General features: G+C 31.8%; 3 protein-coding genes and 1 pseudogene across 5 annotated transcripts in view; 2 read left to right on the plus strand and 2 right to left on the minus strand.

The window, feature by feature from the left end:
* LOC148622884 (zwei Ig domain protein zig-8-like) overlaps positions 1-2,519 on the plus strand; it is a 3,995-nt gene extending 1,476 nt beyond the window's left edge. The window contains exons 3-7 of the mRNA XM_088574147.1: positions 1-18; positions 511-534; positions 867-1,169; positions 1,482-1,511; positions 1,878-2,519. The exon at positions 1-18 is cut by the window's left edge and continues 196 nt beyond it. Coding sequence (XP_088430273.1) covers positions 1-18; positions 511-534; positions 867-1,169; positions 1,482-1,511; positions 1,878-2,008 — 506 coding nt within the window. The 3' untranslated portion in view covers positions 2,009-2,519. The remainder of the gene's footprint in view (positions 19-510; positions 535-866; positions 1,170-1,481; positions 1,512-1,877) is intronic.
* A 6,058-nt stretch (positions 2,520-8,577) lies between these two features.
* Positions 8,578-15,057, minus strand: LOC148622885 (semaphorin-5A-like). Of its 2 annotated transcripts, none has more exons than XM_088573168.1 (6): positions 14,780-15,057; positions 14,312-14,524; positions 13,144-13,317; positions 12,359-12,484; positions 11,641-11,662; positions 8,578-10,732 (listed from the first exon to the last, which is right to left on the minus strand). In XM_088573168.1, the coding sequence occupies exons 1-6, from the start codon at positions 14,976-14,978 to the stop codon at positions 10,420-10,422; spliced, it is 1,047 nt and encodes a 348-aa protein (XP_088429294.1). In that variant the 5' UTR covers positions 14,979-15,057; the 3' UTR covers positions 8,578-10,419. The 2 variants fall into 2 exon arrangements, with proteins under 2 accessions (XP_088429294.1, XP_088429295.1); XM_088573169.1 differs by having other exon boundaries at positions 14,312-14,482; positions 14,780-15,052.
* Positions 15,058-24,086: 9,029 nt separating this feature from the next.
* Positions 24,087-26,355, minus strand: LOC148622886 (uncharacterized; annotated as a pseudogene).
* A 30,352-nt stretch (positions 26,356-56,707) lies between these two features.
* The window catches only part of LOC148622887 (zwei Ig domain protein zig-8-like), a 15,806-nt gene continuing 424 nt past the window's right edge, over positions 56,708-72,089 (plus strand). The window contains exons 1-7 of one of the 2 annotated variants that reach the window (XM_088573171.1): positions 56,708-57,329; positions 67,616-67,731; positions 68,013-68,226; positions 68,442-68,465; positions 68,849-69,139; positions 69,989-70,012; positions 70,323-72,089. The exon at positions 70,323-72,089 is cut by the window's right edge and continues 424 nt beyond it. In XM_088573171.1, coding sequence (XP_088429297.1) covers positions 57,239-57,329; positions 67,616-67,731; positions 68,013-68,226; positions 68,442-68,465; positions 68,849-69,139; positions 69,989-70,012; positions 70,323-70,456 — 894 coding nt within the window. In that variant the 5' untranslated portion in view covers positions 56,708-57,238 and the 3' untranslated portion in view covers positions 70,457-72,089. Of the gene's footprint in view, positions 57,330-64,973; positions 65,097-67,615; positions 67,732-68,012; positions 68,227-68,441; positions 68,466-68,848; positions 69,140-69,988; positions 70,013-70,322 lie in introns of those variants that run through there. The other variant, XM_088573172.1, reaches the window with a different exon arrangement.

The raw sequence follows: 72,089 nt of genomic DNA on the forward strand, positions 1-72,089 counted from the left end.
TTACATTGACTGTTATAGGTAAGAATGCGATCCTTAAGCTTCATTTTGTTAATGATACACATATTTTCGTTTTTCTCTAAAATGCAAGAAATGAAAAAGTAAAAATGAAGTCATAATTAGTGTAAATTTTTTTTCATAGAAAACCACAATAAAAAAAAATGTTTACATCAAGACGATAAAATATCGGAGACTGAAAAAAAAAACGAACTTTACTCAAGCATCTGAAAATGAAGACAATCGAACAGGTTAGTCTGGTATAATACCTACGAAAATGGACCCTTACTGACCGGTCCTTTTCTATATGTACATTTTTCGTATTTATCTGCTTTTATGTCTTGTTTTCACTACAAATATAAGTATAAACTTTTCATATTAAAATGAAATACAAACACAAAACAAAAAACAAAAACAAAAACAAAAAACAAAAACAAAAAACAAAAAACATACAAACACAAACAAGCTGTTCTTGGCCTATTATATGTGAGCTTTTAAATATTGTTTTCATTTTAGATTCAATACTTCACAGAAAAGCAGGTATGTAGTATTTTTTATACATGTAACAGCATGGTGTTTTAATTTGCAACATATGGACGTGTATGTCAAAAGAAATTTCATAATATATGATGTCATGCTAATTCTTTTATAGAATTATTGTATCTATCTATCTTCTGTCTAAAGATTATAAGGTATATAAGTCTTCTTTCTATTGACGTTTTTTATCAATAGATATAACTGTACAAAATGTGCGCAGGGAAAACTACTGTAAACAAAGTTCAAATTATGGATAAAAGTAATAAAACCTACACTATCGATAATTGACGTTGATGAATTCTTCTTAAAATTAAGCAATTCGTTTTTTTTTTCAGCTATAAAGATTACTGGTGATACATTTTTGAATCAAGGAGAAACCTTGTTTTTACTATGCACAGCCAATGGCATTAAATATATTCCTGATGATATACAATGGTTTAGAGAAGGGGAACCTATGGCGACCGATTACACCAGAATAAATATTAAGGAACATGTTGCACACAATGCAGGAATAATAACAAGTTCAATAGAAATACGACATACAAGTTCAGATGATGGTGGAACATATGTTTGTAGGGCATCGAGTCGAACAGAATCATTAAATATTATCGCAAGTGTAAAAGTACATATTCTCTTGGGTAAGTTTTGGTCATCTAAACGAAGATTGCATGCATCCCTGACGATCTTGATTCATACATGTATCAAACCTCTTATATTAATTTCATGGCTTCAAAGTTTTTTTTTTTCATTTGCGACGATTGTGTTTAAAAGATTTTCCTGCAATATAAACTTTTGATTTTACTCGAAATATGCTGAACAAATGCATGAACAACACATGTAATGAAGTACAATTCGTATTATAATTTTTGACTGATACCGCTAAATTTTAGGGATTGTTTACGGTATATCTTTCATACTTTTGATATATTTATTTTAATTTCCAATTTTAGCACAATCAAAACCATTTCCATCTAAACGAGGTATGTATCATAATAACTCTTTGTCGGATATATTATATACAGATAAATAATCAGTGTTTTTCAAGAAAGAATCTGTCTTCATCAAACCTTCCAAGAAAAGCATAAGTATAAATTGTAATGGCAAAACCGTATCAATCATGTCGGGACTTACTGAAGAAAGAAAACCTACACGTTTCAACCATTGTCCTTGATGGAAGAATGATTGTCTGGCTTTTGAATAACACAAAAAACAAAAAAAAAAACTTTTATATCTCATTTCAATACCTAAAATATACCTTCTTAATAAAAACCCTTAAAGATGTATTTATTGTAAGCTAAGAATTTAAGTTCGTCATGTTATATTTGAATGTATATCTTTCGTTTTAGGTACAAACAATGAAGCAGCACATAATTACAATTCTAACCGTGACAGAAACCACGCTTTATCATTCAAAAATATTTATTGTGTTCTTTATGTTACATTGATGACAAATCTGCTGTATTTAGCTCTTATATGAATAGACTCATATCAGTTTGGTATGTATCTACCCCAATCGAATGCGCAAATGTCGTTCAGTGAAGATAATGAGATCAAAGAAAGCAGAGTCTTGCAGAAAAAAAGTATCTCATTGGAGATGCTGATTGAGTTACGAAATATAATAATTCGATAATGTGCACTACACAATTAGCAAGACATAGTATCCACTGACATCATACGAAATGTCATCGTCGACAAGCCAAGGAAAGAACAGTTTGAGTTGGAGGATTAATACAGATGCGTTGATTTATAATTATGCAATTACTGTTATACATAATTAACAAATAATGTATATAAAATCATACATATTAAACAACAGTGTCTATTTTAAGAGTATCACGCAACTAATAATGATTCATGTTTTAATATTTTGTATTCCTGTAATATTTTGATGTTTGCTATGCGATTTTGTATACTGTTTAAAATAGTTATCTAGAACAGATAACGGGACTCTACAATCATTAAGTCATTCATTAATTATATTCATTATATCCCCGATATGTATTGTTAAGCTGTTAATATACTTTGAATGCAAAATTTATATTAATAAATTATATTCTCCTAACACTGAGCATGTATATTATTTATTAAACTATAAGGATCTCTTGTAAATATCAATGACACATATATCTATGACTTTGTATGATGATATCATTGTAAGATTTTTTAGTTTGGTGGCAAACACCTTGCAATCAAATAAAACGTAAGTCACAATGTGTTAAAACATTAGTATGTCATAATGAAAGTAAGCACCTTAGATGGATTGTACTGACTGTCTAGACAATTATCTAAAAAAAACATGGTTCAATCAATCAAGTAATAAAGTCTTATATCGTGAATGTATTTGTTTGGACATTTATCTTAAAACATATACTTGTGTTGGTATAAGTTAAAATTTAAAAATGCTAAACGAAATTAAATATACATCTGTCGATCAAACAGCAATATCAATAACATTCTCAGGTTTGATCAAAGAACCAAGAATCGTTTTACTTTAATAATGTTTTTGTTTTGTTTTGTTTTGTTTTTTTTATTCTTTTAAACTACCACAGTAAATTATCAGAGTTTTTTTTCAAGTTGTATAATATTAATCCCAATTATAAGAATACTATAAAAAGTATTTTAAGAATAAGTTTCCGTAAGCATCAGGCAAAATGGGAAAAATCAAAAACATGCATGTAAACAAATTATCGATCTGACATTATAATTTCACTCGATGGTGCTTTCTCTATTTGAAAAAAAAACATTATTTTATCTCTGCATTACAAGGTTTGCCCAGATATTGTTAAAAACAAGTTTTTAAAATTTGGTTTGTGACAGAGTTAACTGCCATTGAAAAATTAATTTGAATGCATTAAATGAAATTATTACTCAATTTACCAAATTAATATGGAAAATATTGTATCTTTTCCTTGATTTTGATGTTGCATATAGTGAAAATATACTTTAAAAATGTGGTTTTCAGTACCATATTTCACCCACTACCTGATTCTTCCAGGAACTGACACTAACCAAAAGAGTATTCAATAATATCAGAAAAATTTTGAAAAATATCCTCTGTATCATACAGCGTAAGAAAACTAGCAGAAGGACTACAATTGTAATTCCTATCAAATATGCAGTGAAGTAATGCTTAATATTATCAAAATATAATATATATCATGCGCAAAAAAGTAAAACATTATCGTAAATATTAAAGAATATCAAAAGCACGCGACAGAAACAAAAATCGACAAAATTTATCGCCCAAAAAGGCTTCCGATAAACCTAGTTTCTTGCAACCAATCCTCAGTTTACGATCGATAAACTTAGTTTATCACGAAAGACGAATGACAAAAGTTTTCAACTAAAATATTTTCTATTTGTCAACTATCCCATCCTTTGTAGTAATATTCTAGTAACACAGAGTAAAGATTTGTCTTTTACTTAGGCAAAATTATTTCACATGGTTTTCACACGAATTTCACACGATTTCACCTGAATTGTAACAATTACGCTGATATTCAAAATAGAGCTTGCGACAGAGGCAGCAGCTTTTGGGGTTAGGATTTTTTTCCAAAGAGTAAAGTCGTCATTACAAAAATTCTACCGTTGTCATCATGATTGACCAATATTGGGTTTCAGCTGCTCCTTGAATGACCATTCATGATATATTTTACATATTTTAACTAAATTTGAAAAGTAACCCTCGTAACAAAACTTCCTGGTATGGTCTGAATTTGATAATATATTTTTGGTAAATTAAAGATTATAAGTATAAACAGCAATTATGTTATGCCGATTTTCAATATAGAGTTCAAGGATTTACGCAAATACTACTATGACAATGATATGCTGGCCATAGATTAAGGCAGTGATTTATTACAATTTTACTGTCTTCACCATCGACTGATATGTTGTGTCGATTTCCAATATAACCAGCAAGTCCCAAATATCAGGGACTCCTTGACTAAACACGGTAGGTGTCTAGCAAAATGTAGGAAATGTTGCCATTAATACTGAGTTCATTCCTGTTTCTAGTGGGTTTCGTGCTATATGTTTAACTGTATTAAAACGTTTGTTGTTTTGTGCTGTTAAGTTTAATTTTCGTGTGTTGTTCGTTAAATATTCCCGATGTAATATTTAATGTAAACTTGTCCACAATTTATTCCCTTTGGTATTATAACATTTTGTGTGAACTGTAGTTTAAGGGATTACAATCGTATTTACGTGCGGTATTTTGGTAATTGTATTTTGACTTTATTGGTCAATTTATGATATCAGAACCGTTTCCGGGTGTCTGATTGGTTAAGGAGGCATGACACAAAACAAATCAATTTTTAAACGTTTATATTTATAAAAAAAACTATAGTATGTTTGGATACGAGTATAACAAACGTTTTCTCATCAGGTTAGCGCTAAATAAAGTTAGAATGATTTATTTGGGTTATCACGACGATCTAATTAATATGCATAAATGAAAACCGAAAGTAACACCCACTTACCATATATGGAAGTGCTACGTCATTGGTTCTCAATCTTCAATTGGGTGCATTGAAAATGTATACACATGCCCGAAAAAAAAGTATTAAATCTTCAAAAATAGCTTGTATATATAATGTAGAGCGGTCCAATGATCTGTGTATGAGTCCGAAAATCGTGTTTAGAAAGTAAGAATACTAAAGTTCTTCTCGTTTTTTGTCAGCTTTTCATTTTCGTTAGGCATATATCCCCGCGTGCGAAAACACAGCCACTTTGCACACTATTTTTAGGACTTGAACAGTAGGGTGCAAATAAAATAGCTACACTCTGTATATCGTTCTTTCTTTGCCGCTGGGCTATATCAATTAACAGGCCCGGTAGACTTAATTATGGCCAAGAGAAAGCGTGGCGGCTTCTTTTATCTTTACATGGATCGGCGCCTCGTGACAAAGTTGTCGACGCAGGTGTATGACTTCGATATTTATAATATTAGTGCATTTCTTTTGTCTTATGAATTTTGAAATAAAACATTAAACATGGAGAATTTGACACAATACACAATTTGTAATAGACGATCCTAGATGAGTTTAAGGAAACTTTTTTGGTACGATCAATATTTTTCTTTATGGGTCAGTTAAAATATTTAATTTTAGCAAAAAAGATTTAGAACACAAAGAAGCTTTAGCACGAAACCTTTATGGGTTCTCAAATAAAATTATCAAAGACCAATAAAAAATGTTCGTATTATCCTATAGCTGTACTTGCGGGGTACTGGTACATTTGTCAGGAGCAATGTTCCGTAAAAAGGGTTGAAATCGATATTTTCATTGAAGATCAAGATCGGAACAGTTTAAATCTTAGAATGTAAATTCAATTTGCTTTATGTAATAAGTTCAATCGAACATGACAGAACATAATGAAAAATTTCTATGTACTCTTCAAAAAAAAGTGGTGTCGTCTGTCTGTGGATTCCAGTCTACACACATGTAATAGTTAAACATTTCTGTCATTGTTAATCATTTTCTTCTCGTATTCATTTAAATTGATACAACTGTCAGTATATATTCGCTGGCAAACCAAAACTTTCAATATTTTCAATCTCATTTGTAGAAGGAGTAATCATATAAATCATGTAAAAAGTGCAAAAGCCCCACGCATTTCAACCACTCGATCTATGACTACAAGGGACGTTTTAATTATATATATTATGTGTAATTAATCAAATAAACCAAAAATTGAAAAAAATATTTTTTGTGCCATATCTCCTTTAAACGCGAAACTATTGTAAAAAGAATAGACGTTCATAAAATGATTTCAGTAATTTTGTAACTCAAATAACCCCTTTGATTTCATGCTCTATAATTGAATACATTTTAACTATATAATTAAGATAATCAACTATAGTTTTAAGCTAATAAATGTTTTACATAAAACTTCCATTTTTTGTTTGTTTAAGTCATTTCTGCGAGGTTAAATCAATGAAATTTGTTATTTTAAGTTTTTGTTGTATCTAATGTGATTATCATTGTTAGTAGGTCCCAAATTCTTCTTGTCCTAATTACTTCATTAGACATTACATGAAAACATTAATGATAATGTGTGTCCTTGATAGTATAAATGCTCAGCCCTCACATAGGTACTTTTGGTCTTAAATATAGACTTTTGAATGAGTTAACAAATGATAATAGACCAATTCTCTTCTGATTGAAGGATTGATGTCTCAAATTATATACATCATTTAAAAATCATTAATTTACTTCTTGCGTAGTGTTAATACAGGGTTTTGGGCCAACATTTAATATTTGATCGTTTATCATTCAATGATGGATTGTGTCTCTTAGTAGAAAGACCTTGTCATATTCATTAAGCAAAATCAAATTACCACTTTAATGAACTGATAGAAGTCAAAAGTACAAATGCATTACTGCATACTCGTCATAACACTTATATCTCAATACAGTACACATATTTTCCCTTATCACTAGGAACAAAACAGCGACAAAGAGAATTTGAATCCCCAAAAAAGATATTAACTAAATGTGCAGTACAGTAACTGTTTATAATATGTATCAGTCTGTTACCTAAAGACTTGTAATCAGAAGAATATATAATGTCACGAAATTTACACAAAACTTAAAATAAAATATAATATAACCGAAGTATATGCGATTTCAAAATTTGCTTTGGATTCCAAGATTGATATAAAACAACTCAAATATTTCTTTGTAGTGATTTAGATCAATTATTTACGTACTTGATTTCAATGATTTCACATACGCATATACGTTAGAGACTACAAAAACCGGATATTCATCTTAGCATGTGATTAAAATGTAAGAACTCAAACTAAAGTATAAATAAAAAACATATCTTTTATCTTTAGTTTTGTACATGAGTAATGAAAATCAAACAAAACACTGAAATAAACATGAGTAAAAGACATGATTATAAGTCTACGTCAAATAACTTCAAATAACGAAAAAAATATTTATAAATCAATCACTCTAAAGAAGATAAAACAGTTTTTATGTGGTATATTATTATTTATCTGATTTATATTTTTAGAAAGTATTCGAATCGTCCTTAAAGTGTAAATAGCATTATCGTGAGACAAAACATCGTCTAATACATTTCGAAAATTACTGCTATCACGTTAGTAATTAAATTGAGCCGTGTACTCTAGAAGAAGTTAATCATGTATCTGTCTCTGTGATAGATTGCCCTGTGGAAGAAACTGTTAAACATATATTAAAACAACTGGTATTGTTGACTTTGTAAGAAACAATCACCATAAAGCAGATGAGTTAACACTGAATAACAAGTTTACACTCAAGCAAAAGTCATATTAAGTCTCAAATTAGAAACTTAAACTAATTTTTATGATTAATATTGATTCTTCTGCTCAACCTGTGGTAAAGGTGCAAGTATGTAACATTGTTTATCACGTTGTAATTAACCGTACAAATGAAAGTTCGTTAAAAATATACAAATTCTCCAAAAAAAAAAAAAAAAAAAAAAAAAAAATAACGGAGATACCTCTTAGGACAATTATGCTTACTTAGGCACAAAGGCAAGAGATTTTATCAACTTTAAATCTCCAATTACAGTCTCGAAACGATAATGTTTTAAATTACACCAGTTCGACGTTCAAAATCAACACGGCTTAGTGAAATATGATCTGTATCGTTACATGTAGTTTGTCCTTTTGGTGATATTCCACGATTTCGATATTGTTGGTAGTGCACAAGAACTTATCGTTATTTGCTACAATAACACTTTCCGTGTAACTAATTTTAAAAAAAATCTTTTGGCATTTACTCTTTCGTTAGATGTAAATACTAGACATTGATATTAAAAACCTGCATATTTCAATAATTAATTGACCAGTTAGATGTCCAGTGTGTGTAATAGTGGTCAAGGGAATGTTGAAATGTTTTAAAACTACGCCAAATACTATAGTAGTATACTTCTTCGTTACTGACCAATGTGAAATAACTGGCTTATAACGAAATAAAAAAAAACACAAAAAAAAACAAAAAACAAAAACAAAAAACAAAAAAAAAAGAAAAAACAACACGCACATAATTTATTATATTTATTCACCAGCTATTAAAAACAATATCATAAATACATAAGTTGTATTTTTTAAAATAATTTTTACAATATTTATTTTTCATTTATATTCATGGTTAAATCTAGTTCTTCATTTTTCTAATAAAATAGCAATTACGTAATTTAGAATAGAATATGCGTTTCAAACATTTCTGGCAATAATAAGGAACCATATCAGTGAACATATAATTTTAGTATCTTATTTTTAAACTGCAATGTTGGAAATTAAAAGTGGCATATTAGTTGATATACTTCAATTCTTATACGGAAACTTGAAATCTAATCTGTCTTGTGTCTGTGTTATTTAAATATATGAACTACCTAATGAAAGTGACATCCCTACCAATGTATTTAATTTTGGCCATAAACTACCGATCCTTAAGCATATAAGAAATGTAAATGGACTACTTTGAAAATAATGCTTAGGCTGTAATTATGCAATTCAGGGAATTCATATTATAATAATAAACTGAAAAAACAATGTGTGTTATGAAATTTGAAATGGAATATTCTACTATTTTATTTTATTTTTATTTTTATAGAAGACGAAGTCCTCATAATGGTAATCAATACAATTTTAACCTTTAACTCAGACATTCCGACAGGACATTATTTTGTAATACCGTGTGAGTATATTTATTAGTTTCGTATTTTTAACAAAACAAAATGTTAATCTGTTTATAGCCCACATCACAAGTTTTGTGAAATTATAAATATAATCAATTCTCTATTGATGTTTATTTACAAACGGCACAAATATGTTTAAAAACATCATCAATACATTAATTTTTTTTCAAGTCACACCTGCCTCATTGGATATTTACAGATTCAATCATTAATTGAAAAGTATACAATTTCAATATGAATTATCTTTAAAAAGAGCCTAAAGCAAACATTTCACCCGGAAAGTTAGATAAAGAGTTTGGACTGCCCCTCAACAGAAATTTGAATAATTGTATACTTCATCAGTAGTGAAATCATTCAATCAGTATCATGCAATTGTGTTAAGTATACGAACAGAAATATACGGTTTCAGCATTATGACAACCATGTCAATTTTAGTTTAAAAAATATATATCTCACTCTTGATGGTTCGACTTTTCTCTTTAATCATTTCTCGTTGTGATAACCACAATTGACAAACGTCTACTATATACACCAGACTTATAGTGAGAGTTCATTTCCCTATAGTAACATTAAAGTCAGAAATAATGACATACGTACTTTTATCAATAGTAATATGATTTGCAGATTACTTCGAAAAAAGCCGAAGATGCATCGATATGGTCAATAGCATGCATGGTAAATTGTCCATAATTAAAATTATGAATGATTTACTCACTCTGCTAATAAAAGCTTAGGCATGATATTTTGTCGAAACCTATTTTTGGCCTCTGTAAATACCCTGATATTGTTGGATGTAATTAGTCAAAAAATTTGGAAATACTGTTTGAGATTAGTAAAAATAATGGTATATAGCATCTAATACTTTACGTTCTGACTATCAAACAGGTAAAGTTTAAAGCTGGTCTGACTTGTGTAACATAATGCATTTACTTCTTTTACCACTGACGTATGTTGCTAATGATGCTTCATTAACACTCTATTCTTGAATCTTCTTTTTTACAAAATTAATAGAGAAAAGATAAAAAGCTAGCATTTTGTTGATGTTGAATTTTTTAATTATTATTTTTATAGCAGATATTGCATTTAATCTAAATCCGTATATCGTTATCTTTGAAATTATCAATGGTGGCTCGGTTATATCATGTTAACATATAAACTTTGGTCAAAGAGAGATAATTCAATGTTGAACACTCAGATTAACATATTAGAGTATGGGCTAGATGGTTGTGTAGATTGGATTGATTTACCCATCACAACATTGACGTTATCAACTTCAATATTTGGTTCATTTGGTGATCTTTGTCTTTCCATGCCAGCATTTGAACAGGTTTGTAATTTTGTATTCGATTCTGTATTTATCTGTTGAACCTCAGGGAGTTCGTCATACGGATTTGACCGTCTCGATGTTTTCAACTCTTCATATTGTCTGGGTACATCCACATTTTGGTCTTTGGTAATTGATGAGTTTGTTTCTGTCAACTCACTTTCTTTAATTCCGTTTTTTCTAAGTGGACATGACAAAAGTATATGAATTCAAAAACTACTTATTGTGGCTTTGATAAGCTGTTGTAGTTTGGTTTCTTAAAAGTTTAAACCTTATATTTTTGAATGATACGGATCAAGTTATCAGCAGCGTATTATGCTTTCAAATGTGTTCCAATGTCCTACTCGAGATCAATGGATAACTATTGACCATACTATACGACAATCGCAATCACTTTTCGTTCTGTATTGTCAACTTTCCTTTCAAGTGTGACAACAACCCCAACAGTACCTGTATATGCAGTTTTCAAATCACAACATATACAGACTTTTTGTACCGCGATATACTTCTTACAATTAGGCACCTGTAACATGTTTATGTAGCTACAAGATTGAAGTCATTGCTATAGAAGTTTTATGGTCGTCACCGTGAATTCTTTGACCATTACAGTGTATCCACCTGTACCACGAGAACCGACTTGTTTAATGTGTCATAATTTTCCTTTCATCTTTTGTCTACCCTGGACTTGACTTTTTATCAGCAATTCGGCAGGTGTTTCCAGAAAATCAGAGTACTCTTACCCTACCGGTGCTCCTGGTCCATACTCCTAGTTTTAGTGGAGTCCGAGTGGCTCATTTACTTTGGTTTCTTTGTACGTATTATTTCGGTTATTTTATGTTTTTTGGTGTGTATGTGTGTCTGTTTCCATGTCTGGTATTTGTCCCTGGATTACTTTTTTTTTATTTCCGGTAGAATCTTGATAACTCTTCCATTTTATAGATAGAGGGAAAAATTGCAAAATAATCTGGTATACTTCATTACATATTTTTTTTATAGAAATACACTCGTCTTTTGTTGATATGTTGATGTAATGTTGCGAAGTAATGATTGATATATATCTGTACATATTTTTTTATAGACTACTGTACCTTTTGTCTGAATGCTTTCTTTCTAAAAGTTTAAAAAAAATATTACTCATTGTTTTACGATAGATAGAAAAAATAAATTGCAAAATATATAAAAGAAATAACAATCCAAATAGCAAGTTGTTCGTTCCAGAATTGTAGGAAATTTGTTTTCTTAACCATATGAAACATTATTTACTGATTTAAAATAATAGTTATTGTCTTTGACACTACATGTTGAAAATATAACATTTACACAAGTATTGATAGAGTAATCAAAGGAACCAAGGTTATAGCTGTAATCAAAAGAATGCAACACAGGGACAAAGACCAGACATGGAAAACAGACACACACAACAAATAACATAAAGTAACTAAAATCATACATAGAAAGTAACAAAAGCAAATGAGCAACTCGGACTCCACTAAAAACTCGGAGCATGAACCAGGTGCACCGGTAGGGTAATCGGTAGGGTTGATGTCATTTCTTGGCTTGAAATGCAAATTAAAGTAACCATTTAAGCTTCGAAAGGAAAGCTTCGTAATATGTCATAATTCAAAGCGTTAATGTATCTTCGAGAAAAGTTGCTGTTTCTATATTTTTATGTTCTTTCGAACTGTAAATGAGAAGGAAAAATACAAAACTGGTGAAAGTTGAGACATAATACGAACGAAATAACATTTTTGTTTTATTATTTACAACACTTTATGAAATTCAATGTTTAATACAAAATCTACTAACCTGGTAGATGCACCTTCCGTTTGATACAAATCATGATCCCAATAGATACAAAACTTAACACTACCACGGTGGAAATAGTAACAGCAATTATTATAGTTCTAAAGGATGAATCATCCTGAAGTTTCTCTTAAACATAAATAAAATATCAAAATATCATATAAAGTATCACAAAAAGTATCACAAAAAGTAGTTAAAATAATACCAGATTGTAAAAGAGTATAAGAGCTTTCATAAAATAATCTGTATCAACCTTAGAATGTCAAGGTAAACAAGTTATTCGAATGTTTTAATAGGAGATAAATGTATCATAATTAAAGATTGATTTTACTTAAAGTTTTTAGCTTCCAAGTTGCTCAAATTGGCTTTGTTGCTTTTTTTTTGTTATTTTATGCTTTTTTTGTTATGTGTGTCTGTTTCCCCCGTCTGCTCGTTGTCCCTGGATTACATTATTTTGATTACTGCTAGAATCTTGCTTCCTTCAATTACCCTTTAGCAGCTTAGACATATAACACACATAATCATATTTGATATTGAATTATCATTTGATGAAAATAACGATAAACCTTTGTTCAGCTATATGACAATGCGTATATCCATACCTTCAAAGGGTTTAAAAAGGTATTTTTTAAAGTTCATATAAGATAGTAAACACTTAGCCGAAAGTCACATTTGTGACTGGAAAGCCACTCTTTGTAATTTATTACATTAGATTTATCTTGTTATATGGCCTATCTTAAAGTAAATATTTAGATAGGACTAAATGAAAGTGATACAAGGAATTTTACCTGAACACGTCGTATTTGCACTACATTTGATAGTTTCATATGAAGGCGGGGAACAATGTTTACCACCGTAGTAAGGCTTTGGGTCATTACATTCTCTTGTTCTTGTTTTATAACCTTCCCCACAAGAAGCATTACATCTCAACCACTCTGACCATGTTCCCCACTGTCCATCAACTTCAAAGTTTACAATAAAGAAATGTGTTAAAGCATAGCCATGTATACAGTATTTTGACTATTTAGCCTGAAATATTAAATTTGAGCTACTTTGGTTAGAACAGAATACACCCGGAAGTTGATAGTATAGACCAAATGACATGGTGAATGGGTGTATTTCAACCCAATTTTACGTAGGATTCAGAGGAAATGGTTAAATGCTGCACTATCGTCGTTTTTCCCCAAAGGAACCCACAAGACTATTTACAATAAGATTTTTAGAAGAGGGTTAAGTTTCTACAAGATTGAAGTCATCACTACAGGATTTTTATGGTCGTCATCATGAACTCTTGAATCGCTACGATGTATTCATCTGCACCGTGAAAACTTATTTGTTCAACGTGTCAAACGTTTTCGTCCCTCTTTCGTCTACCCTGGACTTTACTTTTTATGAGCAATTCGGTGGGTATTTCTAGAGAAAACAGAGGACGTTTTCCGGTGCTGTGATATTGTATTCAGTGTTACAGAAAAACGAATCTAGAATGTTAAGAATGAGAAAGTGTTATCCATTAACCGACTACAACGTTTGGACCAAGAAAACAGAAACAGTACTATAATTAACACATAACCTGCAGGAGAACACACATAAACTCAGTAACCATGGCCATTAAAAAAACTTAGGGTTTTATCACGTTCATTGGATGAATAAGCGTCCCCTGCTTTTCTTGAAATATAAACTGAATTGTTCTAATGATGCAAAAATCCGGGTTTAAGGGAAAAAGTGAAACATCGAAATTGTGAACCATTCTGTTTTCATGATGGAAACAAGCATCTTATTACAATTATCGGGGTCATGTTGTCTACCGTAAAAGTTTAAAAGTGATGATTGTAGTCATGTTTCTATAGCTAGCTTACATGTATTTAGAAGAATAAGCATTCGAATAACTAAAGCTCTTCTACTTGTTTTAAGTTTCGATCAAAATATAAGTAGCCGTAATGAAAATATCTTACTCACTTGGACATGAATGTGTATTGCAGAATCCGGTTTCGTTAGTTGATCCAGAACAGTAAACTCCACCATAAGAAGGAGGAGGATTACGACAACTTCTAAAACGTACATACTCTCCAATACTACAGCTTCTAGAGCATACACTCCATGGTGACCAGTTAGTCCATTGACCATTTACTGAAATAAGGAATGTTAACCAGTTAGTCCATTGACCATTTACTGAAATAAGGAAGTTGACCTGTTAGTCCATTGACCATTTACTGAAATAAGGAATGTTGACCAGTTATTCCATTGACCATTTACTGAAAATAGGAATAATCAATAACGTTTAAAAGTGAAGAAAGATGCAGATATTACGATATTTTTAAAAACACAAAACACTGTGATTTGTTTAATTATAAAACTATAATTTACTAGAACTATATGAAAAACAAAAATAGAGCGTAAACCAAATATGTATTCAACGTGATATACCTGGGCAGTTTTGTGTATTGCATTTGACTTCTTGGGACGAGGATCCAATACAACTGTTCTGATCGATACAACTTCTCGTCCTTCTTTTTGTACCAGTACCACACGACCTTGTACATGCTTGCCAATCCGACCAACAACCCCATTCACAAGATACAGCTGCAATCAAATGAATAAGAACAAAAATAACTATCGATGACATCTCCGAAATTAAGTTCCGAGGTTAAAACGAAAAAGGAAGTTTTATTTTTTTACACATGCTTATCAAATAGGAAGTGTTGCACATGAATAAACATGATAACTTTATAAATTGGGTCTATAAATAAATTCAAATGTTCAACATTTTAAGTTTTATTAATATTTATCAATTTATTATGGGATTGCTTTAACTGTAAAAAAAAATATCAGTTTTGAATTGCATATACGTTGTGGTTTCTTACAGCTTTTTTTGCTGCGAAATAGAAAGTCAATAATTTTTTTTTTGCTCACTTTTTTAATAAATAAAAGAAAGACAATAATCGGAGCTATGTATAGAACCCCCTGCTAACCCACGTAGTAACAGTCCCGTAATCATATCATCTATACCTGTTTCAATGAATATATATGGATTATTGTATACTTCAGTTGGAAAAGATTTAACGTTTATGAAAAATAGAAATGACTTTTTTTTGACAGTACACATTTTATTCGCCAGTTGTAATACTAAAACCATTACTGTTGATTGTACAATGCAAAGTTGTTCCGGATAATGTCTCGACCACCGGGGATATAGGAGACTTCCTACTATAAAGGCTTTTTTAATTATAGGTGGTTGTCATACATTTTTCTTTGCTCCTCTGTTTTTTAAATAATGATAACAATGAAAGCAAATACGCATGTGTTAAAGAGTCAAACAATACCTCTCGAGTTACGTCATTTCCGACAGGACGTGTTAAGGCCATTCATGTTTTACTCCACTGACCTTTTATCCTTATGATATGTATCGCAATGTATAATTGCAATGCATTTGTTCCTTAAAGTTCGAAGTAAATATCGGGAGAAAACAATTAACGAGCTTTTCAAAGAAGCCTTAGTATATAGTACATTCACGATGGCTTTGTCTTTGCGGTCTCTATTTCAGTATTCTCCATTATAAACAAAAATGAAGCATTTCACTTTTGAACGCGCACCGTGCAGGTCCGGGTGTTAAAAGAATAGGCCTGCAGCAGCGCTAAGCTTATCGTAAAAGGCGACTAAATAGTGCTCAGAACACTACCCGGGGGCTAGGGCGCTCTGCCCACAGAGCAATTGGGATGTGTGCCCCAGGTGATAGAATGGGGTACCTCTGGCGTGTTACATGCTGGGGTTGTCAGGCTATAATACGGAAAACCTGACCCCAAACCATAGTGGTGCACCGCGTTGGGAAAGATGCCACGGTTCTCGCACGTTAAAGAACCCTGCTGGGTATTCTCCCGGAGTAGAAACCATAGGGCTCCGCCACAGGAGGCTAAATTGCCCGACCCTACCTACTACCTACCTCTCCCTATTTCCAGTAGCAATCAAAATTTGTCGACCCCATTGTCCTTGTGTCCAATCCCTTTTTCATTTCATCATCATTTCATGTTCATTTTATCATCAATGTCATGTTCATCGTCTGAATATAGCTGAAGTATTGCTGCTCGGACGTTAAACCCCAACAAACTTTTTAACGCTTAACCTACCATTCTGTCGACTGAAAAACGATACTCACCAACATACCATTAAAGCTGAAATCATGCCTAGCATAGACTACCACAAACAAGACATATTATCTAGAAGTCTATAGAAAAGAAAATCAACGATATCACTTCAGTGATAAATGCTTTATTATTCCATTTATTGTTCTTAGAGAAAGCTATTAATAAATGATCAATTCCTTGTTAACAAAAGATAAAAGTAATGATAACAAAAATTATGATTGTTACATATCAGTCATCGCTTTGATCACTTTCATGATATTTATTTGATTAAAAGAATATTTCAGAGAACAAACGCATAAAGAGAAGATAATAGAACGACCTTTGAAGATATACCATCTCAAAAGCATAGCGTTAAATACGGTTTGAAGATATACCATCTCAAGAGCATAGCGTTAAATAAGGTTTGCTTTATTTTGTCTTACAGTTTTCGGTTTGTGTAACCTTAATGTAAATAATTCATTTAAATGTTTGCTTGTCAATAATATCATCGCAAAACTTCCACAGGAGACGTTAGAAAAGTTACAACAGATGCCTATAAACTAGTGACCTTTCATGACGAATATATAACGACTTAAAAGTAGCGTGTTTCTTGGCAAAGTTTTGATATTTTTAGGCTTTGAGAAAAAAAAATCTTTTTCTAGTTTATAATGAAAATTTTTCTGCTCTTGGAAATGAAAATAATGAGATAATGTTTCCTCCATAAAGCTACTTAATGGGATCAGGTGTTCATATCATATTCTAAATATCTGGTTTGTGATTTCCGTTTTGTTTTTTGTAAAATCTTTAATCATGTATGCTTTACAAAGGTCAATTTATTATTTTTTATAATTTTTTATTAGAAATAAGTAAAAAGTGCAAGATAAACCGTTTTTTTTTTATTTTTGCATGACTGCTGAATTGTTCAATAATGCATTTGAAATTGAAAGCAATATTGTATTTTTACAAATTACCAGTAACAATATACTAAAAAAAGCAGCAATATTTCGGCTATATATAGGCGGTGAATATAAAATAGATTATAAAATGAACATGACAGCCCTAGTATGTAACGCGCCAGGGGGTACCCCATTTCACCACCTGGTGCACACATCCCAGTTGCTTTGTGGGAAGAGCGCCTAGCCCCGGCTAGGTTTCTGAGCACTATCTAGTCGCCTTTTATGACAAGCTTACGCTGCTGCAGGCCTATTCTTTTGACACCCGGACCTGCACGGGGCCTTAACGTTATAGTATACACATCTGTATGTAATGTAATGAAAATAAAGAAACAAACATTATTGTAAGACAGCTGAGCACATAAAAAATGTAAAAAAAACACTTGATTAACAAAGCATCATTTCAATTATCAAAGTATAATAGAATACATATATTTAAGGAAATTTTCACAAAATAGTCTATACTACGTACTTGTTCTATTTTTCGTAATTCATTGTATATCTATGCAATATCTTTAAACTAAATGCTTGTTTCTTTAGTTTATTATGATCATCGAACATTTTACATCATTATATACCTAGGCCTAGAAGTAACGAATACGTATTGTATTAAAGAAACTAAAAAATCTTCTGATATAGCTAATCTCAAATCTGAAACCTGTGTTTTGCGCCTTACAAGTAAAAATATTATGTGTTAGTAGTCATAACTACTGAATATTTACTCAACTGGAGTGTTTATAAAGGCGTTATAATCACGACAAGATTAGTTGTATAATTCAATAAAAGAGTTATCCAAGTTAATTTGCCAGAAAACGATATTGATCAACTGAATCGCGTTTAGATCAGAAGATACTGCAAGAAGATTTGGCATTTACATCAGGCTATTAATCTTCCAATTAGTATTGAAAGAGTACGTAATGATATATCATATACTTAACGAAAATACAAAACTTCTATATCACGAAGTCACTTTTAAACTTAAAATTATGGCACTAAACAAATTGTTCACGCCATCATCGCAGAAACCTCATTATCGTGCATCGACATTTACTTTTGCTACTTTGTATGCAATATGTTGGTTATTTTATGTGCGGTCTTCGTCCCTGGATTATATTCTTTTGATTTCCGGTTGGTTGCATTGAATTACTCTTTCGACGAGGTGACTGTAAATAACACTAAAATGATAAAACAAAAAAGATTCGTATCGAAGGTTATTGACTAAATAAATTATTAATAATTAATGCTTCAAAGACGAACAAAATGATTTCTTGGTGTCATTCAAAATAAGCATGAAATGAAGCATTCTTGCAATTAAACCTTACTTCTCAGTTGCTAGCGGTATAATAAATGAATCGTCTTGACAATGTTTTGGTGTTAAACTTTTACATTGAAATGACTTTCTACGTTGCCTGTAATTTTCCTTTCTTTTGGAACATCAAAATATCTGTAGGAATTGAATTAATATCACAATATATCTTGTTGTGGGAGTATGAACCAATAAGCAATAAGCTTGTATTATAATCAATTATTCAGTTAATGTTTATGCAAAGGTAAAGACAGGAATGTTTTATCTTTGTTGTAACAAAAAAAGCCCAGCATATTGACACAGCCTATGTTTTCGAAGCAGTCTCACTGAATTAAACATGAAAATTGATATACTGTACTACTGTTAATTGTGTAGTTTTAGCTTTTTTTTTAATACTATATACGCTTCGTTTTGTTTGCAGATAGTGTTTTGTTATGACTACTAAATTAAACATACATTTTGTCCTTATTTAATTTATCATCTGTTCGTTTTTATTGGATAAATGGAATATATATAGGTATATATATTTGATGCAGATCAATATTTTGATATTATACAACGGTCGATGTACTCTCAGCAAATTCCGTTGTTATTCTTATATACAATAATTGGAAAATGTTGTGTCTTGTCACTCTTCCCTGATTGACATTAAGTCCATACTGATATTGCAACAGTCCTATCATCATTGAATAATAGAATAAATACTTCTCACAATCTTTTTTCCACTTTTATTCTGTACAAATTATTACATTCAGGATATATATGTAATTAAAACAATTATGCAGAGACCAGATAACATTTTGTAGTCTTTGTTTTAACAGGGTTAACATGGTGCTGAAAGTCTACTTTGTGTTTAAGAAGAAGTTGAAGTTTATCTGTCATACAAATAAATGTTTACCGAACTGATAGGCAAACTTAAGGCGATAGTAAAACGGCATAGTCGAGAGTTAGAACGTCTACTTAACAAATGACAATATTACAGCAAAACACAAAAAGTTTAAAACACTGCAAACAGGCGTTTCACGTGGACATTGTCGGTTAAACCAGGTTAAAAAGCACACTTGACCTCCCGCTTCCATTATAATTTGGGGTTTCTGTTATATTGCCATACAAGCATGCAGCACCGGGCATGTTAATATATATCAAAGAAGTCATTACCTTTCAAATTGGACTGTAAAACAGGCTTAATAAGACATTTTCTAACTGCAGAAATACCTTTATTAAATGCGAAAATAATGAATGCTAAGGTCACAGTAAAAGTGTCCGGTGTCAAAATATATATAGGAAGAACAAAATGAGAGACATAAAAAAATAAATAAAAAAGATAAGAATAAACACAACATCTAGGTTACAGACCACCAATTCAACCAATGAGCATTTGGAACGTACGCAGAAATTACCCCTGTTCCTCATAGTGCTGTGAAAAACGTTCTCATGTTATTTAAAAAATTTAAACAGTTTCTGAAAGGAAAAACATTTCTGTACATTTTGTCGGTGCATTATGCTTCTTGTGATGTGAAGCCTAATCTCCATAATGGTTTCTAAATATACCCCTATCTTGTGAAAACACTGGGATTTCCCATGCTATTTATAGACCCTTCACTTCCGGTGACCAGTACTGCACTGCAAGTCTGCTAACCCCACATGCCATTCTGAGGATTGTGAGCTGACATATGTAGAATCATGCTGATATATAGTCCTCTGCAGGTTAAAGTTAAGGTAAAGTCCAGAGAAGCCATTGAATATTGTCAAATTAGCATAGAAGCCTATGGGAAGTGGAATTAGTGGTTTCTAGCCTCAAATGAGTGACATAACATAGTTATCCATGACTTGAATATAGACAAAAAATTTCACAATGTACACTTGATGAATAGACCTTTCGCAAACTAGATGTTGATTACAAAACGAAGAAATAAAATTATTTCAAGAGAATTAAACCTGTCCATTTAGTAATCAAGGAAACCAAGATTTTATCGTAAATTTAAAGAATGTAATCCAGTTACAAAGACCAGAAATGGAACAGATATCAAGGGAACCAAGTTTCTAGCGGAAATTCCTGTCAAAATTTTTCAGGATCCACTTTGAATTAATATCACTACGGGAATAACAGGTGCTGTGGTAGGACTGGAGACTTTCTTTGACAGTTGTGAGTAGTGAAGTTAAAAGTTTTGAAAGAGGTTTGGTGGTACATTTTGCTGATCCAGCTATGTAGCGTTGTTTGTATGGATTCTTGTGGAGTTTACGAATTCAGTACATAGACAGTAATCACAATCATCATCTTCGATAGGGAGACCAAAACAGGATAGCACTAATTTAATGGTTTTCCACTATCTCTTTTTGAAGAGTTTAGTGACAGTATAGGTCTTATCACTGCTATTATTTTCTACGTCTTCCTCTAAAAATAAACATTGGATGAAATACGTTCTGCAGACAAAAAGACAAAAACAATGTTGTTTTGGGCTTTGTCTGCTGGTACGATAAGATATTTGTCATGTATAGTAAACAATGTTTTTGCTAATTCGGAGTCTTTGAAAACTGATGTAGCATTGACACTCATATGACCTACTTAAAACTTTCATACGTTTCAAAATTAAAGACCGCATGGCCTTAACCCACTCTGACAGAGAATCAATGTTCTTCTTGTTCTCGTTTTATTCATTTTTTGCGTAGTCCTCCACGGCATCCATATGAACTTTACACTATGGAAAACAGACACACACAACATGCACCGGTAGGTGAAGCATCCCCTGCTTTTCTGGACACACTCGCCGAGTTGCTAATAAAAAGTCAAGTCCAGAGCAGACGAGAGAGCAAAGGAAAACTATGACACGTTGAACAAATTCGTAGACAAAGCTTTATTCTATTAGTATTTCTTATACATTTTTTTACTTTAAAAAAATGACAAGTTTTAAGGTATACACTTTACTCCATATATATAATTACTAATTATAAAGTAATAACTAAAATTCATATTAAGTTGCCGATAGCCCGACAAGTCTAGAAGACACCGGATTTATTACTAAATCTATCTAAATCTATAAATATATATATAGTATTACATAATGTGATAACATGAAAAGCAATATGAAAAACAGTATATTGTAAATAAATACTATGTATATTAGGTATTCAATGTTCAAATACATTGTACTTATGATACCTATATTTGCTTCGGAAAAAAAAATTTTATCAATAAAAAATGAATTAAAAGAATAGAAAACAAAAAATAAATGCTCTATCACTGACGATACCGCCGGCCAGGAAAAACCACAACAGTCAAACTTCATCTTTGTGGAGTGAAAAATGCGGAAACCTGTGTCCAAAGCCCAATGCTGGGAAGATCGCCTCAAGAGGTATACTTTGGACAGTATTAAAAAAAAATAATAAAAAAGGTTCTGGAAAGAAAAATTAAATAAATAGATAAATACTAAGTAAAATAAAAAATAACGATTGAAATTACAAATATATGGAAAGCAAACAAAAATCTTTTGAATAATAAGCGGCAAAAAACCGTACAATATATGAAAATATATTGTTGGAAATTTGACTTTACTGAAGATGGCTAGAGAGTGATTTAAATGGGAAAAAATTCCCGCACTATTAAAAACACACGTGACATACAAGCCACACAATATCACGTGACATATGAACCGTTAATACAATAATTTTCCTTTATAATTCGAAACGCGGACAATTATAAGTATACACTTTACTCCATATATATAATTACTAATTATAAAGTAATAACGAAAATTCATATTAAGTTGCCGATAGCTCGACAAGTCTAGAGATCCACAAAGAAAGGGCTGGCTAAGGAAGTAAAAAATAAATTACAATCCTAATTTTTGAGAAACTGACATTCTTTTGTCAAATGAATCTTCTATATAATCATCTTTACTATAATCAGATTTCCAGCGACCATGTCGCTTAATACATCTATCGTTTACATCTGATTTCGCAGCTGCAGATGCTCCAACTGAACGTAGAGAATGTAAGCCTAAATTTAAATCTGGAGCTACTAATTTCAATCTTTTTACAATATTCTCTCTTGTAGCTGTATAACTAAGCTTTTTTATTTTTGTAAATGAGCTTAGCATTACCCTTAGATCTAAAAATAGGTTTAAACAAAAAATGTTCAGAGCTACTGTCCAAGCCGGACAATAATAAATAACGTTTGTACATGTTTACAGGACAGGCGGTACTATTGCCTTTGGAAATCAAAATCTCGTTACCCTGCCTATACTGATCAGTTTTGCTATTAGCAAGAAAAATAGAAATATAATTGTCAAAAAATTTTACATTTTTACAAGTCAAAGAGCTTAATTCGTCAAAACTAAGAAAACCAGCGTAGCCTAAAAGAATCATTGTCAAATCTCTTACTACCAAAAGATCACATGAATTTTCAAACATATTACACAAGTTAAAAAGCATCTCGCTGTCAACTGGGTCTTTCTTAATTATTGGTTTACCGTTAATACGTTTAGAAGATTCTAACAATGACTTAACAAATGTATTGTCTGAAGAATCAACGTAACCGTTTAATTGATGTGCCCACTTAATGGAATAATAAGCTGAATTAACAACGGAAGGCGACGAATGTTTATCAATCAAAAATGTTATATACAAAGCTACATGTATTGGGTCTGCAGGCAACTCTGAAAAACCATGAGCGTTAATGAAACACTTCCAACGATTGAAACCAGCAAAGAACTTCTTCGACGTGTTTTCACTCTTTGAATCAACAATAAAAGTAGTCATCTTACTGGCTAAAGTTTTTAATAAACTGTCTGGTCCTATTCCACTAGACTCCACCCTGCTTTCCACATTTTGAATATGCCGTTTTTCCCGGCACCTTTTACAATTGCCTTATTGCAAGGCAAATAATCAATATCGGTTATAAATTCTTTGAAAATATCTTTGCTCGAACAAATAAGCGGCCAATATGGGGCCGATTTCCATTCTGGTAGTATCGAAGTACCTTGTGCCTTTTCGAAAACCATCTTGTTTACTACTTTAGCAGCCTGCGAAGGTGGAGGCACCAACCAATTTATATCGCTTTGCCATGATTGACCAAAGGCGTCAATGGCTTCTGTCCCCGGACACCATATTTTCGAGTTAAATCGCAAACATTGTGTATTATAATGCGTTGCGAACCTATCAACGTCGTGGGGTCCCAATTTTAATCAAATTTCAAAAATAAATCTTGGCTTATGCCCCAGTCGTCATAATCAGTATATCTACTCAATTTATCAGTCTGTGTATTTTCCAATCTAGTTACCCAATTAGTTTGTATAGTCATGTTTCTTTGTTTGCATTCATTGTGTATATCAATAGCTATATTTTGCAAATTTCTCTTTTTCCTACCTACCTTAAATTTGAACTACATTTTTTTTTACCCGTGTTTACCTTCACGGATTTGTTTACCATGTCGTTATTACATGTATTCAAAACCCTTCTAACGGCCTCAAGTTCTCGCCAAGTTGAACTTTCAAAAGGTTCATTGGCTACCCAGTTTCCAAATAGTTTCTGGCTCTCAAAATGAGCACTAAAATCATTGGACACAAGTCCACCAAAGCCTACATCTGAGGCGTCACAAAATATTTCAATATCAAATATTTCTTTGAAATTAACTGTGTTCATATCAACACCCATATCATTTAAATTTCTACATGAACTTTCCCAAAATTGAAGTTCATCTATTGCCTCTTTGGTAATTTTGACACGAGCATTCCAACTGGCACTGTCCTGTACACAACTGTACAAAAATCTAGTGTATAATCTGACATTATTTCCAAGAACAATTTGCATGGATATCAACTGACCTATAATACTGGCTAAAACTCTTGCCCAAACTAATATTTTTCCTTCGCTGATCTTTTTTAAAAGTTTTACAACGCTGTTTTCAGCTTTATCTACCCTTTCATCACTGACAAATATTTTCCAATGTTAGTGTCCCAAATATATCCTAACCATTTTAACTTTTGGCTAGGTTCCCAACAACACTTTTCATGTGCAATTAAAAACCCAAGTTTCTCTAATTGAGTCTTAACTATGAGGCTACTATTCAAACATGAATCAAAATCAATGCCTCCTCCCAATCCATCATCTAAATACATAATAATTCGTTGGCCATTTGACCTCAAGTGTTTTACTACTTCACGCAAGACTTTTGTAAAGATAAAACCAACTGTGGCTAAACCAAATGGTAAGACATTGAAAACGTAATACTTTTGTACACCACTCAATATCCAACAAAAACCTAAAAATGGTTTGTGTATATCGCATATTTGAATATGATGATATGCCTGTTTAAGATCATAACTATATAAAAAATCATTTTTTATGAAACATCTCACGAGCGACTGTAGTCTCTTCGTACTTAAATCTAAATGTAAACAAGTGTTTATTTATGTGTCTGCAATCTAGAACAAGTCTGGGTTTACTCGACTTGTTAAACGCTACAGTTAATGGATTAATAACATATGGTTTATCTTTAACTTCTCTGAAATGCAACCTTTCGATAATAAATTGTTTATCTCTTTTATAAGAAATCTGAATTGTCTAAAGACGATCTGTTGTTTTTTTTAAAATGTGCCTGTTCTGGATCTGATTTAAAAGATATTTTGTAACCGTTATCTATTATGTCAAGCACGTGAACATTATCGGTAATCAATTTCCAATTATTGAAATTGGCCTTGAGCCTTCCGAATGGAGAAACAGGTGTTATGTCAGGTAAAAATTGCTCATGTGAAACGTTTGTAGAAGTTTCAATACACATTTCTGTGTTTGTTTTGTTGACTAATAAATTTTGTTCAGAAATCGAAGCAGACATTACTTTATTATTGTCAATTATATCATTAGGCAAATTAAATAAAAATGAACAAATACTCATCTTAGATTTCTTCTCCGGACAAGTGTCCGCCCAGTGACCCTTCTTTCCACACTGGAAACACCTTCCAGGCTTAGCAGCTGGTTCCTCCCTTTCTGATGTGTTCCTTGAGTAAGGCGTGCCTCTGCCTTTGCCTTTAATTTTCAATTTTTCGGCCTTGTTTTTGCGTTTCGCTCTCGATTGAGCCCTCAACATTTTCTTTTCATCTTCTGAATCGTCGGCAGTTGGGTTAGCGACGTACTCAGTAACAACTTTCCAACCCAACTGGGAGGAATCTGCGAGTTTAATTAACTTCTGTCTCTCGCGCACTATGTCAATACCTTCGGCGATTTTTGTCTTCGCGCTCTGCACAGCATCGTAACTAAGATCTGGAACTTCCAAACACGATTTAGCTTCCTTTAGTTTGGATAACACTTTAACTTCGTGACGATATTGGTTCTCGTTTTCCTTTCTTTGAAATGTGTAACTGTCAGTCATTGTTTCCTCAATTTTTGTCATTTGCGTTTGCGAAATTTCCTGTTGTGTTTGTTGTATGTTCGTCTGGAACAAAGCGAGTCTAGTGTCCATAAGTGTAGTAATGCTACTTAATAACTCCTGTGGTGAAGAAGAAACAGCGGTTTTCACTTCGCGAGAAATGGCCGCCCTAACCGGGCTTCCTAAATCGGTGTCCATGTTGACTGAAGATGGCTAGAGAGTGATTTAAATGGAAAAAATTTCCCGCACTACTAAAAACACACGTGATATACAAGCCACATAATATCACGTGACATATGAACCGTTAATACAATAATTTTCCTCTATACTTCGAAACGCGGACAATTATAATTACCTAAGACACTAGAGAAATAAAGAAATGCAATAGTAAAGGTATCTATGTATCTAAAACAATCGCTTTCGGACAATTCGTTTAGTTTTGTAAATCGTTTGTTGTTATGTTATCGATTATTCAGTCTTGTAAAATGTTTTAATAGACCTAAAGATTTTTGAAAATACGTTCAAAATATCTATGAATAGTATATTTCGTTATCATTTACTTAATTTAAATAAGTTTAAACACTAAATTAGCTGATGGCAAAGACTTGTATAAGACGTTATTTAGAATAGTCGATCGCGTTTACTACTAAATCGTAGTGCGGGGTTTTTTTTGTATTGAATTATATTTAGTAATTTTGTAACGATTTCTTTTACATGATCTCAACGCACATTGACCTCGTAATATCTCATTGACGAACATTATCTGGATATTCTACTACTAAATCAGATTAATACCATATCAGCAAAACATCACATGAGTACATATATTCCCATAAGTAAAAAAATATTTTGTCAAAAATAGGACACTATAATCAAATAATGGTAATCTTGTAAAAACCCGGATTTAATCATTGTAGTTCTAATACTCTCTGGTAACATAAAGTGACTCATCCGGGTGTACAAATGTCATTATATATAAGATATCGATAAAACCATATCAATATTGATAGTAAATGTCGCTGTATATGTTCATAAGAACAAACTTGTCCTTGATATTTTCGTTAGGAAATGTGAATGTATGGGGCACAAATGAAATTTGTTTTCAAATCCTATAAACATGAAGTCACCTTGACTTCAGATGACCTAGTGTCTCAGGTTAAAGTTGAACACATCATTAAAGTATATATACAATAACATGAAAAGCGGCAATTATATTTAGAAATAACACAACACCTTTTTAAAATAGAAATAGTAATTGCCATGATTTTATTTTATTAAATGACAAAACATAACTTTTATATGCAAAGTCAGCAATTTCAAGCGATGCATATTTGTCAAATTTTGCAATATGCAACCCCAAATAGACAGAGATCAAAATCTAAAATATAAGGTGCAGGAGGAGTAAGGATAAGAAGAAATGCCCTCCACCCTTGTCACTATATTCTCTCATTTTGCAAATTGGTGGTATACTAAATAGATAATCGGAAGCATCGATTTTTAGGTTACAGACTACCAATTCAACCAATGAGCATTTGGAACGTACGCAAAAATAGTACTACGCAGAAATTACCCCTGTTCCTCATAGTGCTGTGAAAAAAGTTCTCATCTTATTTAAAAAATTTAAACAGTTTCTGACAGGAAAAACATTTCTGTACATTTTATAGGTGCATTTTGCTTCTTGTGATGTGAAGCCTAATCTCCACAATGATTTTTAAATATACCCCTATCTTGTGAAAACACTGGGATTTCCCATGCTATTTATAGACCCTTCACTTCCGGTGACCAGTACTTCACTGCAAGTCTGCTAACCCCACATGCCATTCTGAGGATTGTGAGCTGACATATGTAGAATCATGCTGATATATAGTCCTCTGCAGGTTAAAGTTAAGGTAAAGTCCAGAGAAGCCATTGAATATTGTGAAATTAGCATAGAAGCCTATGGGAAGTGGAATTAGTGGTTTTTAGCCTTAAGCTGAAGCCATGGCAAAATGAAAAGTTTCTTGAAATAGCTTTAAACTACTTGAAGATCTTGTTAACTTTGCCATGAGAGGAATACACTACAAAAATCCTTCAAAATATGCATTTTTTTAAGTTATAGGTCCAAATTATGGAAAATTGGTCTTTTTGCCTGATTTTTATGTCCTATCTTGTAAAAAGTGTAGAAAATTTAGTAAAAATATCAAATATTAAACTTTGAGGGCTATATTTACCTAAATATGGTGGTAATAAGCACTTGAAATCAAGTTTTGTGTAGATTTGAGCAAAAATTAGGTTAGAAATGAGGAAAAACTCACTTTCATTACTGCGGTTAAGGCCATATAAGCATTCCCCTATGGCAACATGGAAAATCCATTATTGAGCACTTTTTTTGCTTTAGGTGCCCTTTACTGGTCATGTTGTAATGTAAAAACTCTGTATTTACAAATTTAAAGCCAAATATATCACTTTTTGTGAAAATTTAAAGATTTATGATTTTTGACATGTGATCAAGAAAAAGGGGGAGGCATGTCAGAAATAAATTTTTAAAAATAGACCAATTTCTCAGAAAATGATTACTGTTAAAACTATTTCTTCATTAATATTGTTAAAAAACAAGTTGTGATTGATATTTTTTATTTGAAAAGTCAGAAAAAGTTCTTTGCAAATATTTAATGCATTTAAGTATGGTAAAATATTGTCACTTTTTTGCTCGCACAAGTTGGTTACCCTATATTTAAAAATCAAATATTTAAAAAAGTGCTTGTCACATTTCACTGAAACTTTGCAAATGCATTCAGTATGTGTGTAGAAAGATACCTGTATAGTGATTTATTTTTTCTAAGACAAAAAGTGACTCTTTAGGTTACAGACTACCAATTCAACCAATGAGCATTTGGAACGTACGCAAAAATAGTCCTACGCAGAAATTACCCCTGTTCCTCATAGTGCTGTGAAAAAAGTTCTCATCTTATTTAAAAAATTTAAACAGTTTCTGACAGGAAAAACATTTCTGTACATTTTATAGGTGCATTTTGCTTCTTGTGATGTGAAGCCTAATCTCCACAATGATTTTTAAATATACCCCTATCTTGTGAAAACACTGGGATTTCCCATGCTATTTATAGACCCTTCACTTCCGGTGACCAGTACTTCACTGCAAGTCTGCTAACCCCACATGCCATTCTGAGGATTGTGAGCTGACATATGTAGAATCATGCTGATATATAGTCCTCTGCAGGTTAAAGTTAAGGTAAAGTCCAGAGAAGCCATTGAATATTGTGAAATTAGCATAGAAGCCTATGGGAAGTGGAATTAGTGGTTTTTAGCCTTAAACTGAAGCCATGGCAAAATGAAAAGTTTCTTGAAATAGCTTTAAACTACTTGAAGATCTTGTTAACTTTGCCATGAGAGGAATACACTACAAAAATCCTTCAAAATATGCATTTTTTTAAGTTATAGGTCCAAATTATGGAAAATTGGTCTTTTTGCCTGATTTTTATGTCCTATCTTGTAAAAAGTGTAGAAAATTTAGTAAAAATATCAAATATTAAACTTTGAGGGCTATATTTACCTAAATATGGTGGTAATAAGCACTTGAAATCAAGTTTTGTGTAGATTTGAGCAAAAATTAGGTTAGAAATGAGGAAAAACTCACTTTCATTACTGCGGTTAAGGCCATATAAGCATTCCCCTATGGCAACATGGAAAATCCATTATTGAGCACTTTTTTTGCTTTAGGTGCCCTTTACTGGTCATGTTGTAATGTAAAAACACTGTATTTACAAATTTAAAGCCAAATATATCACCTTTTGTGAAAATTTAAAGATTTAGGATTTTTGACATGTGATCAAGAAAAAGGGGGAGGCATGTCAGAAATAAATTTTTAAAAATAGACCAATTTCTCAGAAAATGATTACTGTTAAAACTATTTCTTCATTAATATTGTTAAAAAACAAGTTGTGATTGATATTTTTTATTTGAAAAGTCAGAAAAAGTTCTTTGCAAATATTTAATGCATTTAAGTATGGTAAAATATTGTCACTTTTTTGCTCGCACAAGTTGGTTACCCTATATTTAAAAATCAAATATTTAAAAAAGTGCTTGTCACATTTCACTGAAACTTTGCAAATGCATTCAGTATGTGTGTAGAAAGATACCTGTATAGTGATTTATTTTTTCTAAGACAAAAAGTGACTCTTTAGGTTACAGACTACCAATTCAACCAATGAGCATTTGGAACGTACGCAAAAATAGTCCTACGCAGAAATTACCCCTGTTCCTCATAGTGCTGTGAAAAAAGTTCTCATCTTATTTAAAAAATTTAAACAGTTTCTGACAGGAAAAACATTTCTGTACATTTTATAGGTGCATTTTGCTTCTTGTGATGTGAAGCCTAATCTCCACAATGATTTTTAAATATACCCCTATCTTGTGAAAACACTGGGATTTCCCATGCTATTTATAGACCCTTCACTTCCGGTGACCAGTACTTCACTGCAAGTCTGCTAACCCCACATGCCATTCTGAGGATTGTGAGCTGACATATGTAGAATCATGCTGATATATAGTCCTCTGCAGGTTAAAGTTAAGGTAAAGTCCAGAGAAGCCATTGAATATTGTGAAATTAGCATAGAAGCCTATGGGAAGTGGAATTAGTGGTTTTTAGCCTAAAGCGTAGATTTGTCAATTTTTGAATTTAGTAACTTCTTCTTTTATTTAATTATATTACTTCAAATACACTGTCCCGTCTGCACATTTGTAATAAATTAAACTAAATGATGACAATAATCACTGCACATGTGGTCTCTATAGTCATGTTTTACACACATTCCAAACAACTACTGAAATGTACAGTTTACACATTATTTTCATCATTCATCTTTACACAAATGCATGTTAAACTCTCAAAGCAGAAGTCTTTTAAAATAGTGTAAAATCACCCCAAACTCCTTTATCTATAACATTGCAAGTACTATTATCTATTCATTTTGAGAAAACATTCACAAAAAAAAAATATTTACCCAAAGAGGCCATTACAAAAGCGTCCCTGTGAGTGTTATTACTTTAAATCACACATATTGGTATTTTTGTATTTAAAACGTCTGCTGAAAATAAAATGTTCGCTTCTTTTCTAAATCCTGTAAATTTTATGATACTTTTATGCACTGGTCCTTAATGTCTTTTCAAGAAATAGTCAGCCATCTGAGAGGAAGTCGGACTGTAACACGTGTTTATTATCGGTTATGCAGACTATCCTGTCTATAAAACTCTCAATTTATATCAAATTATACACCATAGATTTATAGTCACTGTTTTAATACAGCCTTGAGCACAATTAAATGTGACCTATCGTCCATGTAGCATTATGCCTTCTAGTGTCGATACGATATCAAACATGTGAATGACTGTTTAATAGGGGTCAATATTGTGCAGGACTGAAATGATATTAAGATTCACATTCACTTATAAGTAATAGATAGTGCATGCAAATAAAATAACGACAAACATATCAACAATAAAAAATAACAGAAAAAAAATCAAATCAAATGTCTGTTTGACAAATGATAGACAAAACCATGTATATTTGTATTGAAAATGTGAGCACTCTCACCATATGTGCATATCCAAATGCAAATTATTTCGGCTACTTATCAATTGAAATAATGACAAAATGTCATTTAAATACTAATGATTTTTACAAACCAGAGGTGTGAAATTATCAATGTATATATTCAATCGTATGCAAAGCTCGTTTCTGTAACGCTGAAGTAAGAGAAAGGGTTAAGATGGTGAAGTCATCAATTAATATAGTGTAATTATGCATGTACTAGGTAAAGTATTATTTATTAAAGTCATACTTGAAAATGCTGCTACTTTCTTTTACATACTTAGGGAAAAAACCACACTCTGCTTCAAGAGTATCCTCATATGGCTGCATAAACAATCGTATGTCAGTTATCATTGTTGTCGTTACTACGGATAATACATATAACATATGATAGAGGATATTTTTTGGTATATAAAACTTCATGAATACATCGATACAATGCATATTGTATCAGAGAGACAATAGCAAATACATTAATCTGTGTTATCAGTTGAAATTGTCAAAACAAATTAATTCAAAGTTAATTTAGAGCTGCCAAAATTTGCTAATCTATTTTATCACCAACATTTGATTGCTTTGCCAGAACATGAAGGAAAATAATTTCGTTATATTCCCTTGGTCGATATTTACCTTTCGTATCTTTAACTACTAGTAATTAATGTTAAAGTTTGGAGTAGGCATTGCCTATAAGTGAGCACACCGTTCCTGTTTGACAAATTTGCGATTAATTCTTTGTATATTATTGAAAATAAGTCACTAAGTTACTGCATTGGTAAAGATAAATATATATTTACTGCGTCAATGGTACCTCATTTTATGATATGAGAAGTAAAAGCATGAACAATATTTTATTCTTCAGTCATTAGAATGTGTAGCGTGTTTCTTCTGACTGATCACTGATACATAAAACCATCTAATAATATTAAAACCTAATTCGGAAGACTAAAAGGGTGATAAGTTTGACAGTTTGATTCGGGTTTATTTAAAACAGTTTTGGACAAAGGTCAATATGGATTTATTTATAGGTCATTGGCAACGCAGCTCAAACCTTTGATATATTTTTTTTCTATTATTATTCATATATCTTCAATGCAGATTATCGAAAAAAAAGATCAAACTCCTACTACTAACTGGTGGAATTGGAAAAAAAAGAATTGATGACAATGACCAATTATACCTGTTGCATCTATTAACCACAGTTCACAGAGAGGTAACAATGTACATGTCATGATATAATGCTTCCTTTTAAACGATAGAAGTTGGTTATGAACGATCGAAGGTTAATAACTTATATCTACTCATGTCGAAAAAACCTTAGTGAATCCGCAAACTGTTCGCTATAACCTATAAAACATTTGCATCTTTTGACTTTTAATACATTTAGAATTAGGCTGAATACCTGTAACTTTTTTTATCAATTTTGTGAGATATGCCAAATATTTGTAAATATTTCCGCGACTTACTTAATATAGTTTTGTAGCAACTTACGTTTCTTTGTACTGTCAAGATTTACTTAATTTATTTTTCAGCTAATCGGAAAATCACCATGATTATTATTATTTACATGAAAGAGGAACGGAAGTGGGATTTTTTTAGGTGAAATGGTTATCTAACATCTGTACATGAAGTAATTATTCATAGGTAAAACACAGGTACTGAACATTCAAGAAACATTTGTTATTGTACTTCCACTTACTATTTTTTTTTTACAATTTTGGAATGTGTCTAGTAACATTAGAATTGATCATCTATTCTTTAATTAACTCGTAATTGATTTCATAGTTTTTTTTCAAATATCACAGCGTTTTAGCCATTACTACAAAGGAAACAAACATGCATGATCGTAATTGTATTGTTTTGTTTTAAATCAAATGTGTAGATAAAAATTTGACATGTAGGAATTCCAACGATAACATGTATATTTAGATTGAATAGATATTTAGTTTTAATAAACTTTTCCAGGTTTTCACTGATTTATCAATTTGACATGTTGCCTGGATATATTGTACTACTGTATGGTAGTAATTTTAAGTGAAAAGAAAATACATTTTATTAAGGTACACGTATTGATCTAGAATATAGTAAAATTGACAACCTTTAATAAATCTGCAAAACTTCAACATTACGTAAACTCAGACGGGAAAGATTGAGGAAGTGGGTGATATTAAATTCGGCTTTGCATAATTGCCATTACGAAATCTGTTATTTGATTCACTAAGAGAATCATTAAAGTTAATTTCACGGGAAACGATGCTGATGAATGATGCCGCTTTTAACAATCATTTTCATAGTATCTGTACTGACAAACATTAATCGTTAACCATGTACTAAAATGGTAAAATAATCATAAGCCAATTACTGGAACTTTTATTCATAGCAAGTTTTTAAACAAAGACACTCGAAATATATTAATATTTGTTATGTATCTATTGAATCAGAATCTTCCTCTGGAATTAACTTAAACAATCACGATCAGGAGATGGCGCTAATAAGTCAATTATCTAATTACTCCAGCACCACTTGTGTTTATGTTTACTGGGTTTTTTCCTCATACATCGACAAGAAACTGGTGCTAAATGTTGTTTTCAAGACGAAAGTTATGAAAGATAATTGTCTGGTAAGTCATAGTTCGGTTCAAAGCAAGAGTAAATATTAAAGATGACAATTAAACTAAAAATATAATACCAAACGAGTATCAACAATCACTATAAACTTGAATAAAACTCACAGACAGGCATACTGTAAATGAGTAGTGTACACAGAATCGGTAACTTAAAAGACAAGGACATTTACTTGTGATTTGATCCTGTTTTAAAAGCTTATAATCTGATTAAACTTAGAACAAAACAAATCGAAAAGCAAATGAAACCTGCTCCATTGCTATACAACTGTTGTAAACGTCGTTTAAAGTAAGGTTATTCTCTTACGTCTATTTTAATGTCATGTATTATATTTTAACCAAACTACACTCACTTTTGTTTGACTCCGATGACCGGAATGGCACATCGAGCCTTTGCATTCTAATATTAATATTTGTTGACAGTAATAAGGTCATTTATCATTCCTGACAATTACCTATCAGCCTACCAGACAAAGCCTAAAACATTATACAATTATATACCAACTTTGGCAGAGCAAAAATAAAAAAAGGCGCAAAAATGGACAATATCTCATAATATTATGTAACTTTGTCCCTTATGTTGTAAATCTAGCAGATCGATCTAAAAACAATAAACCTCCATCTCTAGTCATAGATTGGACTGATCTACAAAATTATGCAAAAATAATGTAAATTTACATAGTTGCGGTAATTGAATAAACAAATATATTGTATTACCATAGCAGTGTTTTATTTCATACTTACCTTACAGAAAGAATATCCTTCACATGTTTATCCGTTCGTCCGTTCGTCCATGAACTATGCATGATATGGTCAGTAATTCTTGTTTATACATGTATGTTTGTAAGCTTGTTCACATGTATTTATAGTCAAATGTGTGCAATTAAGATATATCTCGTGATAATATACTGTAAGTAAACTGATTTTATAAAAGAGGTGTTCTGTGAGATTTATCAATGAATCGTTTATGTTCAAAACCTTCGCTAACAAACGACCAATGAACAAATATGTTTGTTTTCCTTAAGAATAAAAAGACATGATATTCAGCACGAATCATGTTCAAAATTTTCGACAGATGAAAGCATGTGTATATTTATCAATATAAGCATATGATGATATAAACAATTGCCTTTGAAGAATGTTCAATACTCTTTATATAACAGGAAAGATAGAGTGCATCCGTTGCTTTTTATTTTCTTTCAGACAATAAAATAACAATTTGTTTTGTTATGTTTTTTTTCAGAAGACGGGTAAAAAGTTCAAGCAATAATAAAAATTTCTAATTTACTACTTAAAAAAATTTCAAAAGAAGAAAAAAATAGGGTATGAAATCAATACCAATACAAGACCAGGAATGATAATGGTATGTATGACAGTTTTACCAAATTATCATATTAAACAGTTGGTATGAGCATTTGTTGTTTTTTTTTAATTCGAACTCCCCTGAATGATAAATGTATATAATGTTTTATTCTGAATGATTTCATAACAATTCTTTAAGATTTAAATATGTTACCTAAGGCATGTTTGTTGAAATAAAAATTGCGATAAAATAAGTAAAATAGTTTCATTAGTTAACATGGTAACTCTTGCTGTTCTTCAATTATTCTAGTTTGTCGCTTATCTGTAGAATGGCAGCCTCCGTAGGACATCATGTTACATTAAAATAAATATTGCGAAATTGTGTGCACAATCTGGTTGAGAGAGAACCGAAAATTAACGACACAAAACGAGAAACTCTTTGTCTTTGTCATAGAAATGCATAAGTACATGAATTACACATTCTTAAACCTGCTGAAAACCGAGCATTTTTGAAATAGTTTTATCTTTTTACAAGTACAAAATGTATAAATTTAATAAATATTAATAATTCTTTTCTTAAAATCATTATAAATTATCTAGATATAAATACAATTTTACACATTTAAAATTCTGATCTAATACAATATTGATCAGTAGACCCAACTTAATATTGTTGTAAAGATAATTTCTTATTATTAACTGTTTCGTGGAATAAGACTGGGATGCTTTGCAACTCAACTCGCTATTTCATTAAAACTTTGGGTATTCTGATAGTTTTATTGTCAAGTGTATATCTAGCGTTTGTCATGCAATGTCCATTCTTACCCAAAATGATTGAATGTTCCAGACATTGGTACTTAAAATGCCGTTTTTTGTTAGATTTGGTATGATATAAAATTGCTGAGAGCTTTTGACACAAATTTCTTGTAATGCAATACATCATGAAACTTGTTTGAGATAAATTTACTCTTGGTTTTATTTATTCGAACTGAATTTGTCTTTAATGTGTTAACGTTTTGCCAGTAATCTTATTGCTTAATTTCTCCTTTTTATGTAGACTTGACATACCTTTACGAATAGATGATAACCGAACAATCATAATATTGACATCAATTCAAGACTTACATAAAAAAGACATTTGATGTTAACAATTAGACAAATGCCATTACAACAACAAGGCACGCATTATTGTTCTATTACCTTGTTTATTATACACGATAAATACTTTGTTTTATCGAAAACAAACGTTTTTAAACAATGTATGTAATCATTACAATCCTTTATCAATTGATAATGCTGTAGTTTTTTCTGATGCAATTAGATCATTCTCCTTAACATTAGATATGTATTAGACCCTATGCATATTAGATACATAACACAAAGCTGTTACACGGGAACGTTTACGTAAAAGCACCAAAGAACTGCTTTTTGTAGTTTAAAGATTATTAACCAGCTCCATATTACACATGTAACACATGCACTTTCATGGAGGCTGTCATGAACATGCGTTCCTTAAGATAACTACTGAAACGCTGTTAACATTCATAGTTTTAGATATCTAGACTTAGTTGAGAGTTGTAACATTTATTCTGAATATAACAATTACTAAAGAAATTAGAAAGAAAGACGGTCAAAATCTACTATGCAATTCAAAAGTATTTCTAGAAAAAAGGGGAAAATAAAACACAAGACCATTCTCGATATACTTATATTATATCTATATTAAACAAGATACTGATACATATTTATTATGAGTAAGAACATATATAGCAATGACTGGAAACTTTTCATTTGTATAAATAGTCGTTTTATAGAATATGATATATAAAATATTCAACCTGACTTTATTAAAAATGCTTGATTTGTAGTTGGAAATCATTGAAAAGTTTTAATTACTTACATTTATATATCCATCGTCTTATGGCTATAAATATTTACGAAGCGAAGCCATAGTATTTCTAACATAACAGCGTTTATAATATGATTTATTCATACTCAAATCAAAACGACACAAATCTGAATCATTTGTTAAATAAACCCTCTGTATGTGTATCCATAATATGTATATTACAAAGACCAAAACAATACTTACTGCCCTTGACAATAACTCGCATATTTTCCTCTTTCGTTAACACCGGTGGTTTTATTGTATTAGCAACTCGGTGTGTGTTCTAGAAGAGCAGAGGATACTTACCCTACAGGTGCATCTAGGCAATTCTCCCATTTAATTGAACTCTTGGTTTCTTATGTATTTTTGTTTCTATTTGCATGTTAATTTTTGTTATTTAATGTTCTTTGTTGTATGTTTCTATCTTCTTTGTCTTGTCATAATCCCTGGAATATATTCCTTATCATTGATATTCGAATCTTGGTTTCCTTGATTTTCTGAACAAAAGAATTCATCATGCCATGTTCTATGGTTCTATGTCGTGTGAATTACAAATTAAATCTGTGGTATTATATTTAATTGGATATTGAAAGAAAACATTGTTACGGTTTTAATAACTTTAAGAATGTCATTACAAAAAACAGAGTTAAATTTAGCCATGAAATTGCAAGATTTTCTTGTGTGTTAAACAAGCGTTGTAGTAAGAATTTAGTTTGATGTGCTATATAAATGATGGTGGACTTCTTGAAACTAACATCTTTCTTAAACAGGGAAATGTAGTTATATACAATCATGTGTGTTTACTGGTATTGTGGATCAATTTGACAAACTGATATTAAGGTTCTTGTCAATATCAGAATTATATTTACTTTTTTTGGTTAAATTACGTATGATAAAAGCCAGGGAACATTGTAGGGAGTATCGTACAACATCTTACTTTGTCCTTGCAGAGCACTGAGAAGCTTTATTCTATAAAAAAAAAACATACTAATTTAGAATATAAAATTTTTCAATTTATTTTTTTGAAAAAAAACTAGTTTTCAAAGGACCGATCTATGAAGCTACCACATTTCATCTGCAGGGAAGAAAATATTTTTTTCTATAATTTGGCTGAGTCACAAAAAATAAATGGGATTTATGTTTCAGTTATTTAATTTTAGTAAAAATATGGTTCCATTGTCCTTAAATTGTCGTAGATAACATAAATTAAGAAAACAATTTTAAGTATCAATAAATTTTGCGAAAAAGAGAATTTGCGTTTGATTTAAACCGAAGTTGTCACCTTCATATTTTCGAATAGCGCAGACAAAGTAATGATACATTTTGCGCATTTTTAACGGAGGAAATGCATGTTTGTCTATTGTTATAAGGTTGTGACACATTAAAAAATATATCGAATCGTTTATAAGCACCTACTATTATGGTTTCTATTACAGATAAAGTGTTTTGAAAAGCTGTTGTTTTATCTTAGTCTTGGGTACCATTAGGAATTACCATATGTATCACATAATTTTAGAGTTACCACCCACCTGACGACTTCACTTTTGTAGGGTCTTTTGCAATGTTTGTCTTATATGATTTAAAAACTATTTAAAATGATTACATATTCAGTGTAGATAAAACATAATGTACAGTTCATTAAAAGTATGAAGTTATTCAAAAGTAAAATACGCGAATAAATATCGTAAACACTTCATACGGAAAGATTTACTGAACTATCCGACAAAGGTATTTTAGTTGATCACTGGGTTGTCAGATTTTATCATTCTTTTGATGCATGCTAGTTTAAATGAGTAAGTCGTTTTCTATCATATTGACTTAATATTTTTTTTCTTGCAAGTAACTATGGATATTTTTGAAAATTTGTGTAGTTTTTAACTTTTCTAATTCTATAAGATATTAATTGTTGAAATATCAGCAAACCAACCCACGGAGGACAGTAACCAAAGAGAAGAAAACAGTTTCGATCATAAGTTTGACAAGGTCTTATGAACAAGATAAGGTAATTTATTATCTACTGACAAAATAATTTTCTGTAAGTGATGGAGCATGTAATGCCTGCAGGGATACGTCCAATTAAGAGGAATTCTTATATTGCGCACTAAGAGACACAGATGTCACTTGAATGTGCTTGAGAGCTTGTTTGCTTGTAATTTACTTCAAAAAGAAGTAAAGAAACTGAAGAGTAATACAGCTGATTAACACAGCATCATCCAAGGTCATCAATTTGTGGTCATACATATATATATAAGGGTCTGAAAAATTCCCAACGATGTTAGAACCGTCAAATTTGCGATGCAAATTTTGGTCGTTCCCTCTTCGGGACTCGAACTCGTACCGCTGTGACATCGATGGCAACACCGCCTGCACTAAATCCAGCGCCCTAGACCACTCGGCCAGCTAGGCTATATAAAAATATAGCTTTCGCTGGCCGGGTCATTCCTCCTCGTAGGATTAATCTAGGGCTGTAATATATATATATATATATATATATATATATATATATATATATATATTAAATGCAGACCAGACTTTGTTAATTATCATTATTATAATATTGACAAAAAGAAAAGTTGGACCATGGCATAAGAACTCCGTTTCCACATTATAAGGATCTATAGTTATTGTCATGTATATACTAGTCGTCCGAGCACACTTATAATGTGGTTTTGACAATTTGTTAAAAGAATTAGTTAATGTTGAAAATATTCTGTATATAACTGAAACGAATTACATCGCCCCACTTACACAAACGCCAAAAAGATAGATGAAGAATGTACAATTCTAAATCTGATGGAAAATCACAAGTTTAGTTTTGAACATTTTGAAGTTAAACTGCATACATGGCCTCATAATTTCTTTTGATACGACTCAGCAACATTTCTCTGTATCAACAGAGTCATGAGTCGTGGATAAAAAAAAAACATTTTGTTGTGAATTATTATGACTTAAAAGGGGGCAATTGAAATGATATATGAACGAATTGTTTACGTTCTACACATAGAATATCAATATTGTAAAATGTTTTTCTTCATATATCGAAAGTAGTTATTGATTGTTTTTTTTATGCAACATAGCTTCTTTACTGTTCAATCAAATTAGTGATATTTTTAAATATTGTTAAAACAATTCACGTAAAAAACTCGAATATGTACAATCCTCAAAAATCACCATCACATTTTATTTCAGTCACTAATAATTAGTCGAGCCTGTATCTTCCGAAGATTGATTGTATTATCTTCATCGCTTTTATGATTATTGGCATTTCCGAAGATAATATAGTGTTTCATTTTAATGAAAATTGCTGCATGATATCATACTTTTAACATCTGTCAGATAATTCTAATGCCGGTACACTAATTCGAAATGATATGCATTGTTCAACCTTTATCAATTTGCAGTGGTATTCTGACAGTTGAGTTGCTAAAATATGGTATGTCAGACAAAAACTATCGATGGATTATTCCACTTCCATGATGAGTATAAAAACCTTCCTGGAACCTTTAGACATTATTTATTTTCTGTTTACATTTATATGCCAAGAATGAAACTCTTAAAAATTTTGAAAAATGTAAAATCTTTTTAACTTTGTCAAATCTGCAGTAAGAAAAACGTAGGAAACCATTTACAAAAAACGTATCTTTATCTAAAATAAAAGTATGAGCAAACATACTTGTATATGTAGTAGTAAGTCTGGTTTAATTCATCCTTATCGTACACAGTCACACTATTGGTATCTTGCTGAAGCTATGGCTAATATTTCATATTAACCAATAGCAATATAAGCAGTTTACGTTAACAGTCCTAATTGAGTTCAAAACATTAAAAATATGGGATAATTGTTTTCCAACATGATATGTTTCTCTTAAACTATTCATTCGGTTAAAGTAGTGAAGTACGATAATCCTAATTATACTGTGATTATATATTTATCAATTCTCTTTTCAACTTCACTGAAGTGCTTTAAAATGTTAACGGTTGGTGGTTATGCGTAACTTTTAATATGATGAAACATTTCTTTTTAACAACATAGGTTATAAGCTGTTGTTTTCGGACAGTAATGTCGTGCTATTAATGTTTTATGCTACTTCATTTGCAAATCTATGTTTGTCACATGGTTATGGATTGTTTTGTTTTATAATCATATTTTGTAAGTTTATTTACAAAATGTTAGTCATAAAAATCATTTAAGGCCGTTCTATGATAAAGAAGTAGCACAATATTTACAATTTAAGTCAGTACTTAAAATGGTACACGGTTGCAAGCATTAAAATGCAGTATTTGGTTTTCATTATTAACGACTTCTTAATTGAAATTGGTTTTCCTCTCATTTCATTGTTTAAACTGCCTAATGTAATCTTTTTTTTTCTTTTTTTTTTTGGAGTGGGGGGTTGTTTATTGTTTTTCATTTTAATTAGATATCTTTACATTACACTTTTAAACAGGGAATTATCTGGATATCGAATTATCTTGTCTATGTTGCCAGAAAGTGTTTCATTGGATTCTATTCATTTGCCTATTAAGGATTTTGATTAAAACATACGCATGCGCTAAGCATGAGTTTAATTTCATTTTCCCTTAATTTTGATTTTGTAAAAATAACGTTACTCAAGTTTGTTGGCAAAGACAATGTTTTTTTTTCTCTGATAAGAGCCTACCGTCTGAGTGGTCTTGTCAGACGGAAATATATGTTTTCAACCTTGAAGACTAACGTATTATCAAATCATCCCATTCATACCATCGTATTAAGCAGAGGTCACAGTGAGGTAGCCATGATTACGTTGTGTCTTAACACAAATATCTTACATATCAACCAGCAAACAATGACTGTAAGTAGTCAGTATTCTGTTTTTAACAATCCAAAGGAAATAACCATCAAAATGGCACATAAAAATCTACTAAATACCTGGAGTAAATTCAAACGACCTTTATTTTAACGTACATATTTGCATACCTGGCAGCAAACAACAAAATTGAAAAGTCATTGTAGTTAGAGAACACCTTCCCTACTGAAGGTGTAATAAATCATTACAGTTAAAGAACACGTTCCCTACTAAAGTTGTAGTAAAAGTGTTTACTACATACACATTCAGAATATAAGTTATTGATCAATAACGGGTATATCACGTGATTGTGTTTCTTCATATTTTAAAATTGAACTGGTCAAACAAGGACGTGCTATACTACATATCGGTTCTGTAGCCAAACTACTCTACATTCTACAAAGTTCGTTCATTTCATTTAAAAAATGACTGGTATTTCATTTCATGTAAGTCTAGATAGACTTTGACGTGTTTTAATAGCTCTCTAGATAGATTTAAATTTTCTTTCGTATTTATCAATGTTTCCTTGTTTAAACTCACTGAGTATTTTTGTGATCTGTTAGACTTAAGTTTAAAAGTCTGTCAATTCTGATGATTTTAGGACATTTTAACTACTGACAAATGTGTTTCGATGACTTACTTGAAGTGACCTCTTTTAATAAATATGAAAGATTCATAATATTGCCATTCTTTTCATGATATCTATATTCATGTAACATAAAAATAAGAATGAAAGCCTCAACATTTCTGTGATTATTTCTCAAAGTCACATTAGGGGGATTTTTGTCATAGGTATTATTTCTAAGGAAAATTTACACTTGTAGTGTTCCTCAGCCCTAAATTGTTTTAAAATTTGTAGTTTTTGCTTTTCATATATGTTTTTTTATAAACTGAATCCACCACTTCAGCTTGTAAAATGTCACAACGAACTTCCGTGGATTTCAGTTGCTTATCTTCACTGTCATTTGTGTATCCAATATTTAAAACATTGTATTGTTGGCAATGGAAAACGCTGCTTCTCCTTCAGGCTGTGACGAAATGTTAAGATAAGATTTTCATTCCTATGGTTTCAGTGTTTTCATGAAATAGTCAGAAAACAATGACTTCTCATTCTGTACTGTCAACTTTCCTTTCACCTGTAACAACATCACACCTGCACCGGCATATTCATTTTTCATAAATACACGTTTTGTGTATGCCAGAGATTGCCCTTACTACGCGGACTTGTGAAACAATTAGTTCACTGTGTCACAGTTCGTCTACCCCGGACTTTTTATGAGCAACTCGGCGGATGTTTCAAATCTTGCTTCCCTTGAATACTCTTTGGTTATATTTATAGTGAAACTGAATTCAGTATATACCATGATTGACAAAATTAAAGGTTTCAATGGTAATGTAAACTATTGACAAAACCATTTTACAAAAATGAAAATAGAAAAAAATCCTGAAATTTGATCAAACAAAATTATAACTGAATTTAATAACTTGTTTTTCATGGGACACACCTTTTCTTAATGAAAGATTAATCTTTTTTTTTTCGTTTTATTCATTTAATGATTTGTGTGTCCTAATTTTCTTAAATTATATATTTTTTTGTCATTTGTGTAACTTTACCATAGTTTACTCGTAAAATGTGACCTACCCTGTTAACTTACATGTTTCACGCAATTATAATAAAACATAATTCCCTAAACAAATAACAAAATAGCAGTTGTATTATGGTATTTACTAAAATGTGTCGACTTATACACTAAAATGAATATTTTCAAGCTAAACCAACTATATGCATATTGTGCCCTTGAGAATTCTGTACAAAATTAAGCATATACACGAAGTATCTCTAACCAAAATATCGAAAATGAAATCACATCCAGCACCGACAAATAGTATTTAAGTGGTTTCGAATTTTGTGCTACTGAACCTTCGGGTAAACAAAATATGATCATTAGAAAGGGTCGTTCAAATATGAGCACTGGGCTTGGCTTGTGAATACAAAAATGACTTATCTGTCGCGAAATAAACGAAATTAAATCAACTGCGAAAATAAGTTGGAATGAGCATAAAGTTCTGTCATCTTGCGAGATCATGCAGAAGTATGTGTTTTCAATGAGCATATTTAAAAAAAGATATCATTGTTTTATTTGATAAAGGCTTTCTTTGACATTAAACCATCTATGGTCAAATTGCAACCAATGACTTTTAAATGTGCCTGCATATAGGCTCAATTATCTCGAAATCAAGTGCGAAGACCAATCCGTTTAATGTAAGGGTAACCAAGGGAACCAAGATTATAGCGGTAATCAAAAGAATGTAATCCAGGAACAAAGACATGAAAAACAGACATACACAACAAAGAACATTGAGTAACTAAAATCATACAAAGTAAAAAAAGCAAATGAGCAACTCGGACTCCACTTATAACTGTAAGGTTGGACTAGGTGTAACCGGTAGCGTAAGCGTCTTCTGCTTTTCTAGACACACCCGCCGAGTTAGTTATAAAAAAGTAAAGTCTGGGGTAGACGAAAGAGCAAAGGAAAACCATGACACGTTCAACAAATCAGTTGTCATGGCGTAGATGGATACGTCGTAAAGAAATGTATGGTATTTAATGTCATCTGTAAGAAAAATAAGAAAATGTATATACAAAAAATATTAGGAATGATCTACCTTAAATAATTAACTAAATGATCACAGTTTCTTGGTAAAAAAAAACAAATATAAAACTATATATAATTCATCTGATTTTGTGTTATGCACTAATGATATGGATTATTTTATTGATAAAATTTGTTTATAAATCCATTAAAACAATTCATTTAAAACATTTTTTTATGTATCTGTTCGCATTATTTAATTTTAAACTGATCTTGTAGTATCTAGATTGAATAACTATTAATAAAGAACTAATTGTTAATCTTCCATCTCCAGAGCGCCTTTGCATAGACGCACAGAAGATCGAACTTTACATTTGATTTATTTCCCAGTTGTATTCAAACTAAACGGACGGCATGAATATCCATTACTCATAATAACCAACATAAAGACATTAAAACATCGTTAGTATTTGGCGAAGAGGGAAATCGTGTCGGTCTCAATGAAATAAGCTGTGGAATAAGGTAATTTTACCAAACTTTTTTTTATAAAACCCATAATCCAAGTTGCTGATTAACTGTCTTGCTCTGTATCAGATTTATATCGTCATTGTTTCCTGGAGTTAAAAAACTTTTGAGCTATAGATTGGGTGTTTTAAAGAAAAGCAAAGGATGATAGACAATGATATATACTTCGTCAATGCTTACATATAAGTACAACTAAACAACTAAAAATATAGTATATGAAATAAAGGAACAACATATACAAGACGGCTGTTTATTTCGCTTCATGGGAATTATTTTCATTAAAACAAAAGCAGTATTACCTATTTATTCACAAGGAAAATGTCATTACATTGCATGGTGAAAGCCCTCACCACACTTACAATTATTCAGTTATTGTCAGGCGAATATGTATTATACTTGAACAGAACAATCTTTATTTTTATTGTGCTATAATCAGTTAACAACGTAAAAAGCAATGAATTATCTGACGTGGGCACAATTTGAAAGTTTCTGTAACTTTTATCATCTTATGAAACCGCAAATTAATTGTACACTTGAGTATGACCAAATAACAAAAACAACATGTTATTGTAGAGCACACAATCCCTAGATCAAGGTTTTGTATTCTACAAAGAGAAATCAAGGGAACCAAGATTATAGCGGTAATCAAAAGAATGTAATCCAGGGACAAAGACTAGACATGGAAAACAGACATACACAACAAAGAACATAAAGTAACTAAAATCATACATACAAAGTAACAAAAGTAAATGAGCAACTCGGACTCCGCTAAAAACTTGGAGAATGGACCAGGTGCATCGGTAGGGTAAGCGTCCTCTGATTTTCTACCACCGAGTTCCTCATAGAAAGTCGTCCGGAGTAGACAAACGAGGAAGGGAAAACTATGACCCGTTGAATAAATCAGTTTTCATGGTGCTGATGGATGCACCATAACGATCCACGAGTTCATGATGACGACCATAAAACTTCTGTAGTGATGACTTCAATCTTGTAGCAACATAACCCTGTTCCAGAAGCCTATTTGTTAGAGTTCTAACGCGATACAAAAGTCCGCGTAGTTACAGCAAGCTCTGGCATAACGTATGAGTTGTGATATGAACACTCCATACACAGGTGCTGAAGGGATGTTGAAAAACACGTCCACCACACTGGACAAATATGTTGTCGATTAAAAATTTTGTAAACATCTTCTTCTGTATATTTGGAAGACGATTTGGAATTATTTCTTACAAAGTATGAGGAATCTCTACCAAGAACTATATATTTGTATCTAGGTGTACATTTTTTTTTGGAAAAACAACGATGTATAAGGTTTTGAAGTCGGACGGAATTTTAATTTAGTATGGGAATAGAAGTATACACTGTTGACTGTTGAAAAATCATAGGTTTTAATGCTATTATATTCAGATAATAGTCTTGAACTGATTGCACTATGGAATTAACACTCCTTATTTTAAGTAAATTTATCACACAACTAAAGAATTAACAATCCTTAGCTGCAGTTATTTAATACACATCTATTGTAAAACTCAATGTGTGACATATGTGACAGGGTCAAGTAGCAAGTCGAAACAATATAATCTGAATACATATCATACATACATAGTAAATCATGATAGTATAACTAATAGTTAAAAGCCCTAATATTATTTTAGTAATAGGCATTTCAGGACAAGACGTTGTGAAGACTATAACGTCCTACTCAATTTTCGAATACCACACATATCCTTAGTTCTCAATTTATTCTATAGTCATCAGTTAAATAATTGTTCGTTTCAATTTGATTAATATTGTTGCTGTTAAGGCAATTCATCTTCGTCAGACAATTCACTTTCTGCAGTTCATCCACGAAGTTATATAATTACAGAATGTATTTAAATCATTTGGTAATGAAAAAGCCTATTGATGATCAGTAAATAGTGTGATTATCTAAATTGCTTTGATGTTTGTATTTCTCTTATATAATGATTCCTGCATAAGAGTTAGAATGTATTTTCCACATTCTCTGCAAATCTCAATGAACAAGCTACACCCATTGTAGTAATATGAGCGAAACTATGCTTAAACAACCGCCATTCAAATTTGCTAGTGTTCATAGAATTGTGCAAATTTTTAACCAATTTGCTGCATCTCGTGCTAATGTTCAAATTCTAATGAACGAATTTTATTGAACGAGCTCACATTTCCCACGCACCCACAAAGTGGCCACAGATCTTGTGTATAACAGGTCTGAATTGCTCATCTTGGAAATCGGAAACTGCCCCTTCTTACTTTTTTTTTGGGGGGGGGGGCATGATATAATTTCCATGCAAAGATTCATGGACTACCTATGCCAGTTCATTTACACTTGATTTTTTTTAAATCAATACATTTTATAAAGCTTGTTTGTACTACTTTGATTTATCTTTTTTTTTTAAATTTCTTTGTATTGGAAATTAGAACTACATTTGAAGCACTTTGTTTCATGTACCTTTTCTATCGGTGGAAGGGGAATACACATGAGTAAACTTTACGACATTCTCGTTTCGTATCATAATATTTTCTTTGGAAACTCCACTTCAGCACTCATACGTTCTGTCTGAACTTGGCGAAACTACGCGGACTTTTTCTACCATGCTAGGCTGCTACGGTGATGTAATATCTATTTTGTCATATAAATTTTGAACTTGACTTGAATATGTATCGTATTAATGTTCGGTAATTTTGTTGTTATCCTTATTAGTGCTTCTCTCTTAGCTGATTTGTGTTTATATTCATACGTGAATCTCATAAAGAATAAAAATATAAAAGATGCGAACTAATTTAACTTTAGTTACAGATATATTGATGATGTATTTTCATTCAACAAGCCCTCTTTTAGTAAATGGTAACCTTCAATATATCCACCAGAGCTCGAGATAAAGGAGACTACAGAAACAGCTCGTTCTGCATCTGCTTTGGCTACATTTCGATTTGACAACAGTGGTTATCTCAGCACAAAGATTTTTGATAAAAGAGACACTTTAATTTTAGTATCCTAAATTTTCCTTACTTGTGCAGTAATGTACCTTAATCTCCTGCATATGGTGTTTATATATCACAATTGATTCGCTACGCTAGAGCAAGGTCTACTTACTATGATTTCCTTGAATGTCATAAATACATGCGCAACAGACTCCTGAATCAGAGGTATGATGTGATGCGTCTTCAAAGGTCTCTTACCAAATTGTGTTTTTTTGTTTTTTTGTTTTTTTTTTTTTTTATAGATTTCAGTCCTTGGTTGAAAAATACTCAGTAAAATCAGTTTAAATAGTGAGTAACGGTTGTTTTTTGTAAATTGTTCTTTGTGTTGATGTGACTGCTGATTTACCGATTATGATTCAGTAGCATGCAAATGCTTTTTAATCATCACTGTAATATTCATGCCGAATGGAGGGAGGTTTAGCGCGCTGTAAAATTTAGAATTAACCCACCATTTTGTTTGAATGTACCAAGTCAGGGCCATTGCGGAACCAGCTGCTCAGGTTGTGTAAAGACTATTTTGCCAGATTTATTTTGGACTTTACTTGAATATGGATCTGATTAGTGTTTATTTTGTTATTTTGTTGTTACCATTATTTTCAGTTTGTTTTTGTTTGTTTGTTGGGGTTTAACGTCCGAGCAGCAATATTTCAGCTATATTCAGACGATGAACATGAAATTGATGATAAAATGAACATGAAATGATAATGAAATGAAAAAGGGATGGGACACAAGGACAATAGGGTCGACAAATGTTGATTGCCACTGGAAATAGGGAGAATTGGGTAGGGTCGGGCAATTTAGGCTCCTGTGGCGGAGCGCTATGGTTCCTACTCCGCGAGAATACCACAGTAGGGTTCTTCAACGTGCGAGGAACGTGGCATTTTTCGGTGCACCACTATGGTTTGCGGTCAGGTTTTCCGTATTATAGCCTGACAACCCCAGCATGTAACACGCCAGGGGTACCCCATTCTACCTCCTGGGGCACACATCCCAGTTGCTCTGTGGGCAGAGCGCCCTAGCCCCCGGCTAGTGTTCTGAGCACTATTTAGTCGCCTTTTACGACAAGCTTAGCGCGGCTGCAGGCCTATTCTTTTAACACCCGGACCTGCATGGGGCCCATTATTTTCAGATTGTTTTGTTTGTTTGTTTTGTTGGGGTTTAACGTCCGAGCAGCAATATTTCAGCTATATTCAGACAATGAACATGAAATGGATGATAAAATGAATATGAAATGAGTCACAAGGATAATAGGGTCGAAAAATTCTGATTGCCACTGGAAAAAGGGAGGATGGGTAAGGTCGGGCAATTTAGCCTCCTGTGGCGGAGCGCAAAGGTTCCTACTCCTATCGAATACCACAGCAGGGTTCTTTAACGTGCAAGGAACGTGGCATCTTTCCCAACACGGTGCACCACTATGGTTTGTGGTCAGGTTTTCCGTATTATAGCCTGACAACCCCAGCATGTAACACGCCAGGGATACCCCATTCCACCACCTGGGGCACACATCCCAGTTGCTCTGTGGGCAGAGCGCCTAGCCCCCGGCTAGGTTTCTGAGCACTATTTAGTCGCCTTATACGACAAGCTTAGCGCTGCTGCAGGCCTATTCTTTTAACACCCGGGCCTGCACAGGGCATGTTTTTTCCAGAAAAATAGCTATTGTACTACAAGAAAGGTCCTTATCAAGAACTCGTGGATGGTATATCCATTGGCACCATGAGAACCGATTTGTTCACCATGTCATAGTTTGTCTCCTTCGTGGACCCCGTATGTGACAATTTATGAGCAACTCTGCGGTTTTTTTTCCCTAGAAAACCAGAGGACACTTACAACACCGGTGCACCTGGTTGCCCATCTTGGTTCCATGGAAGTCTTTTTTTTTTCATAATATTATTATCTTTTTACACAACGTTTTGTAAATACTCATACTTTAATGTTTGCATCTTAAGTAAAATAAAATGTCAATTTAGCAATAGTTGAATAATTTCACGTTTACATATTTAACACAGAAGATGAAATGCAAAGGAAATAATACCAATTAAAGTTCAGCTTGTTAAATTACAAATGTAGTTACAATACTCTTACTTGGAGTTATTGTCCTAAGAAAGTATTTGTTAAACATAGATAATTAAATTATCACTGAAATATTCGATTACTTAGAATATATCATTGGCCATGGTTCTCTATATATTCTATTTATATTCGAGCGAGTTGCAAATCTGTTGCGACATTTTTAGTATTTAGTATAACTGTGAGTTGGCTAGACACGACAAAAAAATTAGTTTCCTATCATTTATAAATAAATTGAATGATCTATACACACGCAGTCTTTTTCAGGGATCAAAATACTAAAACTATTACATTATTCTACCTGACTTTAATCTAGAATCCTTCGTATGTGCATGTATGTATGAATAAACGTAAAGAATTGGAAATGTGTTAAATAGAACTTTCGGTTATTATTTTTTTGTAGATACCATTATTACTGTAATCGACCAAAGCTGTAGTTAATTAAATATGCTATGACAAAGAAACTAACAAACCAATACCGACCATTCCCGTCAATGTTATTATTCTGCAAATTAGTAAAAAATAAACAATGTGAAGCACGTAATTACTAATAATAGTACGTATAAAACATTACGAAATAAAAGGTTTAATTTAGAACGTATACAAACAAGACAAATAACGTGTCTGAGTGTTGGATTTGTGTGATAATATCAAAATACACTGTTCGGTCCCCTAAATTGTCTGTCCCAATACATATTACACGGTCAAGTGAATACCATTTTTTTTTTTTTTTACATTTTTTCCAGCGTGCTATCACTGTTTCAGTTTATGACACCTCCCGTGCAGGTCCGGGTGTTAAAAGAATAGGCCTGCAGCAGCGCTAAGCTTGTCGTATAAGGCGACTAAATAGTGCTCAGAACCCTAGCCGGGGGCTAGGCGCTCTGCCCACAGAGCAACTGGGATGTGTGCCCCAGGTGGTGGAATGGGGTACCCCTGGCGTGTTACATGCTGGGGTTGTCAGGCTAAAATACGGAAAACCTGACCGCAAACCATAGTGGTGCAGCGTGTTGGGAAAGATGCCACGTTCCTCGCACGTTAAAGAACCCTGCTGTGGTATTCGATAGGAGTAGGAACCTTTGCGCTCCGCCACAGGAGGCTAAATTGCCCGACCTTACCCATCCCTCCCTTTTGCTAGTGGCAATCAAAATTTGTCGACCCTACTGTCCTTGTGTCCCATCCCGTTTTTCATTTCATTTTATCATCCGTTTCATGTTCATTTTATCATCCGTTTCATGTTCATTGTCTGAATATAGCTGAAATATTGCTGCTCGGACGTTAAACCCCAACAATCAATCAATCAATCCAGTATTTTATTAAATGAATAATTTTTTTTTCAGATGATTAACCAAAAGCAACGTCGGACACCTTTGAGTTTTTTATCACTACAGAAGTTTTATTGTCGTCATCGCGAAAAGACTTTGCTTGTGTAGAATCACACACCGAGTCGCTCATTAAATGTCAAGTTCGAGGTAGACGAAGGAGGAAAGGAAAACTATGACACGGTGAAGAAATCGGTTCTCATGGTGCAGATGGATACACCGTATCGATCAACGATGTTTATCGTGTACGATATAGGCAATTCAGAAATGAGGTAAATTAGCAATCCTTTGCTGAATCGGCACGGGTATAAGTTATTGATTGTTCAATTAGAATCCGGCTATAATCGCGGTAACATCACCGAAAGTTAATTAGCCCTTTTTAACTCTTGATATGGTCGATACGCAGTGTGTGTACTAAAGTTAAGCGTTCATATTTCTTTCAATGAGTGTAGATATAGTTTAAGCGTTAATGTGATGAATTGAGTAATTGAGAAAAAAAACTATTTTTTACCCCAAGTCTTCATATTTCTCAAAACTATTTTAAATTTACGAAGCAGTTAAAGCAGTAATGAATATCAAAATGGAGGGCACTGAATGCCTATTCATAGCCAAATGACTCCTGTGATTTACTTTCACAATGTGTTGTGTGTATTTGAGAAGGTTACTGTTTTGTTAGCTAAAAGTCTTCTCTGGTTAACTATTTTAAAGTCTTCTCTGGTTAACTACTGTCATCATTTTGTTTTTTTTTAAATAATACAAGTCTATTTCGCCGAAATACAATAACTTTTTATGAGTTAAATTTCCTTGGCGGTAACTTGTAATATTTTTATATGCTACGATGTCGTAAATATCTTTTAATAGTAAATCATACCCAAAAGACTGTGTAGTGTACGACGTTTTGATATGGTAAAAATCAGGGCAAGTTCCCACTTTCGGGTAGTTGATTTCCGTACTCCATTATTCAAGAAAGTCTCGAACGAATACATATTGTATTATTAAAACATTTCACAGTTTAAAATACAAATTGAAATTTGAACCTTCTATCATGGGGAAAATTAAAGATTTTTAAAACAGAAGTTTTAAGCATGTTGAAATTAGCAATACGACTTTGAAGATATGTACCGCTTATCCAGGACAAATTGATACGATGATTTATTAAGTTCCCGAGAGTATTCAGCAGTCCAGTTGGCAGACTTTGATGATCGGAATTATATCATAGATTATTTACCGAAATTTGAGGTACAAACAAATTCAAAATTTATAAGCACTGAGGCTTCATTTCTTGTATTGCACAATGTAAAACTTCTCAGTGTTGGTTTGACTTCCCTTTTCAATTACTGTGGTAATGAATTCTTCTATCTATACAATTATTTTTTTAAAGATCTTTATATGTATTTGGTTCTTATTCCACTGGAAATACTCGAAACACGTGTAGAGCATACTGGAACATGTAATATTATTATAATTGATATTTTGTATCATGTACCAGTGTATGCAATCATAAGTACATACTCCTCCTTATTGAAAATCCAAACTAGATTTTTACTAATTTCTTAATATTTATACGTATGTTGACGATGTTCTTGTGCTGAAAAAAATTGAGAAGATTTGTACAATTTCTGTAAAATTCTTCTATTGTTGTTATTTCGTCGCGTGAAATGTAAAGCTTTCTCTTCACATTTTACTTTCTGTCTACAAAAGAAATCAAACAATAAAAATAATCTTGAAATATACTCAAATTAAAAACCATTAAAATGATTTCAAATATTTTTTAAATCAAATTCAATCTTATTTTTCTTTCTTTCTTAGAAATTCACCAAAAGTTTTTTTTTTTTTTTTTTATCTCGTTTTGCTGATTTTATATTTGGAATCTGGGAATTATAAAAAAAAACCCTTTCAATCTATGCAAGAAAAATTATTCTGTAACACATAATGATGGTAATGACAAAAAGTAAATATTCCTTTGACATGGCATATGAGAAGAATGTTATAATCACAGAGGGAATAAAAAATAAAGGGCTAATTGCAATTCTTAAGACATAAGATCGCATTCGGAAAATAATATGGAAGATTAGTATGAAAGAAAAGAGGGTAATGCACATTGAGGTGTGAAGAATTGATGAGGTTGGATAAACGGGTTGACAAGTTCTCCTCAGCAAAAAAGCAAAAAATTACAATTTATCATATAACCTGACAAAATAATTTCTTGTTACAGATGAAACACGTACTTCCTGTGGTGTTACTTTCGATAAGTGAACTATTTTGGTTTCTAAGACCAGAACCAAATTGCTTACTTCCACATCTTTATAAACAAGAATAAATCGCCCTTCCTTTCGTTTTGGTACAACAGGATTGAACCAAGACCTTAAACATTCACTGTTAATTTACGGGATTACATGAAGCTCGCAGTAAACAAAATTTATTAAATATGTTTTTTTTTCCCTTTTTTTTTCAAAGAGTAATTAAGGGAACCAAGGTTATAGCGGTAATCAAAAGAATGTAATCCAGGGACAAAGACCAGACATGAAAAATAGACATACACAAAAAAGAACATAAAGTAACTTAAATCATACATACAAAGTATCAAACGCAAATGAGCAACTCGGACTCCACTAAAAACTGGGAGCATGGACCAGGTGCACCGGTAAGAGTATAATTACAATTTGATTTTGTATTTTTATTATTATTAAAGAAAAGATACGACGTTGAATGAAGGGATATGTCATAGTTTTAAGCATGACTCATATGATTCTCAACTAGTGTACATAAGATAATTAAAATTTTTAACTTTAAAGTTCTTATGGATGCCGTCGAGGACTATGCAAGAAAATGGATAAAACGAGAACAAGAAGACATTGATTCTCTGTCAGAGGTCTTTAATTCTGAAACGAATTGAAGTTTTAAGTAAGTCAATGAGTGCCAAGGCTACATCAGTTTTCAAAGACCCCGATGTAGCAAAAACATTGTCTACTATACATGACAAATATGTGGTCATACCAGCAGAAAAAAGCCCAAAACAACAGTGTTTTTTGTCTGCAAAACGTTTTACATCCCATGTTTATTATCAGAGGTAGACGTAGAAAATAATAGCAGTGATAAGACCTATACTGCTACCACACTCTCGAAAGAAGAGATTGTGGAAAACCATAAAGCTATCCTCTTTTGGTCTCTGTACCACGAACAATGATTGTGATTTACCGTCTATGTACTGGATTCCTAAACTCCACAAGAATCCAAACAAAAAACGTTTCATAGTTGATCTGCAAAATGTACCACCAAACCTCTTTCAAAACTTTTAACTTCTATACTCACAACTGTCAAAGAGGGTCTGCAGTCCTCCCACAACACTTGTTACTCTTGTAGTGGTATTAATTATACATCGTTGCTTTTCAAACAAAGATGGTACACCTAGATACAAATATATAGTTCTTGGTAGAGATTCCTCATTCTTTGTAAGAAATAATCCCAAATCATCTTCCAAATATACAGAAGATGTTTACAAAATGCTGGAACTTTTAATCGACATATTTGTCCAGTGTGGTGGACGTGTTTTTCAACAAAAGGTCGGCATTCCAATGGGAACCAATTGTGCTCCTTTACTTGCTGACCTATTCCTTCACTCTTTTGAGGCTGACTTTATAGCTGATCTGATCAGAAAGAAAGAATATCGTTTGGTTAGATCCTTCAATCTCAGTTTTCGCTATATAGATGACGTATTATCTTTAAGCAATTCTAATTTCGGGGATTTGATACATTGCATCTACCCAAAAGAACTTGAGATAAAGATACTACAGACACTGTGAAGTCAGCCTCATATCTTGACCTACACTTAGAAATCGATGGTAAAGGAAAACTATTGACCAAACTTTACGACAAACGTGATGACTTTTTATTCAGAATTGTCAACTTTCCTTACATCTGTGGCAACATCCCTTCAGCACCTGTGTATAGAGTGTTCACATCACAACTCATACGTTATGCCAGAGCTTGCTATAACTACGCAGACTTTTTGTATCGCGCTAGAACTCTAACAAATAGACTTCTGGAACAGGCTTATGTTGCTACAAGATTGATGTCATCACTACAGAAGTTTTATGGTCGTCATCATGAACTCGTGGATCGTTATGGTGTATCCATCAGCCCCATGAAAACTGATTTATTCAACGTATCATGGTTTTCTTTTCCTCGTTTGTCTTCCCCGGACTTTACTTTTTATGAGCAACTCGGTGGGTGTTTCTAGAAAATCAAAGGACGCTTACCCTACCGGTGCACCTGGTTCATGCTCCCAGTCTTTAGTGGAGTCCGAGTTGCTCATTTGCTTTTGTTACTTTGTATGTATGATTTTAGTTACTTTATGTTTTTTGTTGTGTATGTCTGTTTTCCATGTCTGGTCTTTGTCCCTGGATTACATTCTTTTGATTACCGCTGTAACCTTGGTTCCCTTGATTACTCTTTGATACTCTGTTTTACAATTTTACAATAAATTGATTACATAGCATTGAAAACTTTCTACTTAGAAATAGTTTTCACATAAAAAGATGGAGACTAAAACAGTGGAGAACCGTTATCATTTTAAACATTGATTCGAAGTAGTGGCATCGCATATAGTCTACAGCAACCAATTACTCTCTATACAACAACTAAGTTATCTAGGCGATGCACTTTCTTAAATGAAATTTTTTTCATATTTCTTGATATTCAGTGTAATGTATAAAAGTGAAATCAACAGAACTTTAACACGCTCGAGGCGCGACATCACAAAAGTTTTACTAAAACAAAGGCACTAATACGTTTGTACTAATGCATAGATATATTACCTCAATGTGTTATTAGCCGATGACGTTGTCATAAACAATATAAATAAATTCAGCAGCTTGTTAATTTGCCTGTCTACCTCGCTATCTGAATAAATGGAATATCGACATGCACAGTCGCAACATTCTGCTGTTTCTCAAGAAGAGTCTGATATTTATCCATAGCATATGATTAGAGATTGTCTACTCTAACTTTTTCAAGTACAGAAATATTAAAGTTAATCAATTGGATACAGTGGAGTTGTGAATAAATTAGGAGATAGTCATTTTATACAAATAATACGGCTTTATTTTTAATAGTTCGTTTCAAATATTCACAATTATTTTGTTCCTGCTCAGTTATATGCTTGAAAAGGAAGAATTCGTATTGGATTTATCAATTTATATGTCATTATCCTGACTACGGATTGATCAAATATTCATTATTTTGTTCTTGCAGCCTATGAACTTCAGTGAAAAGTTTTTAAATTTAACGGTTGGTCGTGGTGGTTGTGCTATAATGTGAAATTGTTAACAATTCACTGAACACGCTGGGTCGTACGTATTCTTCATCGTCAATATTAATTCACTGATGATGACTTGATAATAACGTATTGACACAATGGTGTTTCTTCCGCAATTCATATTATTGTGTGATATGCACATAAAAGTATTTCTATGGATAACTCTTGCTTGCCTATTAGAAGTATCAGGTAGGAATGTATTAGGGATTCAACTGTTAAATGAAGAGAAAGGGTTATTCATTGAATACTGGGTAAAATCATCACGAGTATAATTCCATATTGCACGAGTTTTCGGGTGCAATATACATTCTACGAGGGACAACATTCCCCAGTATTCATGCAATAACTCTCTGATTGTATGGCAATATAATTTAGTTTTGTTTAAAATGAATTTTTGTCACGTATAGCTAAAAAAAATAAATGTATTTGCTCTGATGCAATATGGAAATTTATTACACGCAGACGTTGCATTGCTTTCTATGGGGAAATTATACTGCTATACAATAAATGAAAATATATTTATATAATCTATTTTACTTTTGCATCAATGTATCTTTTCTTGTTAAATCTAATACATTGTAAATCTTATTATTAGGACGGTTTCTAAGTTATGGCATGCCTATTATATGTTATGTTCGATTTCCATTTGATTTTGAAATTTTAACAAGAATTCGTTGATAATCTTCAGCATTTTTTCTTGTTCTTTGTCTTGATGCAAACCTATACGGCGGTAAGCCTGAAGATTCAGACTTCCATCAAACATTAACTACTTTCCATGCACACTGTGCAAACCGAATGTTAGGTAATAGTCTCTTTAGAGATTTTCCTCTTTCAGGTTGTGAGATATGTTAGTCATTTTGTTTTGTCCTTTCCCCTTAAACAGAGGGTCTGGTACAGAGTATCAATTTTAGAAACATCGGGAAAAATTAACCAGTATGCTATTACCAATTCTTTAAAACCTTCCAAATTTATATCTAAAAGTATTCTTACAAATAAAATACTTATATTCCTTCTACTTTGTTCAATAAGAATTATTCTAAAAATCATGCGAACTGATAGAACGTACCACTTTTCAATGATTGTATACACATATTAACATACCCATTTATTATTGAAATTTAACAAACTTTAAATATTCATGTCAGTGATGATAACTTAAAAATGTATCGCTTGTTTTTAATTTCATATAATTTTTCTTTATCTGCTATATAGAACACATAAAATACCAAATACGTCTCATAATTCGCCGGATATCGCAAAAATTCCAATACAAAATTAGCATATCAAATTCTTCAAAGTATCAAAACAAAGTTAATAATTCATTCCTCTTCCCTTCATTTTCCCCATGTAAATCTACTTCATTTTACATTTCATAATTTATCAAATAATCTTAGTAACAATTTTTTTTAATTTTTGGTTTAGTGACGTTTATATTGGAAAAACATTCAATAGTTGTAAATTAATTAAATTAATCTAAAATTAATAAGTTTTCAATATTCTGTATAAGCAGCAATATGTCACATTACCATTATAAAATTAAATATTTTACTATTTTTTTTAGTGAAAATATTTGTATTTAATATTATAAGACAAAATAGTTTGAAAGACTTCATTGAAGCAACTACTAGTAAAATGATAACTTTGTACGAAGGTAAACACACTGTAAATATGAATTAAAACAACTATTATATTTGACATTTAACTGTTGGTGAAAGTTGCTCAATGAACACGTTATTTCAGGTCAACAGTTGTAAAAGTAACTGGGGTGTTCCTAATTAGGTGCACCGCATGATAAACAAACATCCAAAACCTTTTTGACATCAGATGTTGGCACTAAGTATCAATAACATGTCTCTCTACATCAATCAAATTTTTAGTTACTTGTCAGATATATAATAGGTCCAATGTGCTTTCCATTATTTAGTTTACTTGCTTTTGAACTTAGTCATCTGAACTACTATAAATATCTCACTTGCATAACTTGCAATCCGAAACAATGCTGTGCAGGTCATCGTCATTTATTCTGAAATTCTGAATATTACATGTAGCCATAACGCTGATGTGTAAAACAAGATAGGCTAAATCTGTCAATTGGTTGAGTTGATTGTATAACACAGTAATCATAATTTAATTTGGGTTTCAACATTATTTGGTTATAAACGTCTCTCATTGATCTATTTGCTGGTTTATGAAGTTTAGTTTAAATGAGACTGTTTGTACTATCTAATTATAGTGCAATGTTATCTATCATACCAATATATTATCAACAGTTCATAGAAAGGTAACTATGCATATTCCATCCCTTTATGACTTCTATAAACATTCATAATTAAATGATAATGGTAGATGATGGAGGTCTATTGGTCAATAACCAAAATCAAAACCATTTCACATACAACGTCATTGACAGTCTATACTCAAGTAGTGTGTAAGTCAGGGATATAGGACGTATGAGGAAACATTATATGGTCGTTGTTGTTACTGTTACATATCTATTTACAAGTATATGTACTACATTTGTTAATATGACCTCTCCCTTTTAAATGGCCATGCATCTCTAGTGCTTACATGAAGATGCGTAATTTCAGTGGACTTAGTCTTGAATTTACTGAACAATTACTAAAAGATTCATTCGGAATTATTATTAACTGGATGGTTTATCCTAATATGAACAAGATGGTTTTCCATAACTTACTACTATGAAGATCATTCAAAATAACATTCATGCTTTCGACACAATAGATCTGGTATTTCTTTTTCCCCCAATGAATATCTCGTGCTTGTAGCAGTAGATGCTAACTAAGGATATTAAATCTTGACCCGTGTTTCAAAGCTTATTGAAGCTAATTAGCGATGTGTAACATCTGTTGTGTAGACATCAATTAGCTTTCCTAGATGGTCTAGCTGATTGGTTTTTATACTTCCTTGTAAACAACTTTTCAGTCAGGATTTTGTTGGATGAGTGCATTTGTTGTTGCTTTGTTTTTTCGTTTATTTACCATGTCGCACATACAAAGTATTTCCTTGAATTTTCTGTAGTTTTTTTTTTTAATTTTAAATGTAGAACCCGCGCCTTAAAATAACAATTATAATTTGCGCAAGGGCTTGTTAAATATATATTTTATCGTACTATTTGTTCAATGCAATTGTGTAAAGAAAAATCAATGTTTCTATAAGATTTAAGGAGAGAAGGTGACATTTTTTGTGAATATTGAATGAAGCTATTCGCTAATGCGCTATAAACTCTTGATGATTACGACAGTGTTAGTGATATAATCTAATAAAGGAGTCATTCAAGTTAATTTTACGGAAACTATGTTGATTAATGGCCTCACTTAAAATCGTTTACTTTTGCACTTGATTCTTGGTTTGAGATTAATTGAATAGCTCACGGTTTGACAGAAATGTAAGAACTTTATTCAACTTCAAACTACACAAACATTTTTGAAGAACTTAATTTGAACAACAGCGACACTTTGTTATACTGACAGATATTCACTGGTATAAAAGTTATATAGTTAACAGTTTTTATAAGTGTTTCAGTTTCCATTAACATGAAAATTCAAAACACAATAAATACATAAAAAAAAACCACTTTTTTATGTCTTGGATGTTGACACAATTTTTGACTACAACAGAGGGGGAAATTCATTCATTTTCTTTGAAATTATTAACAAAAGTATATTTGTAACATTTATTTTAATTTAAAAAGGATGTTAAAGTTAAGACCAATATTGATGACTTTCTCATCTGATTTCTTTACAAAGAATGTAAAGTCTAAGATAGGTTACAATATATTGTGTGAAATGTTTAAGCTATTCGTGATTAATGCTTAATCTAATTTGATCAGCAGTTAACATAAAAAAAACTAATGTTCAATTTTTTCTGTTAAACTTAAAAGAGTAATCAAGGGAATCAAGTTCATAGCGATAATCAAAAAGAATGTAATCCAGGGACAAAGACCAGACATGGAAAACAGACATACATAACAAAGAACATAAAGTAACTAAAAGCACACATACAAAGTAACAAAAGCAAATGAGCAACTCGTACTCCACTAAAAACTGGGAGCACGGACCAGGTGAACCGGTAAGGTAAGCTTCCTCTGCTTTTCTAGAAACACCCGCCAAGTCGCTCATAAAAAGTCAAGTCCGTGGTAGACGAAAGAGGAAAGAAATACTATGACACGTTGAAAAAATCAGTTTTCATGGCGTAGATGTATACACCGTAACGATCCACGAGTTCATGATAACGACCATAAAACTTCTGTAGTGATGACTTCAATCTTGTAGCAACATAACCCTGTTCTAAATGCATAATTTTAATTCTAGCACGATACAAAAAAGTCTGCGTAGTTACAGCAAGCTCTGGCATAAAGTATGAGTTGTGATATGAAAACTCCATACGCATATCAATTTGATCCGCTGGAGAAGTGTAGCGAATAGAGTCGTCACATTCTGAGACGTTATATAATATTCATTTGTTGTGACATGCATCATTAATTTGATCCTCTATCCTACAAAATAACACCTAGATGAACTGTCCCGTACTACCATACAGTGTGTACTAAGTTAGAGCCCTAGATTAATCCTACGAGGAGGAATGACCCGGCCAGCGAAAGCTATATTTTTATATAGCCTAGCTGGTCGAGTGGTCTAGGGCGCTGGACTTAGTGCAGGCGGTGTTGCCATAGATCTCACAACGGTACGAGTTCGAGTCCCGCAGAGGGAACGACCAAAAATTTGCATCGCAAATTTGACAGTTCTAACATCGTTGGGAATTTTTCAGACCCTTCTATAAGTTTACGTTATCTTCCCTGCATCAATTTGATCCGATGGAGCAGTGTAGCGAATATATATACATAGATCAATAGTTTCTTTTGACAGTTCCTTTAAAAAAAAAAAACTAAAAACTTGTGAACAATTATAATGTAAGGCCTGGAGATGAATTGCTTTTTCCCACAAATCTTGTGAAACACTGAGGGCATTTTACCGCGTGATTTTAGTGTTTCTAGAAACGCACAGGACGCTTACCCTACCGGTGCACCTGGTCCATGCTGGTCTTTGTCCCTGGGTTACATTCATTTGATTTCCGCTAGAATCATGGTTTTCATAATTACTTTTTAAATCATGTTAAAATTTGCAGTCATAATGAAGGTTGTAACCTAAATTGCAAATTCCCCTTACAATGACAAGTGGTCCTACAGTACAATTTACTGGTGTCCCCAGAGTTTTTGATTTTTTAATGAGAAATTCAAACTGAAAGTCATATTATACATATCAGTACAAATTTCTTTGTAGATAATGGTAATTGTTTGATCTTTTATGCTCCACTTCATGGTAAATACAAAGTTGGTTCAAATCGTTAGTTTTGTTATTTTACCCTATCATGAAGTTCGTTATTTCAGTCAATTAGCAAGCACTTGATTGGAGTAAATTTGCCTGGATAATGGGATCAATGAGCACATTATACTAACATGATACAGATTTGAAGAGATAAACGTATACCCAAACTACCTTATGTTCGCATGGACGACGTAATAAAGATATTACCACTGATAGTCATACTGGTAATAATTTTTTTAAACGATTCCGGAGCACCTGATGTCACTCCCGGTTTTTTGTGGTGGTTCTTACTGTCAGTGTTTTTGTATCAGTGTGACATCTTGTTTTAGTTATCTTCAGTTTTTATGTGCAATCTTTTATTTAGTTCGCCATATTGTGTATGTAGATCGTCTCTGTTTCATGTATTTGTGTTTAGGTTATGCTTATGGATTTTGAAGTATTTGAATCATCCAACAGCTGACGCTTCGGTATTTTTTGTCGATATTTACAATAACATAATTTAATTCGATTGTTTAATTTTCATCTGGAAAAGATGGGTAATTTTCCACATACTAACTTGGTACTTTGATGTTATTAACGTGGATCGTTCCTTAGTCGACATTTCAAATAATTTCAAGCTGCTTTGATGAAGGGCCTAATCTTAATTTTTATTTTAATTGATCAGAAATTTAATTATATGGATTTTTTTTATTATTTTTGATAAAGTTATCCTCGAATAGCCAATTTTTAATCAGCTTACGCTTGTCCATAAATCGTTTTGTGGTTCATCAAGTGTAAACTGCTGGAAAGTTGGTTATTTCGCATATTCTGGTAAAAAAAAGTAAATAAAACAATACTTAAGTAACTTCGAATTCAACAAAATCAAACTTTTTATTTTCATCTTATAAATTCATGCTTTAAGTTTACTAAATCATTCCTTGTGAATGAACGTGAAAACGTTTGTAGATTTTTGGTTTGATATAATGTTAGTAAAGTATAAGCAGAGTAGAAATGCCAAAGATACAAACGCGAGGAAATCCGTGGTCACAACAAGCCGGGAATACAAAATGAAAACCAAAGCAATAGCAAAATACCAAAGGACATACAGAAAAAGGAAACAAACAGCACGAACCCTACTAAAGTCTGAGGTGAATTCATGAAAGATTCATTAAAACAAGTCATATTTTGTTAAAACTACCCGCCATTCATATACGAATGCTCTGTTTATGTCTGGGTAATTGAAAAACTTATATTATTCTTGTTTAAGCTACATATCATCCACAGACAAATGTTACTGTCTGGATTCTACAAAGTAGACTCTGGACTAATATAACTGCCAAAATCATTTTGAATCATTTCATAAAAGCACCAATAGATGATCATTAGAAAGTTTAATCATACTTATTGTAGTGATGTAATCATTCCATTTTTCCAACGACTCTTGCAGACTTCCCAAATGTATTTTCCATGTTTCACCTGTTTTATCTACTGCTACACGATATTTTCTTATTTTTTCTACAGTCTTTTAGATAGTATTTTAATTTCCGATAGATCCTGGTCAATATATATACAGACTTATATAAGGAGAATATGGATTTTATTACAGAGTTTACAGAGTTAGTATAGACTCGATATGTAGAATATGTCGATCGATTGGACTTAGTTTCAAAGTCTTCATTTTATTCATATGAGCAAAAGTACTGACCCGATCATGTTAAATGATGTAGATAAAAGTAACTTAGATATATGTGCTGAATTATTATCTTTGTTTCGGAGTACTTCAAATTTGATTTGCTTTGTTTGGATGACAATAAATTTCAATGTTACAAATAGTTTAAAAGACATTACAAGCTAAAAGAATATGATACGACGTTAATTATATTTCTCATAAAATAGACAAAATACATCAGGCTTTATTTCATTAAACAATCATGTTCAACAATTTTAAGTGTTCAATTAGCTTTTACATTGTTTGATTTGTTAATGATATGTCCCTTGTGATGTTCATGTAGTTCAAATTTTGCGATTGAAATCAATTTTAAAAAAACTCCCAAAAATTTACTCTATTACTATCAACCACAAGGAAAAATTGTGCTTTCGATGCTTTTTCCCGAAAAAGACACAAAAAAAGCAAACCAACTAAGATGAAATATATACTACAAATAGGCCATCGAATTGATAAATGAAACGTTGTCGGCTGAATATTTAATTATTCATAGGTTGTTTATTACATGTAAGTCTTAAAAGACGGTAAAAACCTTCATTGCAGAACAAATACTTATTTAAACAATAACTAACTTGTTATCGTCTACAGCATAGACTATTGGATAAATAAATGATCCGCAATAGTCTTAATTATCGAGTTATCAAATATTCATTATTTTTACCCAAATAGGCTCTGTACGAGTGGCTCAGGCAAAGCTCCAACAGTTAATGTAATGATGACTTTGCTTTTATATGAAAGTTAATGAAGCAAATGCACTTATTTTAGTAAAGACAAAACCTTAAGACCTTCTATTCTAATCAACCAAAAAGGAGAACTTTATACTACTGTAACAGTTAATGTCATGATGTGATATGGAGTATAAAATTCTACTATGGATAATTTCTCCTTTCTTTATCTCAGTAACATGTAAGTAAATATTTGTTTTTTTAATTTTGATATTTTGAATGTAGTAAAAATTTGAATAGTCTCTACGAAGTTGAATTAATTATTTAGTTATTGACGTGTACCCGTTATTTGATCAAATTATGCATCTACTAAAATTCTTACCCATTACTAAGCAAAGATAATTGGCATGAAATATATTATTAAATTTGATTGACCATTTTTTTTCAAATTCCACTTCGTGATATAGGGATAGTGTTCGTTTGCCTTTCTATACCTCATTTTACTTTAATTTATCATCATGTATATATAACTTATGGAACTGGTATGATGCATCTTTATTTTATCAAGGGAATTAATAGAAATGCTGCTTTGTTCTTCTTTAATCGGTGTTTGAAATTGGATTCTAGGTATTGTATAATTCTTGGTTGATATTCTAATTTTGTGTTCATTATAGTAATGAATAAAATATTGAGGAAGTAAGATATACAAGTAATTTGTATGGATTTATACTTTGTTAATAACCACACGGATCAACATATCGTAAATTATTTAACTAAATAAAAAAGGGTTTCTGTTTTTAACTTACTAATCTGCTTCGAAGAGTTCGTTGATTTAACTAAAAAAAAGTTTAAAAAAAATAATTTACCTTTAAGAAAAATGAAAAAAAAAACATCAACGTTTTCATATGATACCTTTAAAAACCGCTATATTGTTTATTTAAAATAGCTGCTATTCAATTAGATTTTTCTGTGTTTGGATGATTATATTTATATCAGTTGACTACAACATGAGAAATTGACAGTAAACATAAATTCTAGCCATGAATGATTAATCAATAGAATGACTAAGTTGGCAAAGATATCAGTGGGTAATAGGGTTTTCATTTTCTTTTTAATTAACTGTATCATGTTTATTTCATGGCACAAATCGGTCAGGTCATTATAGTTTATAAGTTAGTAATCTTAATTAAGATGCCATTACTGAAATAAACAAAATTTAGAAAGGGAGATACAATGTTGATTTTATATTAAAAAAAAGAAACACATAGTAATACTGTTCAGTATTTAGCGGCCTTGGATTTAACCTGAATTAATATCCATAGAAAAGAAATGGTGAGGTCGATTGCATGCAATTCAGAAGAATTTAAGCTTATTTGAAAGAAGTGTTACTTGTCACTGATCTTCGATTTATACTTATCAGTCTTGGAATGTAGGATATCGGTTTGGTGAAGTGATCTGTGCTGGAATGTTAATCATCTTATCATAACAAACGCATGCAATTTCTTCTCATCATATAAACTCTTATATTCAAACAATCTCGGTATACCTTTAGTTTTTCTTGTGGTGACCATAATATATCAAAAAGAAACTTATTACCAAAAATGAAAGTCAGTTTTTGTCCGTATCTCATCGGCTTTCAATTGTCAGGTGTTATCATTTTGATCAACTTGGAAGAATAAACACTTGGTGTTAACTGTAACTAAAACATGACAGGAGTAATTAATGGAAGAAAATATGTTCAATTTGATTGAACACGGAGAGCACCTTGGGTATTTTAGTATCAAAACTATTATAGATTACGAAAGAAATAGGCATAAATATTCCATATATTTGTGAAATGGCATTCAAACATCCTGAAGCAGCAGTTAGAAGATTATTTTTAACCTTATTTATATAAATATGATAACTTATGACCTTTAAAGTTTAAGTGATATTGTCTCTGATAGTGCACATAAGTCAACTAATGTAAAAACACCGCCAAATTCTTTGAGTGCCATAAAACAAGCTATATGTAAAAAAAAGGTTTGTATGTTTCTGACAGATTATGACAGACCTGCCTTAGAATGGTCATTATCTTATCATCATATACTTAGGTTTATTACATACCTACCATTGCTATTACTTGTTAGTATGTGTCGTGGTCAAGGTAACACTACATTATCCATGTTCCCCGCATAAATAAACAGTAGTCATGATTATTAAGGTCATCTGGAAACTCTACTGACTATTCAAGACAGGATAAATAAACATTAGTCATAACGTAAATAATAAAGTAAAGTTTAGGCAAAAATGTAAGATAAAATCTTTAGAACATGGAAGTCGACGGATAAACCTGTCAAGAACAAGAAACACAATACCAAAACTGCAAAGAAAAACACAAAGAAAGGACGTAAAAAGAAAAACAACTTGCATGTGGTTCACAAAACAGATTCACCGACATGTAAACGTCCTCATCGTCTTTCGACATATCTGAAAAAATATGTTCGAAGAACTTTTAGCTATATATTTAGGAATGCACTTATGTTACCAGATAAAAACGTTTGACTGTGACTGGTGATGGAATATTTTGCCTTTCTGTACATGCTCCTTTGTTTCAGAGCGACTGCAATAGACATTGCATTTCCAAAAGACTCAGTGCATATGTACATGATTTTCATTTATTTCCACTCGGAAGGAAATCACTAAATATATTTTTTTTCTAAAATATCTATTCGCAATTGTATGTGTAATAACCTACAGTATAAACACATTTTCTTTCAGGCTTAAAAGGTCCACAACTTCAACCTAAATTCCTTCCAGTTCCTTCAAGGTATACTTTCCATAAAGGTGATACTGCTATTTTACTGTGTTCAGTGGAAAATTTAGGTACAAAGAAAGTAAGTACGTTTTGAATGTAGGTTTCACTGTATAGTCTTCATTCACTAATTCATACACATTTGCACAATACATGAGTATACTTTCTATGATATCGTAAAACATATTTAGCACTTTGTAAACATTTTTATGCTAAGTACTTAGAAATACACTTTCAAAAATAAAAATAAGTTATTATTGGTTTTATTTTTACCCGGACGTACATATATTTTTGAAAAATCTTGCATATGATTCAGGACTTACAAACATAAACATGATTTGTTTTAATTTATATTTTTAAAAGGTTTCATGGCGAAAAGTTCCGTTCATTACACCTATAACTATAGGACAACAACTTTTAACTACAGCAGACCCTCGGTTTCAGTCTAAACACGTGTCATGGAAAAACCAGTGGAATCTTGGAATAAAAAACGTTCAGCTTCACGACTCAGGAGTGTATGAATGTCAGGTTTCTACAAGAAACAATATGAGAAGACATGTTACATTGGTTGTGATTGGTAGGTATCTTCATGGGGCCAAAGGTAGAATTAATTTTCTTTTTTTTAAACCTGAGTACAAATGTAAAATGAAAATACATTAAAAGAAGGCTTTTTACATAAATTACTGGAATCTAAATAACATATTGAATAACATAGGGTATTTTGTATTTAATCAGCTTTTATGGAAGAGAACTTACATTTTCTATTCGATAATATACTCTTTGATTTTACAGATGCTGTTAAACCGGTTTCACCTGGTAAGATTACTTAAGCATGTTTTATACTAATATATATGTATATTTGTGCCCTTTTGAAATTAAATGATACTAGATAACGGGGTTATATCTGTTCAAGTAATTTTAGTGTAGAGCCCCTTTAATTACTTTATTTGATAAAGTGTTCATAACGAGAATAGGTGTAGTGTATATGTCAAAGAGACAACAACCCCATCGGGATGCAAATGTCAGCCTAAGGCGACCCATTGATAAAGTAACAAGACGTAACGAACAACGTCTAAGACACAGCATCTATAAATGTTGTAAATATACGTTACAGCATTAACAATTTAATTCGGGTTTATAGCAAAAATGAGATTGAAATTAACTGGATAGTTACTAATGGTTACTATATTTTACAACAGAAATTAAAATAACAGGAACAGAGTTTCCTGACAAAGGTGGGACAATAACACTTGTGTGTAATGCTACAGGCCCACCAGATAGTATACAATGGTACCGAAATGGCGATAAACTTTATGCAGATCCTTATAAAAAGATATTCATTAGAGAACAAGTAGCTCACAATGCCAGAGTATTGACAAGTACATTGATGATTCGAACAGCTAAAACAGAGGACAATGGAACGTATATCTGTAGAGCATCAAGCTCAATAGGAGAAATCATAACAAGTATTAAGGTCAATGTTCTAAATGGTAAGTATTAACTGTAATGCCAAACCCTTACAAATGTTCTAAATGGTAAGTATTAACTGTAATGCCAAACCCTTACAAATGTCCTAAATGGTAAGTATTTACCGTTAACCCTTATATATTAAAGGAAATAGTTTTGAGAACAACTTTTTGGGGAGCGTACGATTTGAGATAATGCATGGATAGGCGATATTAAATGAAAAAAAAACAAATGGTGTCATACAACTTCGTTTATGTTCTTTGGTCTGCTTAATTTGAAAGATGTATTAAGTTTGTTAAATTACTCGTAGATTTGTTTTGCAATAAAATACAAAACCGAATATGATAATTTTATATATGCCCATAATCAATTAGAATTATTTATTTGCATTTTGTTCTTCGGGGAAAGTTAGATCTTCCTAGCATTCTTCCTAGAATATTCAACTGTTGTCATCAATGACTCAGCCAACCACTGGGGTATTGTTCACCATTAACAAAAACAGATGAGATTGGAAATGATTCTTACATAATATCGTCACGCATTGTTTAAGCGAATTAATGATTTTTTATATCTCAAAAATCATTATTTAATTGGAAGTATGATTAAGGGGCAAACATTAATAATTTCCCTTGTGACATTTTACGGAAATATCAACGTTTTTAAAAGTGATCTTAGCCGGACATAATAGTGTTTTTGATCACCATAGACAGACGTTCTAAAATCCATTCATGATAAAAAGATACAGCAATGATTATACCAACTTCAATCACTGGTTATGGACCATGTATATGTCACATATAGCAATTGTGGTGTCATATAGAACAGCACAAATGCTATCGATAACATTTAAATAATTCTTTTTCTTCTTGTAGCTGGATCAAACTATGCAAAGAGAGGTAGGTATAAATGATTAATTATTGGGAGCTGTTTCTCATTTAGACTTTAAAAAATGTTTGGAAATTGAACATGAGAAAATGACACTAAATCACAAGAACTTAAAAAAACAAATTTCTGCACGATAACCTTCGTGTTTTTTTGAAAATGAAAATTCAAATCAAAACCAAACTATATTTACAAGCAACAAGCGGACCACGATTGCCTTAATATTTTAACTCTGAATGAAATAAGTGAAGATAACCAACTCAAAAGAGGAAACTTCCTGATAATTTTAACTTTAAATTCGTATTATTTTAAATCTTATGATAGGTACACTGAATCATACTTCCCGACCAGACAGTATGGACTCACATGATGCAGCAAGATTCATTAGCTCAACAGCTGGTCTTATAATATTACTTCTTGCAGTTCAAGCAGTTTTAAGGCGTGCAGCTGTTTCGTGATAAATTCCAGTAATGCTTAAAAGAAGAATATTTATTTTAAAAACAGGTACGATACGGGTGAACCCATATCATACATTAAGTGACCGAAGGGAATTTGAAGAATAAATCATGTTGGTTTCATTGACACTTATAACATTGTCATGCGAAACGGGAAGTTGACAGTAATGCATTCAACTGTGATAATTATTGTATGCAAGTTAATGAGTCAGAGAGCTGTTAGATGAACGTAAGTAGTAGTAGGTGTGAATAAACTCCTTTTTCATGATATTTCGTCTCCAGCAACGATGAAGTTCAGGTAACAAATGTAGACTTAGTATTATTTGATTAATCAGAAAAGCTCTGTATCAACACGTAACGACCACGATATAATTAGATCATGGTATTTAGACCTAGAAATATTTCATTTGTGCCAAAAGAGTATATCTTAAATATTTACGTCAAAACGTTTACTCAAACGTCATTTTTAAAGGTTAGAAAGATTTTTATTCATTATTTTTAGGCTTACCTGCTAGAGGAAGATATGTATTGTCTAGCACGAAGTACACACATATTGTTACTAGTACTTGGATTTCTTACTTGATTTCATCAAAACAATGACATTAAATAACGTAACTGGTCTGACTAGGAATTCGAAATAAACAGATGACTAAATGCATAATTCTATAATATGACGAAGCCTATAATGAAATAATGAACTGTTTTACCATCATGTCTTTAACATTCCCGTTTTGGTTGCAATCGATAATTTTGGCACAAATGGAATAATTGGCGAAAAATGGATTTTCAACACATTTTGGCACAAAGGCAAAACACTGGTGGAAACTTACTATTATTCAGCCTACGACTAAAAATAAATCATTAACAATTTTGAAAGATTATGAATCTGGACACTTCACAAATGAGAAAACATAAAGACATTTGATAATTCTTGCAGAAGGGACAAAGTAATTCATTGAAGTTTACCAAAATTCGGATATTCTGTAAATTTTATACTTTTTGTTCACTTTCTAGTCATATTTCTGGCGAAGAAATGATGTCTACACCCTTGAAACAATTTCATATTTAATTAATGCATTCATTTTTTACGTAGTCTTTCATATATATAAAAATATAAAGTTGTTTCTTGAGTGTGAACATAATTTTCATTTAAGTAAATATGTGCGACAAAACAACAAAATATATAATTCTCAGCCGTTTTTTAATGACATATTATTTTGGATATAGCTAAGGATACGTTATATACATTTTCCTTTCTTTAATTCAAAGGAGTTTATTTTGACCGACTGAATACAAATTTTACAAGACGTGTTGGTATAGGGCTTGACAATCGTGTCCAGTGTTGTTTATGTAGGTAATTCCTTAACACATTATTTTAATTACGTTGTTAAAATGTAAAGAAAAATGTAAGAATTGATATAGAATACATATAAAGGAAGAATAAATATCTTTACGCTCCATCATAATATATCTTAACCATATTAATTGTATATATAAATCATTATACATTAGGCAAAATATGTTTTTCATTAAATGCAGCTGCCCTGCAAGCAACTAGTTTTCGATGTATGCTGTTTTACAATAAGTTTATTTCACAATTTCAAACTGATTTGTCTGTTGTATATCCATTGGGGTT

Source organism: Perna viridis, chromosome 3 (assembly GCF_037379345.1).
Source record: "Perna viridis isolate PV_CMFRI_1.1 ecotype Kerala chromosome 3, ASM3737934v1, whole genome shotgun sequence".
Classification (NCBI taxonomy): Eukaryota; Metazoa; Mollusca; class Bivalvia; order Mytilida; family Mytilidae; genus Perna; species Perna viridis.

Excerpts from the sequence above, each read along its gene's own strand:
- LOC148622885 (XM_088573168.1), bottom strand. The coding sequence starts at position 14,978 with ATGTCATCGATAGTTATTTTTGTTCTTATTCATTTGATTGCAGCTGTA. Across the intron at positions 13,318-14,311 it reads CAATACACATTCATGTCCAA|TTGATGGACAGTGGGGAACA; the intron begins GTGAGTAAGATA and ends TAAACTTTGAAG. Across the intron at positions 11,663-12,358 it reads ACGGAAGGTGCATCTACCAG|AAAGAAAGCATTCAGACAAA; the intron begins GTTAGTAGATTT and ends TTAAACTTTTAG.